Source organism: Nuphar pumila, chromosome 6, assembly GCF_984573655.1.
Source record: "Nuphar pumila chromosome 6, dmNupPumi1.hap1.1, whole genome shotgun sequence".
NCBI lineage: Eukaryota > Viridiplantae > Streptophyta > Magnoliopsida > Nymphaeales > Nymphaeaceae > Nuphar > Nuphar pumila.
Window position 1 is genome coordinate 7,765,153 of NC_143254.1, and position 72,089 is coordinate 7,837,241.

General features: G+C 35.9%; 1 protein-coding gene across 4 annotated transcripts; it reads right to left on the reverse strand.

Moving 5' to 3' along the window:
- Window positions 1–2,762: 2,762 nt before the first annotated feature.
- Window positions 2,763–52,889, reverse strand: LOC149833811 (amidase 1-like). Of its 4 annotated transcripts, XM_090011036.1 has the most exons (9): window positions 52,533–52,889; window positions 51,261–51,413; window positions 45,773–45,897; window positions 44,209–44,334; window positions 33,389–33,565; window positions 32,728–32,872; window positions 11,931–12,099; window positions 3,095–3,229; window positions 2,763–3,013 (listed from the first exon to the last, which is right to left on the reverse strand). In XM_090011036.1, the coding sequence occupies exons 1-9, from the start codon at window positions 52,736–52,738 to the stop codon at window positions 2,864–2,866; spliced, it is 1,386 nt and encodes a 461-aa protein (XP_089867162.1). In that variant the 5' UTR covers window positions 52,739–52,889; the 3' UTR covers window positions 2,763–2,863. The 4 variants fall into 4 exon arrangements, with proteins under 4 accessions (XP_089867162.1, XP_089867164.1, XP_089867163.1 ...); XM_090011038.1 differs by lacking the exon at window positions 3,095–3,229 and having other exon boundaries at window positions 52,533–52,888; XM_090011037.1 differs by lacking the exon at window positions 44,209–44,334 and having other exon boundaries at window positions 52,533–52,852.
- Between the last annotated feature and the right edge of the window lie 19,200 nt (window positions 52,890–72,089).

The window sequence follows — 72,089 nt, forward strand, 5'->3', positions numbered from 1 at the left end:
GGGATTGTACTTTGGATGTAACCCCAAAGTCTCTTTCCCTTGATGTGAGCCTCTATATTGCCAGCCCCAATATGATAGTTTGACCCATTAAATTTGAAATCAAAGAAAAAGTAAGAATCTTTTTCCGCCATTGAGAAGCTTATGAGAGAAAAGACAAGACTTCAAGAGTAGAAGTCTTTTTAAGCTCACTTGATATGGTGTGTCGCACTAGAAGTGGATTACAAGAACTTTCCATACCAAAAAGCAAGAGTGAAGTATGAGCACGCTTTTTGAGGTAACCACCAGAATGAAATAATACACAAGCAATTCTTTTAAAGACCAAACTCTAATACCATGTGAAAAGGTCTTCAAAGAGACTATATGCACAAGAACACTAAGTTCTCAATGTGTAAAGTGTGCACAAAGGCACAAGAAGAACACTTGGAACAAGTGTGCACAAAGGCACAATACATACAATAAATCACAAATACACAAAGGCATAAAAATAATATAGGATCTTTATTAAAAGAGTGATCTTTTGCTCAAAAGCTTAAAGAACATACAAAGGGGTTCACCCCTAATTATAACATGAGAGAGGCCTTGGATGGGCTCCACTCATAGACGTTGGAGCCCCTCCAATGTTGGAGGGGCCCAACGTCTATGATGTGGGGCCCCCAAGGCTAGACATAATGAAATAAAAAAAAGCTAAAATACAAAAAAAAAATTATAATTTTATTCAAAAAGATGAATATGCATAAACTGTGAAAGGATAGATTTACCCTTATCAGGTTTTCCCTTAAAATACAATATATATATATATATATATATATATATATATATAGTTTACATTTTAACAATTATTGCCTAGTTTGGATACCGTAAGAACTTCATCAACTTTCTTTTTTATAGTCAAGCAAGTTTCTTCTTGGCATAGATCAACAAGAATTTCACTAAGATGAGTTGAGACCCTATGAAGTAGGTATCCTCTTAGTTGCTCAAATTCAAGTCGAAATCCATAAATGAACTAAAAAAAATTCTCCTCATTTGCTCTTGCCTCATGGCAATAACACTTCAATTCCATTGAGGTTCAAAAAGAGCAAGTTCATCCTATAGAAGAAATAAAGTACTATAATAATCTTATCCTCTTGGTTGGTTCTTCTTATTTTTTCTTGCAAAAAAAAATGTCTAGCAAGGTCTCTTTGAGTATACATACCTTTCATGAATAACCACACTTCATTTGCCTTTTTAAATTTGACTAGATTAACACAAATTTTGATATCTACATTATTCATGAACCATACCAATATTTTATCATGCTCACTTTTCTAATCTTCAACTTTGGATTGACATTCTTAAATGGCCTTAGCTTTTTCTTTATCTCCTTCCTTTTTGGTAAGATTTAATCAAGGTTCAAAAAATGTGCCACAAAAGTACCCCCAAAGTTTCTTTCCTTTGAGATTGTTTTTTGTAGCAGTTGCCTATATTTTATAATTAGTCTCATTCAGTTTAAATGAGTGATCAATCTTTGCATCTTTATCTTTCATCATGAAAGAAAAGAAAAAAAATAAATGTATGAAAGTCAAGCATACTAAAAAATAATACAAAAGTGAGTCACAAAAGTGTCAAACACCTAGAAGCTCTAATACCATGCAATAAAACACTAGTGCCAAGAACAATGTCACAAAATGACTACAAAGAAGGCACACACATAAACAAGATGTCACTAATGGGAAAAATACGACAAGCCATAAATGGCAAATCACCACACTCACAATATGAGAAGAGAGAGAACTAAAAATATAAAAAATAATGTATTAAAATTCTTAAGAAAGCATTAAAGAATGGGGGACCAAAGACCCCTATTTATACAACTACGGGGACCAACGGGAGCTCCCATAGAGTCGTTGGGAGCTCCCCAACAGTCATATTTATGACTGTTGGGGAGAGTCCCAATGACTCTAAAGGAGTGAACCCTTTTGCCCTTGATCAATAAAGAAAAAGAAAAAGAAAGAAAAAAATAAAGAAAATCCAAAAATGTTTCCAGTGAACATGACTATTTACATAAGTACAAAAAGACAAAATTACCCCTAATGAACATTACAAAAGACAAAAATAAAAATATATATAAATATACATATATATGTATAGATATATTACAAAAACATTATATATATATATATATATGTGTGTGTGTGTGTGTGTGTGTGTGTTGTGATAACCATATATATATTTTAACAATGCCAACACCCAAAACAAAAATAAGTATATACTTCCTTTTGGGAATAGACATGTAATATTCTCAAAGAGAAAGTTCAGCTCCCGGCCATCCATGACTACATCCAAAACTTCAGTTTCATCTCATTATAAAAAAAGGAACTATTTCCCATGTTTAAGTTGTTTTAAGTTGTTAGAATGTCATTATATATTATAAAGTTCCGTCTCTTTCAAACTCATGGCTAAACCAGTTTCAATTACTACCATGGAATGACATCTTGAATGGTCACCAGGGAATGACAAACAATCAATCATAAAAAGTACAGAAAATGGCGTAGCTGACTCCCGAAAATAGGCTCGAGTCCTAGAAATAGCCATAACTATGGGAAATTGCAGTAGGCATGAAGCATTTAGTAAGCGAGCTTCTCATAAGGTTCCACAAGCATAAAAGAAGCATGTTGTTTCACGCTTCCGAAAGTGAAGTTTCCTAGTCTTTTAAAAGCTTCAATATCTATGGTCTAAATACACATTCCAAAGTATTGCCTCAAAAATAGTGAACACTGGAGAACTTTTTGCACAGGGAAATCATATAATCCTTCTATATTCAAAGTAACTACAATCTGAAAAAGGGAAAAATAAAGGGAGAAAGGACAACATGAAAAACTCCAGTTCATTCAAAAACTGCAGCAAGATCAGCTTCTCCTACAAGAGAACTATGCATCTTCTGCACTGTACTCAGCAAAAATCTATCAGAGCCATGCCTTGCCAAAAACGAAACTCCAACTGAACAACCATCATATGTACCCAGTGGTATCGTAACCTGCAATGATGATAAGTCAAATAACATAACAGCAAGATTTACCCTCAATCCATGTTTTACTGGTTATGAACAACAAATTACCTGACAACAGCCAGACGTCCCAGCAATTGCCAGCAAACTAAAGGCCCTGTTCCTAAAATTTTCTAGCATAATCCCTCTGCTCTGTATTTTAGGAGGAGGTCCGGGAACAGTAGGCACTACAAGAATATTGTCATCCTACAAAATGTATACGAGTAGGTAAATTTTTTGAATAAGAAAGACATGTATGAGCAAGATCATTGTGCACAACAAACTAAAAATCATAGGCAACACTACAAGGATTTAATACATGATGTAAGTCAAGACTTTCAGCCCTATTATGTATGTCCTAAATTCAAATAATGAGCCACAAAGTATAAATTTGTTGACATATCATACAACCACCAACTCATTATATATAGTGAACCAGATTAATAGAGATCCACAATTTAGGATGCTAGGATGCGTGAATCCAGAACCTCAGACCAAGTACCTGTGACAGGAACTTGGCAAACAATTTGAATGTCATGAGATCATGAGGACCTTGTTCTGATTTTCCACGTTATCACTTCTTCCAGGGGCACAATTACTTGCTCTGTGCAATCCAAGCTTGCAACCAACACACCCTAGACCCAACCCTGATTTAACTCCCAAACAAACTGCACATTCATTGTGGAGTCCCACCCGCCACTAAGTCACTTCTTAAATCCCTATCTAGGAGAGGAATGCTTGATCAATGATTCCATTTTAGCCCTTACAATTTACAATTTCTTTTTCTGAACAAAAGAAGTTAAACTTACAAGTGGACATGTACAGCACATTTTATTGTCTAGGAGCACCAGTGGAAACAATACAAAATGCATGGATCAGGCTCAAGCAGAACTACCATCTGCCTAGGAATCAACTGAATAACGAGAGGAAAAGAAAATCAAGCAAAAGTACTGCTCCAATTGCTGCTCTCAACACGTCAAACATCACAAAGTATGGTTATCACCAATGAGACAAGTGTTACACTTCCAGACTCCTACCTTACAGACCACCACAATGGGCCCCTGATTCATAGAACCAAGCAGCAATTCCATTGTGCAATTATGCAGAATCTGTTGAATACCAGTTATCATAATTCATAACAATGGTGAAAGGGCTTTATAACAAAAAATCAAGAATATTTCCCATTTCATGAATACACATAACACACACACACACACACAGAGAGGCGGTGGGGGAGAACATTTTCTTGAAACCATGCCTAGCAGCCTGACCCACACCTACTAGGAACCAGACCTTGATGCTGTGTTTGTTGCAAACATGAGGAAACTCAGCATCTTTTCTTTTCATGTCACATAGCTGAATCAGTTTGGAGACTTGTTTGCAGTAGGTTTGGGAAAAATAGGGTTCCTAATTCTTCTATGGATTGTGAATTTAAGTGTTGGTTTTCCATCAAATTCCGTCAGTACTAACTTAAAAACTACCTATGTTTCCACTGTCAATGAAACATCTTTGCAAATTAAAAGTATTGAAACCTTAGATTTTTTTCAAAAATTGTATACCAAAAGTTAGGGTTGTTCCACAACTAAATTTAAATCTTATGTATGTTCTTTTTACTTATTTGATCTATTAGAAAGACTTGTACACAGCATCTATGATTCTGACACCATTATTTCTATGTTTTTCGCAACCTCTGATACCCAGTGAAGAAACTTGCTACAACGAGAAGCTACAAGGGTTACACGACTGCTTGACAGATTTACTTAGGGACAAAGTGGCTCCACCTTTTTATTTATTTATATTCATTTGCACATGTTCTCAGACTCTATGTTTTTAATTAATAAAATTGATTTGGTTTGAATGATGGTAGTATAAGATCTGTTGTGGTTGTGGATTGGTTATTACTGTAAAGGCCCCGGATCTCTGAGAATGTTTCCGCAAATGTAAAAAAAAAACACTTTTTAACGGGTATGAGTTAGGGTCGTTACATGTACCCACCAAGATCTACATGAAATTTCCTACCAGACTCAGCACAAGCATAAACCAAACCACTGGCAATTAGACCTACATCATGTAGCCAAATATAGGCAAAGATCTGTTAAGATATACATATACGTGTATATATATGTATATATACATGTATATGTATATATGTGTTTATTATTAACTAAAATACCCATTAGGGGTATTTCGGTCTTTTCTCTGTAATAGGTGTCAGCCCATTAAGGGCTGACATTTCTGCATTTTATTTCATGTATTTATTTTTGTCTTTTTTTTTTTTACCTTTTTGTCTTTTTCAGATTTGATGGGACAACCCCATATAGTTGTTGGAGCTGCCCCAACAGCTATATTTATGACGATTGAGTGCAGCCCCAACAGCCATATTGAGCTGCACCCCATTGGCTCCATTGTATTATAAATTGGCCTCTTGTGGCCTTGTATTCCTAACTCATTCTTGAGTGCTTCTATGCAATAACAAGTTTTTAGACCCTTGTGTGGGTGGTTTCGTGATTCAATCAAGTATTTTTACTTGATTGAAAGTGTGTTCTTGCATGTGTATCGGATTCAATCCACTTCATTACATGGTATCAAAGCTTTGGTGGTCCAAAGGCAAGTTTTTTGAAGAAAGTTTGTGACAATATCAAGAGGAGAATCGTACGCTTAGGTGATACAACAAATCGATGATTGTTGCATCGGGAAGCATGCCATCTCTCACTCTTTTTTTCTTTCTTCTTTGTTCTCTACCCCTTTCTCTTAGCCTTGTAAGGAAATGGAGAATGAAAGAGAGGTAATGGTCTTCATTCCCGTACGCCTAAACGATACAAACTATGTGATGTGGGCATCCATAGTTAAACACAAAATATGGAAAAAGGGATTATGGGGTTTGGTGGACGGTACCGAAAGAGAGCCCAAGCTCATTCTTACGAAAAATGAGAATGGGAAAGAGGTTGCTCTTTAAAGAGAGGAAATGGGTAAAGTCGTTTTCGATTACGAGAAAAAATGAAAAGAGTGGAGGATGGGTCACTCCAAAATAATTGGATGGCTCATCAATAGTGTGGACATCCACAAATGTTCTAGCTTAGCGAAATTTGATTTCGCTAGTGATGCATGGAAATATCTTAAAGACATGTATAGTCTTAAAGATATTGCACACATATGCAATGTCCAAAACAAGGTGAGAACCATGACCCAAGGAGAAATGAGTATTAGAGAATATTACAATGCACTTTCTCTCCTTTGGGATGAATTGGCTCTTCTTGAGCCAAAATGGCATTGTCCTCAAGATGTAGAACTCCGTGAAAATCAAATTAAAACGGAGCATTTCTACCAATTTGTGAATGGACTTAGGCCTTAATTTGAGGGAACTAAATCGGCTCTCCTTCATAGAGGAGGTGTGCCATCCATAGTCGAAACTCTTGAAGAATTGACTATGGAAGAAAATAGATTGAAAAAGCCATCCACTTCAAAGGATGAAGAAACTGTGCTTGCTATGTCAAAGCCCAGTAATCATACTAGGAGTTATAAACCTCCTCACTTTGTGAAAAAATGAGAATGGGAGAAATCCTAACAACTATGAGAGGAATGACAAAAAAGGTGGCAAAATCATATGCTATCATTGTTATGAACCGAGACACATCAAGCCGTTTTGTCCAAAAAAAAAGAAAGAAGATCACCGAGATGATAAGAGAGTTGCTTCGGTGGAAAGGAATGATGTTGACAACTCCAAATGCATTGGCTCCCTATCTTTAGCTCAATTAATGGAGGCGCTACAACCAATGTTCAAAACTCAAGCTTCTTCCTTTTCGGGGGCGGCCGTATCCACAAGTGGTGACCCTGGTAAGACTTCTTGGTTCTTGGACTCCGATGCCTCTTTTCATATGACTCCAAATGAATCAATATTATCTAAATGTCATTCTAACTCAAATGATTCTTATGTTTCAACCGCCGACGAAACATACTTAAAAATCAAAAGTCTTGGAATCTTTCAAAAACAACCAAACTTTCACATACCAAATATTAGGGTTGTGCCAAAATTAAATTTGAACCTTTTATCGGTTTCACAAATTACGGATCATGGTTGTAAAGTTTTATTTTCTTCCAATGATTGTTTAATACAGGATCTCCAGTCCGGAAAACCGATTGGGCAAGGCCATAGAAGAGGAGATATCTATGTAATGGACAATCTTGAGTTATCAAAACAATCTTTTTGTAATTTTGTGAAAAAGAAAGATATAGAAAATTGGCACAAAAGACTAGGACATCCTAGTGTGACCAAATTACACTTGTTTTCATTTCTTACTTATTATAAAGAAAAGAATTTGGTTTGTGAAGATTGCATTCTTTGCAAAATGAAAGCTTTACCCTTTGGGCAAAGACAATTTATATCCAAAAATCCATTTGAGTTAGTACATTCGGATGTATGGGGACCGGCTCCAGTTATATCTAAAGGCGGGGTATCTTACTATGTTATATTTGTAGATGATTATAGTAGACATTCTTGGATCTTTTTTCTTAAGCAAAAGTCAGAAGTACTTGATTGTTTTAAAAGATTTTTCTATTATGTAAAGACTCAATTCAAAACCAATATTCAAATTTTTAGATCCGATTCTAGGGGGAATTTGTATCAAAAGAATTTAAAAATTTTCTTGATTCAAATGGCATCATTCATCAAAAAACTTGCCCTTACACTCCTCAACAAAAATGGACTAGCTGAAAGAAAGCATAGACATATTGTTAAGACCACTAGAACACTTCTTGTATCAAAAAATGTTTTGGGCCGAAGTTGCTCTTACGGCAGTCAAAAGCTATTGAAAATATATCCCCTATTGAAAAATTACTTAAAATCCCCCCCCCCCATTATAAAAGATTGAGAGTCTTTGAATGTAAGTGTTTTCTTCTTACCCATAAGAACGACAAACTTTCCCCAAAAACAATCCCCTGTGTTTTTTTGGGCTATGCCGAAAATCAAAAGGGATATAGATGTTATGACAGGGAAAGGGACAAATTATATGTTTCACGAAATGTTACATTTCTTGAAAATGAAGATGGTTTTAGCAAGGAAAAAACTCAAGAAAACTATGATTATTTATTTCTTTTTTATCTCATCAATGAACATGAAGGGTATGAAAATCTTCATAATGAGCATGAAAGTGAACATGAAGACTCTGACTCTCATGATGCAAGTGAAAATATAGACAACAATCTTAACAATATCGACCCATCCCATAGTAACATACAAACATATACTAGGCGAACCGAAGGGCACCCACCATGTGCTTTAGAAAGATATTCTTAAAATCAAGATATTGATTCTGCTAGTATTAAAAAATCGGTAAGAATTTCAAAAGCCCCTAGTAGATTTGTATCCTATGATTCCTTTGAACCAAGATACTGAGCATGCTTAATGGCCATACACTCATATTTTGAACCATCATCCTACTATGAAGCTAAAAATTATCAAGAAAGGATTAAAGTCATGAAAGATGAATTAGAAGCATTAGAAAAGGCAAAAACTTGAGAAATTCAAACATTACCTAAAGGAAGAAAAACTATAGGATATAGATGGGTTTACAAAATCAAAACCAAATGAGATGGGACATTGTAAAGATATAAAGCTAGACTAGTAGCTAAGGGATACAGTCAAGAATATGGAATTGACTATGATGAGACCTTTGCCCCAGTTGCTCGAATGACGACCGTCAGAACTCTCATCTCTATAGCATATATACAAAAATCGCCAATTTTTCAAATGGATGTGAAAAGTACCTTTTTAAATGGTAATCTGGATGAAGAGGTCTACATGGATCTTCCACCAGGTTTGAATTTAGCACATGGGAAAACTATTCGTCTACGAAAAGCCTTGTATGGGTTAAAACAAGCTCCCAAAGCTTGGTATGATAGATTTAGTAATCTGATGACTCAACTGCATTTTAAATCTTGTTTTACTGATACTGCATTGTTTGTTAAGTCTTTCAATGCAAGGATGGTTATACTGTTGCTTTACGTAGATGATATGATAATCACAGGAGGTGATAAGCAGGGAGTAAACCATATCAAAGATGTGCTTAAAGACAACTTTAATATGACAGATCTTGGCTTTTTACGGTATTTCCTTGGAATTGAAGTAACTTACTCACCTCGTGGTTATTTTTTGTCACAGACTAAGTATGTCGCAGAGATCATAGAGAGATCAGGACTCTCAGATGAAAAACGGGTTGACACTCCAGAGGTTATAAATGCAAAAATGAAGAAGGATGATGGGGAACCTCTGCAAGATCCAACCCTATACAGACAAATGATTGGAGCTTTGTCCTACCTTTCTATTACTTGTCCTGATATCTCTCATGCTATTCACTCTATCAGTCAATTTCAGCATGCTCTTACTACAGTACATATGAGTGTTGTAATGAGAATTATTAGATATATTAAGAATTCTATAAGTCATGGATTGTTTTTATCATCTTCTTCCTCATTAGAAGTCATTGCATACTCTGATTCTGACTGGGGAGGGGATGTGAATGATAGACGCTCAACTACTGGTTTGTGTGTTTTTGTAAGTGACTCCCTAATCTCCTGGCGATGCAAGAAGCAACAGAAGGTGTCTCTCTCCTCAACTGAAGCTGAGTATCGCGCTATGGCAACGACTACGTCTGAGTTAGTATGGTTGCGACAACTACTAGAGGATTTGGGAATTTACACCACAGAACCTTCTAGATTATGTTGTGACAACAAGAGTGTTGTATATATCGCGAGCAATCATATGTTTCATGAGAGAACAAAACACATTGAAATGGATTGCCACTATGTTCGGAAAGAATTTCTGCGAAGACTATCACACTGCCTTATGTTCCATCAGAGTATCAACTCGCAGACTTCTTCACCAAAGCACTTCCTTCACCCAGATTTCACTTCCTACTTGGCAAACTCTCGGTTGTTGCACCATGAGTTTGAGGGGGGGGTGTTAAGATATACATATACGTGTATATATATATATATATATATATATATATGTATATATACATGTATATGTATATATACATGTATATGTATATATGTGTTTATTGTTAACTGAAATACCCATTAGGGGTATTTTGGTCTTTTCTTTGTAATAGGTGTCAAGCCTATTAGGGGCTGACATTTCTGCATTTTATTTCATGTATTTATTTTTGTCTTTTTCTTTTTTTACCTTTTTGTCTTTTTCAGATTTGATGGGACAACTCCATATAACTGTTGGAGCTGCCCCAACGGCTATATTTATGATGGGACAGCTCCATATAGCTGTTGGAGCTGCCCCAACAGCTATATTTATGACTGTTGAGTGCAGCCCCAACAGCCATATTGAGCTGCACCCCATTGGCTCCATTGTATTATAAATTGGCTTCTTATGGCCTTGTATTCCTAACTCATTCTTGAGTGCTTCTATGCAATAACAAGTTTGTAGACCCTTGTGTGGGTGGTTTCGTGATTCAATCAAGTATTTGTCCTTGATTGAAAGTGTGTTCTTGCATGTGTATCGGATTCAATCCACTTCATTACAAGATCTAGATCCCAACCCAGATTCATAGTTGACATTTTGACCCAAAACTGTTTCAGAAAAAAAGGAACTTTCCAAAACCCAATATGTAAACCAATTCAAGATTCAATGACTGAATAGTTGCAACAAATAATTGGATCAAATGACAGACCCCAAACTAGTGATGTAAATGGTTCAGTCGGGTCGGATGTGGCAAATACCAGATACGAATAATCGGATGTTGGATAAACGGATTCGAATTCGGACGGTGAAAAGCTCATATGAAATCTCATTTTTACATGTAATTGGATTCAGATATGCATCAAATCCACATATCCATCAGATATGATAGCAAAAAATCAAAACCATATCCACATTCAATTATAACCATATCTTTGGCTTTACCAAATCCAACTAAATGGAGTCAGATTCTGTCAAATATCAGACAAAATCTGATCCATTGACATCCCTACCCTAAATAACACCAAGACATTCAACCCATCCAGACACATAGTTATACAGGACAGGACCCAAAATTGGATCCTAGATCCAAGAAAATATATGCATTAGGATAAGAACCAACCCAAAATCTAGATGGCTGGACCGGGTCCAAAATCAGTAGCTGTATCAAATGCAAACTCAGTTTGGAACCCAGACTGAGATCCAGAACCAGACTCAGCCTGGTAAGCCGAGGATAATGACCTCCTACCTTCATAAATAACCAATCAACATATTAAATTTAAAGAAATTATAAATCAAATATGGCTTCCCTGTGAAATGAAATTGTCATAATTTCTACCTCCTGCGAATGGAAAATGATAATGGATACTATCAGAAACCCAGAAAACCAGAATGCAAGTAGAAGGCAATGCAGAAAGAGGACTAATAGGTTGAACTTCGTGTATTTCCAAAAGAATTACATCAGAGGCTTACTTTCTTTCTTTTTCTCAAAGCAAAGAATAGGAAACTTTCAATTCGAGCAATGTTAGATAATAAAAAAAACAAGTATAGAGTTCTCAGAAAAGAAATGAGAAAGACAAAGTTAATAAGATTGATATGCACATTCACTGCTAGCTAAGAATAGGGCGTTCCATCCCTAAGCAAGGGCACACATCCAGGTTCCGATTCTTGCAAAATTCGCTCACTATGAATATGCATCACATTTCACAGATGTTTACAGGACACAATACAATGATCAATGTAAAACAAATTCAGGTCATTTTAATTGCCTCCTCCATCATTAAATGGTCAATGAAAAGCATTTCCAAGTGATTCTAATCTCTCTCAATTATGTATGTAAAAGAAGTTAGCTCCATGGCTTCACCAAAAACAGTTGTATATAAAGAATTAACTTTACATATCCATTTATATAGTTGTAAGAGGCAGTTCTAGGAATACCTTTAAAAGATTGTCAATTGCAGCACGCATTTCAGATTTTACTGCATAACAGTGTTCGATATTGTCATCACCTACAGCAAGTGCTTCATGCACACGATCTGAAATTCCAGGACCTATGCCAGGTTTGACATTACTGAGCCACTCCCCATGATTATGTTTGAACTCAAACCTACAAGCCAAACTCAAGGCATTCTTAGCATTTCTGCTGAAAAAGGGAATCTGGAAAAACATGACTTTCAATTTTCAATAAATAAATTATCTCAAGATATCAGAAAAGGGCTTTAGTTGTAATACCTGTGATTTTTATCAGATAAATAAACTTGAAATTTATGTCCTTAAGCTGGTACCAAGACATTTTTATTGTTTTATGTGTCTAATACGTATTTGGATCTTGAATATCCTGTTTGGATCTTCAATGTCAAAACTCTAATATTCTATTTGAATCGTAGATATTGAATCACAAATATATTATGTAGATATCTAACAATAAATTTCAATCTCTCGTTTGGGCCTCTGATTTCTGGTCCTCAATATCCGGGTTAGAATTGATATTGGATCCTGGATGAATGGTAAGGATCCATGAATTTTAAAACGGGTCTTAAGAAAAACCTTAATTAGAATCCATAATAGTTTATTTTGGAGCCATATTCATCTATTGAAGGTTTGGATCCAAATTACATCATTTGGATCCATAGTTTCAATCGTGTAATAAAGAGAAAATTTTCGGATCCAGGATCCATATCGATTGGGGGTCCATATATATAATATCATACACATGTATTAGAAAAATAAAATGAAATAATAAATAATATAACAATAAAATATATTTTGATCCACAGTTGGATCCATTTGGATCCAACCTGCAGACCCGCATCGCAAAGGTGGCGTAGGTCCAAACCCGCGGCTGGATCCCGGATCCAGGGCCGCGCCCTTTCTTAAGAGTTTGTTAAAAAAAAAGGTTTAAGTTAAGAGGGCAGGGCCTGCCCGATAAAAAAAAAATTGTTGTTAGGGTTCTGAAAGAACCTAACCCATGCCAAAAGATGGGGGTGGGGGATGCGCAGCCACCGACGGCGAGGAGGGGGTAACGGCCTCCTCCCTTTTCGGGAGGCCACCCTCCTACAAGAGCACGCACGCTCTCTCTGTTTCCCCAACTTCCTCCCTCACTCATTACCTACCTCCTCTATTTGTTGCATGACTTGAGGAAGAACGTGCGATGACAGGGGAACTCGACAGGACCATCGGCGTCGGCGATCTCCTTCTCGCAGCGGCGTCAGCCACACCTCCTCTCGCCGGAACAGGTAGGGATTCTATACTTTCGCCTACAGGTTGATCGTGGGCTCGTGTGGGGTGTGGGTTGTCTGAAACCCCAAATCGGTCGATTTGCAGGGGATATCCTTCGAGATTTGCAAATCGGGTGGGATGTCGGCTGTTATACAGTCCCGAAATCGCACAGGAACAAATGCCTCAAAGAGGATTTTCGATTTCGGCTACGGTGAAAATCCAAATACATTATGGGGTGTTCGTGTAATAAAAAGGGGAGCTTTGAATATTGATAAAATTTTGCTGAGTTCTGTTATGGGATTATTGGATCCCTAATAACCTATTAATTTTCTTTTCCTTGTTGTTAATGGGTACCCTTCGATTCATGGAGACTGGGTCGTTGTTGGGTACACTGTTGGTACCAGAACAATATGATGATTTGTGTGTTTTATCATACATATCATTATTGGACCAGTTTACTGTTACGTTCTGGCAAATTGATGACATTGTGACTGTGTTGATTTATTTGATTTGTGCCTGAAGATGGACTTGACATGCATGTGTTTCTTACTTGTATTAATTTCTTTTTGCTGCTGAACGTGTGCGATCAACATTTTAGACATGAAAATCTATAATGACTAGTAAAGGATTACCTTACAGAAATTCTTTGTAAAAGCATTTCAGTTTGTTCCCGCATGTAAACCTTGTATGATTTTCTAGTGAATAAATGCTCAGAACTCATGATCTATGGTAGAAGTTACAGTTATTATTGAGATTGTTGTCTTTAATGAAAATCTTGAATTTATAAACAAAGGTATTTAGTCCTTGATGTGTTGTAGGTTTTCAGCCAACTGGCTAACGTTGATCAGTTTGTTCATGTTCTAAACAATGATAGTGAAATAGTGAACATGCCTTTTTACTGGAACCTACTGTCACCTAATTTTGTATATAATGCAACATCTCTTGTGGTAGTTATATTCACATCAGCTCTTCACCTTGGTCGGGAAATGTGATAGACTGAATTTAAGCTGGAGAAAATTACGAAATCATTTTCTAATAAAAATTTAAAGTTTTGTGGGATCTTTCAGCTTTCTTTTTCAATAACTTGATTATGGGAAAGTGTTTAGCTCGACAATGCTCAATGGTAGGTTCTTAATTACTTAAGTGATGGGAAATCCTCTATTTCCAATCAATGGAGGGCTTAGCACAACTTGAAGCACTATACGGAAAGCTGTGAAATTCGTAGGATTCAGCTGAAAGGGGCTCATGCCGAGAGTACATTAAAGTGCCTTTCAGTGAATACTGATTACATCTCTCAATGCCAATACATTCTAGACGATGCAGTTTCTTCTTATGTACTTGTTTTGGCAAGTTCAAGCTTGTTGAAGCAAGTGTCAGAGCACAGTCTCTCTTTGCAGTTGTGATTTGACCTCACTAATGTTTTAATTCGTGTATATCCTTTAGTTGTGTTTACAGTTATTGTAACGCCTCGAAATCTTAACCCAAATTTTGAGGAAATTTTTTTTTTCAATACAGCAGAAACAAGTCATACCATAGGGTTAAGCATTCCAAAACATTACAGAGGAAGCAAACCAAAACATTTATTTCATTATTAATGAAAAATAACATCAGAGTTTCTCACACTATTCCAAAAATCTCGATCGAAGCCTCATCCTGCAGACGCTCCTAACTCCAACTCTTCACCTGAAAATTTATAGGAATTAAACTACAACTGTCTAAGTAGGAAATCTATAACTTTTAATGTGGTACATCATGAATCCAGTATGTAATATGGGTGTCATGTATGATTTTCGGCACATACAAGAATAAGTAAAGGTCTATGCTACGACCGTCAACAATTTATCAGAAGTTAACTGACATGTAACATTAATAGCAACATTTATATATCCCACAACCACAATATAAATCCACACAATTATTCAGAGAAATGCAATTATGACAATTCATAATTCAGGTACACATTCATACCACAAGGTACATCCATTATGCATAAAGAAACATTAAACCATACCATGATGCACAATTTTAGTACAACAAGACATTTAACATACATTGAAAGTTAAACATCACGCATCCACCAAACATATAACAATTAAGGAAACAGATAATATATGCATGTTCTAATGCATAGCAGAAAAATACATGACTTATGTGTAATGCATGAATCCTCTTATTATCTTTCCTTAAGTTTCTCTTTCCATATGCATGCCCTACTAAATGCATACAATTTAAGTTCATCTTTTGAATTACCGTTGCCCGCGGATACACCAAATTGGTACAATCCCCGAGGTCAAGTAGGTTCCCAGGGTAGCTTAACACACAATTTGTATTTTATTACTGGGTTCCAAACTTAGCCCTCGACCGAATCACCTTCGGAACATTAGACCTCCACATCTAATGTCGGGGACACAATGGACACCCCACGCCCACAAGTGTCACTTCCTTAGTACCAAACAAACTCACAGTTGTGACCAACACACTGTTAAATTATGTATATAAATATATATATATATATATATATATACATACGTATATATATAAGTATATATATACATATATGTATATATATACAGTTTTTCTTTTTGTTCTCAAAATACCCGATAGGGGTATTTTGGTAAATCCCCATGTAAACCCATTTTCCTTTTTCTATTTTTCTTTTCTTCTCTTTTTCTTTTTCCCTTTTCTTTTTTTCTTTTTCTTTTTACCTTTTTGTAAGACCACAAGGGCCCCACTCATCTAGTCGTTGGGGCCCCAACGGTTTTATGACTGTTGGGGCTCCCAACGACTAGATGGGAGCCCCTTGTGGTGCCTTCTTCTTTGCTTCCTCCTCTATAAATAGAGGAGGCTTCCTCTTGTATTGTAAGGGTTGTTCACCCTCTTCTTTCTTTCTTCAATAATATCCAACTTATGACTTTTGGTCATTTTTCCCTTTAGCGGGTTTTTGTATAGGCTTTTAGTGTTTGTGTTCTTGGCTCTTGGAATCACTCTTAAAGAGTGATTTACTTTATTGGTGCTTCCGCCCCCCCTTTTCATTACATGGTATCAGAGCAAGGTTGGTGATCGGGCTTCTCCTTTTTTGTTGTCTTGGGACGCGTGTCTCTCAAGCTTTTGAAGAAAGAAAGAAGACCATTCGGCACCTATGGAACGTGATTCTAAAGTTGAGCTTTCTTTCAAGCTCAATGGATCCAATTATCTTATGTGGGCCTCCGCTATGGAAAATCATCTAAGAGGTAAGAAACTTTGGGGTTTTGTTATGGGAACTACTCCCGAACCCTCTCTTGTTCTCACTAAAATTGAAAATGAGGTTGAAAAAGCTTTGGATGGCGATGAACGCATCAAAGCTATCAATGACCATCAATCCAAAATTGAGGACTGGGAAAGTAACCATGCCAAAATTTTGGCATGGTTTATGAACAATGTGGACCTCAAAAATTGTGCAAATATTGCAAAATTTAGAAGAGCCAATGAGGCATGGTTCTTTCTTAAGGGTATGTATACCCAAAAGGATCTTGCTAGACAATTTTTTTGTCAAGAGAAAATTCGTTCAACTAGACAAGCGGATATGAGTGTCCGTGACTACTTTAGCTCTTTAACCCTTCTTTGGGATGAGCTCGTTCTTCTTGAGCCTAAATGGGTGGCTCCGGAAGATATTGAGTTAAGAAGAGAACAAATTGAAAAGGAGCACTTTTTCTAATTTCTTCATGGTCTACGACCGGAATATGAACAAGTTAGGGCATCCCTTCTCCATAGAAGTAAAGCCTTACCCATTGAAGACGCCCTTGCCGAAGTATGCCAAGAAGAAACTCGACTTGGCCTAAGTATAAAGAGTGATGAAGTTTTGGCCGTTACTAGGCCCGGATCAAATGTAAAAGCATATAGACCTCCCCACTTTAACAAAAATAATGGATATAGAAAGGGAGTGATTTGTCACTATTGTAATAAACCGGGTCACATTAAACCGGTTTGACCAAAGCTTAAAGAAAAATTGGCCGCGGTTGGAGAAAATTCTCCAAAGAAGGAAGAAGAAAGTGTCAAAGAGGGAGATATCAAAGAAACTCTTAATCATATCTCCGAAGTTCTCCAACATCTTCTCAAGACTTCTTCATCTTCAACATCCGGAGCCGCCATCGGCTATTCCTCATCACCTCCAGGTATGTGGATACTAGACTCCGGTGCTTCTTTTCATATGACATCTCATAAAAACTCTCTTTCAAATATTTTTTCCGAACCCATATCCTCTTATGTTTCAACGGCCGATGGAACATCTTTGAAAATTGAAAGTATTGGAACACTTGATTTTAAAAATTCTCAAAACTTTTTCGTTCCTAAAGTAAGAATCGTTCCAAAAATTAATCTAAATTTTTTTTCCGTTTCCCAAATCACCGATCATGTATGCCAAGTCTCTTTCTCACCTAAAGATTGCACCGTGCAGGATCTCTAGTCAGGGAAGCTGATTGGGCAAGGCCATAGAAGGGGTGATTTCTATTTTATGGATTTTTTTACTCTTCTATCTAAGTCATCTTGCAATCTTGTAAAGGACAAAAGTATTGGAATTTGGCATGAGAGACTTGGTCATCCAAATTTTGTAAAAATGTCTCTTTTTCCTTTTTTGAACAATACTTGTAAAGACAATCACATGACTTGTAAAGATAGCATTTTTGGGAAATCTAAAGCTACTCCATTTCCTCAAAGAAATTATTTCACCACTCGACCTTTTGAACTTGTTTATTCCGATGTGTGGGGACCTTCCCCTATTTTGTCTAAAGGAGGATTTTCGTACTATGTGGTCTTTATTGATGACTTCACTCGATTTACATGGATTTACTTCCTAAGTCGCAAATCCGAAGTTTTGTCCTCCTTTAAAGAATTCCATGCGATGGTTAAAAATCATTTTTTGGGAAACCTATCAATTCTTAGGTCCGATTCGGGAGGCGAATACATGTCCAATGAATTTCAAAGCTATTTAAAATAAAATGGAATTTGTCATCAACGTTCTTGTCCCAATACTCTGCAACAAAATGGTCTTGCGGAAAGAAAGCATAGACACATAATAGAAACCACAAGAACGTTATTAATTTCAAAAAATATTCCAAAATCCTTTTGGGCCGAAGCGGTTCTAACCTCAACATATCTTAGCAATAGAACCCCTTTATCTTCTTTAAAAAATCTTTCTCCATTTGAAAAAATTTACAATATGTCTCCCGATTATAAAAGACTAAGAATTTTTTGATGTAAATGTTTTGTTCTAACTCACAAAAATGATAAACTTTCTCCTAAGGCTATTGAATGTATTTTCTTAGGATATGGCGAAAAACAAAAAGGTTATCAATGTTTTGACATACTCAAAAACAAACTTTATATCTCAAAAGATGTCACATTCCTAGAAGAAGAAAATGGTTTTTCGCACCAACCAAATGAAAATATTGATTATTCCTTTTTATTTGACTTGTTGCCTCAAGAAAACATCATAGATGATCATATTAATCTTAGTGAACCTCTCATTGAAGATGATTTTGAACATCCAAATGATGATCAAAATTTAGAAGAAAATGTTTCAAGACAAATACAAGTCTACGCTAGAAGGAATGAAAGAAATCCACCTTGTGCCCTTGAAAAATTCTCTCAAAGTGAGTCGATCGAAGAAACCTCTCAAAGAAGATCAAATCGTATTTCCAAAGTACCAAATAGATTTGTATCTTATTATTCTTTTTCTCCAAACTTTCGAGCATGTCTACTTGCTCTTCACTCCTTTCATGAACCATCTCATTACAATGATGCTAAACAATATGCTCATTGGAATGAAGCTATGGAACTAGAACTTAATGCTCTTAAAATGGCACAAACTTGGGAAATCATTGATCCACCCAATGGCAAGAAACCCATTGGATGTAGATGGGTTTTTAAAGTAAAAACTAAGAGTGATGGTTCATTAGAAAGATATAAGGCTAGGTTAGTAGCCAAAGGATATGCCCAAGAGTATGGGGTAGATTATGATGAAACTTTTGCCCCAGTTGCTCGAATGACTAGTGTTCAAGCTCTTATTGCTATAGCCTCTATTAAAAAATGGCCAATTTTTCAATGCGATGTCAAAAATGCCTTTTTGAATGGAAATTTAAATGAAGAAGTTTATATGGAACCTCCTCCGGGTATGAATTTAAATGGAAAAAATTTTAAATTAAAAAAGGCCTTATATGGACTTAAGCAAGCTCTTAAAGCTTGGTATGACAAGTTTAGTAATGTATTAATTAATTTAGGATTTATTTCTTGCTATACTTGTAATAACCGCAAATTTTATGCAGTACATAGAAATTATATATATATATATATATATATATATATATATATTTTTTTTTTTTTTAATTAACGTGAATTGGGCCTAAGATCCGTTACACGGATCCAAAAGAAAGATATATGTGTGTATTAAAGTATTTATATAATAGTAATACTAAATAAATAAATAACTAATAATTATTATTATAAACTTTTCAAATCCACCGTTGGACCCAAGTGGATCCAACCCATGGATCCACTGTTATTCACACGACCCGGATCCAAATCGCGATCGGATCTAGCATCACGGGTCGTGGTTCGGACCCGGACCCGGACCACACCCTGTAAAACTTTAATACAGGGAGGGATTAAAAGGGGGCAACCCGATATGGTTTGCCCGATAAGCATAAGAAAGGGGAAAACCCCCTTCCCCGATATATCGAGTGTTAGGGTTCAGTTGAACCCTAACACGTCAAGAGATGGGGAGGTGGGGGAGCACACCGCAGCCGCCTGGAAGGGGTAGGGTTTCCTTCCTTTTCGGGAGGCCACCCTCCTACAAAGGGGGACCCCCGAACCCCTCTTCCTCCCTCTCTCGCTATCTCTTTTCCCTCTCTCACTCTCCTCGGCGCCCCCCCCCCCCCCATCTTTCGGAACGCCCTCCGAGCTCCGGCCTGCAGCTCGAAGCCCTTGCCAGGAGAAGCCGACCTCTCCTCTACTGGTGGCGCTGTCAAAGTCGACCTTCCCGCGTGGTTGCCGCAACCCCTTCGGCGGAAAATGGTAGGTTGTTGTTTCTTTTCGGGTATGTTATGGATCGAGCATGAGGTGAGGGTTGTCGGGACACCCTAATCTCGAAAAAAAAAGGGGGAAGGAAAACCTCCAATTTGGGGTCGTCTATCAACCCCAAATCTAAGATTTGGGGGTTTCAGATTATTATGAAAAAAAGAAAGGGAGAAAATAAATTTTGTTACCGTGTGTACAGTCCGAGAACTATTGTAATCTTATTTGTTGAACATGTTACAATCTTGCCTAAATAACCGATAACGAGTATGCAAATTTGTTGTTCTGAATATAAAATTCTTCTTAGAATCTCAAACAAGATTAAGTCTATAAGTTAATATGTTTTATGGGTATAAGCAGGGTCGGCATGTGGAAAAGAGACTCTTATGCATTGTAGAGAAGTCATGATCTGATCCTGTCCTCAATTTTCTTGAAATTCATGGGTTATACCTGTGTATGTCTCTTTGGATTTCATGATTCAGTTTTGTTCTCCTTATTGAAATTTTATGATTTAGGTTGCATACACATTCCTTTGAAATTTCGTATATATGCATTGTAGAGAAGTCATGATCTGATCCTGTCCTCAATTTTCTTGAAATTCATGGGTTATACCTGTGTATGTCTCTTTGGATTTCATGATTCAGTTTTGTTCTCCTTATTGAAATTTTATGATTTAAGTTGCATACACATTCCTCTAAAATTTCGTATATATGTATATATATATACATTCCTATAAATTTTACGATTTAGTCTTGTGTATAACCTTTGGAACTGCATGATTTGGCAGTGGGTATATTCTCTTGAATTTCAGGATTTATTCTGTGCAAATCTTTTGTGTTGAATATAAAATTTTCCGTACCAAAAACTTTTATTTTTCACAGTTTATGGCTTAATCTAAGTAGTTCTTCTTGCATATAGTAATAGTTGCTTAAGTTCATCTATGTTGTTGGTTGAAGGTAAGTGTGATAGATGGACTGTGTGCCAACTAAAGAACCAAAACGATGGAATGTGTAACTTGTATATTAAATTAATATTTAGCCGTATATTAAGCTGCATGCAAATCTGGTGTTCAACTACAGTCACTTGTATATTAAATTGATATTTAGTTGCATATTAAGCTGCATGCAAGTTTGGTGTTCAACTGCATAGTAACTTGTAAATTAAATTGATATTTAGCTGCATATTAAGCTGCATAGTTTATGATGTTCAATTGCATATTCCTTAAAATGTCTCAATGCCCATTACGTGTATATCATCTAGAAGGTTCAAATGGCCATTAAGATGCTTATTCTCCACTGTTCATATGCATGTTAAACTGTATATTTTTCTGAAGTACTATGGTCGGACCCTACATATTTGTTGAAAATATCAAATGCCAAATAAGCTGTATATCTTGTGGAATGTTCAAATGAGAGTGTATTGGGAGAAATGTATATAGTAGTATCACCAAATCTCAAGGACTACACTGCATGCTCAATAAAAGACACCAACAGTGTCTTTGCTTGTTGACAGAGCTTTTAATACATGCCACCCTTTTTAATACATGGAGGCGTTGTGGCAAATTGCTATTAAAGAATAAATGAATAATAATAATGGTGAACGATGATTGGATAACCGAACCTATGGGTCTGTTTGTTGTGGACATATGAATGTCAAGCTAGTGGATTAAGGGTCATGCATAGACCATCGAAGTTATGATGTGAACCCACATGAAAATGAAAATATAATATTGTTGCCCGACTATTTAAAGGCACCGGGGCATTCGTGCTTGACTGGTTTAAAGGCACCGGAACACTCTGAGTGGGTTGTGCAATCAATATGAAAAGAAAAACAGGGATGAATGTGTACCTTGGCAAAATGACTAAGGTTGGGAATTTATTATAATGGTAGTAGGAGGTAGATGGGGAAAACACCCCCATACCTCGAGAAAATAATTAAATGAACAGATTAACCCACTCAGATTCGGGCTTACCTTGGAGAGGGTAGGTGGTACAAAACTCCGGGGACATGTTTAGTGTTTCGAGCTAAAATGACTCGTTGGTCCCCAGTCCTCGAAGTTGGGGGACCTGGACTACCAATATGTCCTAGGTGGTAGCTCTTTGTTCTTCTGCAGAAGTTAGGGATGCATCCTGTTTTGGTTTTGGCCTTTAGGAGTTTCTCTCCGTCACTGGCCGCTCCCTTGGGATTTCAATCACAGTTAGAATGTTCGGGTTAATAAAACAACTTTGAATAATATACCCCCGAACGTTCTCTTCTGTGATGGTTGCCTCGGCCTGTGTGTACCCACGGGATAAGAAAAGATAAACATCAATTAGAACATTTTAGGTACCACAGTGAGTGGAGTTCTAGGGAGACATGTTTATATTCTTCCAGCATGTTCTGAGCTTATGACGAAATGACATCCTGAAATGTGTAGATATGAGATAATCAAATTCATATTGGGATTGCTACATGAATGTTATGCATGACTGTTATTGTTGTTGCAGAATACGTTTTAATTGCTTAATGCCTTACTTGCTTAACTGTTATCTTTGCATAAAATGCTTTAATTGCTTAATTATAACTGCTGCATAATCTGTTTGCCTGCTTAGATATATATTTGTTACTACTGTTACATAGTCTTCTTGTACGATTCTTAATAGGCTGAAAATTCACACACGACAACCACATCACATACTAGATTTATGATATACCTGCATTAAGAGTATAGTTTTCCTACTTAGACGTGGTAGTCTAATTCCTATAATTTTTATCATTTTCAGGCAAAGAGTAGTTCTATGAGCGATGCAGGATGAGGCGCTGACCAAGACTTGATCTATTTGTTCCCTGGCGGTCCTACTTTCTTTCAGATTGGAATTTTTGTTTTGAGACTCATAATGTGAAAACTTTGATGTTGGATTCTATTATCATTGAAATAAAAAAATAAATGGTGTGGTTTGCTTTTACCTTCCTGTATCATTCTGAAATGCTGAACCCTGGAATTATTAGTTGGTTCTGTTTTTTTTTTTTTTTAAATCCTCACAAATCTGGGTTAAACTTTCGGGGCGTTACAGTTATGGTATCAGAGCCTGAGAACAATAAATCAAGGATCACGGTCGTGCTACACCCTGCAAACGCTCTGTAAGTATAAATTCTTTATCAGCCATGATAATTGCATTGTTTTTCTGTATAAGTATAGATATATACATGTAATGATTTTTGGAACACTACAATTCAAAGATAGTAAAACTCTGTGTATTGAAATGGTTATTAGATGTATCGCCGATCCCAAGCTAGTTCGAGCACGGCGAACGAATGGCAGGACTAAAGGTGTTTCGTAATGAAAACTCTCGGTAATCTGGCTCAGACAATGGACACCCAAATGCGCCACCAGGCGGAGTTAGCCGCAACCATAAGTGAAAGGCATAACACCAACACAATCACCTATGAGAAGTTCTTGAAGTTGAACCCGACCACTTTCTCAGGCAAGGTTGATCCTGAACTCGCTGAGAGTTGGATTGCCGAGACAGAACGAGCTTTTCGGGTTCTGTCTGTTCCCGATATTAAGCAAACAGATTTCGGCACCTACCGCTTGACGGAAGATGCACAGAAGTGGTGAGACACAACCCGAACCATCCACTTTGCCGGAATGGATACTATTCCATGGGAAGATTTCAAGCGGGCATTTTTAGAGACGTACTTTCCCCAACATGCTCGTGATCAGAAGCAACGAGAGTTCTTACTTTCTTTCAGATTGGAATTTTTGTTTTGAGACTCATAATGTGAAAACTCTGATGTTGGATTCTATTATCATTGAAATAAAAAAATAAATGGTGTGGTTTGCTTTTACCTTCCTGTATCGTTCTGAAATGCTTAACCCTGGAATTATTAGTTGGTTCCGTTTTTAAAAAAAAAATCCTCACAAATCTGGGTTAAACTTTCGAAGCGTTACAATAGTGACACTGCTCTTTTTGTTAAGAAGACAGGTGACTCCATTGTTATGCTTCTGCTATATGTTGATGATATGATCATCACTGGGAATGACAAAAAGGGGGTAAATGATGTAAAGTCTATGTTAAAAGAAACTTTTGATATGTTTGATCTTGGATACTTGAGATATTTTTTAGGAATTGAAGTGGCTTATTCCGCGCGAGGATACATCATATCTCAAATGAAATTAGCTGCAGAAATTTGTACCAAATCAGGAATATCGGATGAAAAGAAAGTTGAGACTCCCGAAGTTATCAATGCAAAACTGAGACTTGAGGATGGTGTTCTTCTTGAGGATCCAAACCCCTTCCGTCAATTAATTGGAGCACTCACCTATCTATCCATCACACGTCCAGATATAGCTCATGTGGTTCATGCAGCAAGCCAGTTTCAGCATGCACCTACTTCGGTTCATATGGCGGCCGTAATGAGAATTGTGCGATACATCAAAAATACCATCTCCAAGGGACTCTTCTTATCCTCTTCCTCATCTCTTGAGTTAACTGCTTTTACTGATGCTGACTGGGGAGAAAATCCCAATGATTGTATCTCAATTACGGGTCTTTGCATTTTTTTAGGTGAATCTCTCATTTCGTGGACATGCAAGAAGCAGCAGAAGGTCTCACTATCATCTACTGAAGCTGAATATCGGGTCATGGCAATGACAACTATGGAAATCGTATGGCTCAGAAGTCTCCTTGGTGACATGGGCGTCCTCATTTTCACTCCCACCAAGCTCTGCTGTGATAACAAAAGTGCGATATAAATTGCAAGCAATCATACTTTTCATGAGCGTACCAAGCATATCGAAATGGATTGCCATTATGTTCGAGACGAATATCTCAGAGGAACTATCACATTACCATATGTTACTTCAAAATATCAACTGGCTGACTTCTTCACCAAGGTGCTCCCAACTCCACGATTTATGTTTCTTCTTAGCAAACTTTCGGTCTTCTCCCCGTAAAGTTTGAGGGGGCATGTTAAATTATGTATATATTAATATATATATACATATACTTATATATATATATATATACATATACTTATATATATATATATACATTCGTATATATATAAGTATATATATACATATATGTATATATACATAATTTATTTTCTTTTTCTGTACAACCAAAAACCCGATAGGGGTGGTTTGGTAATTTACCATGTATTTTTTCCTTTTTGTATTTTTCCTTTTTCTTTCTTTTTCCCTTTTTTCTTTTCCTTTTTTTATTTTCTTATTTTTCTTTTTTAGGACCATAAGGGGCCCCACCCATCTAGTCGTTGGGGCCCCAACGATCATATTTATGACCGTTGGGGCTCCCAACGACTAGAAGGGAGCCCCCCTTTATGGTCTCCTTTTTAGCTCTCCTCCTCTATAAATATTTATAGACCGTTGGAGGGGCTCCAACGACTATGTGGAGCCCCTTCCAAGGCCTCCTAAATGCCCTATAAATATGGGCAGCTCCTCTTGTATTTTCTTAAGGGTTTTGGGATTATAGCCCAACCTTTTATTTGTTTATGAATCTTATGAGTGCATTTGCACATTTGTGATTCCGTGTGTTGTGCTTGTTGTGCACAAGTGTTCCAAGTGTTCTTGGTGTGTGTATGTTCACACATTTATTCTCAAGGATATTGTGCTATCGATTATAGTATCTTGTTGAAGATATTTTTACATGGTATCAGAGCCTCGTTGAAGAAGAAGAATTGTGATTCGCTGTCACTTGCATTCCTCAAAAAGCGTGCCTTCAAGCTTTTTGAAATCAAAGTGGATCATCTTCTTCGGGCAATATTTTAGGAGCTTCTTTTGTCAAGAAAGACGCAAAAAATATTTGAGGTACGTATTATTTCTTGTCTTCTTTCCTCTCTAATGGGCGAAAAAGACTCCCATTTCTCTCTTGGGTTTAAGCTTAATGGCTCAAACTATCATGTTTGGGCCGGTAATATGGAAGCCCATATTAAAGGAAATGGGCTTTGGGGTTACATTCATGGATCCATACCGGAACCGGAACCCAAAATCACCGTCATTGAAGGAGGGGATATTAAGATCCTTGAAGGGGATGAAAGACAAAAGGCTCTTGAAGAGTATTCTAAAAAACATGATGATTGGGATATGAAGAACTTCAAGATCTTATCTTGGATTTTCTCATCCGTTGAGACCAAGATAAATGCCAATATCATCAAATTTAAAAAAGCTTTTGAAGCTTGAGTGTATCTTGAGAAAATGTACACTTCAAGAGATCTATCCCACAAGTATTTTCTCCAAAAGAAGGCTTTGACCCTCCAACCAAATGGAATGACCATTCGGGAGTACTTTGCCGAATTATCTTCTATTTGGGACGAGCTCGCAATTCTTGAACCAAAATGGAGTGGAGAAGCAATCGAATTAAGGCACAAACAACTTGAGGAAGACCGGTTCTTCAATTTTCTAAATGGCCTTAGACCCGAATTTGAACAAGTTCGGTCCTCTCTTCTCTCCGCTTTCACATCACCCTCACTTGAAGATGTTATCACCAAGCTAAGTGGTGAAGAAACCCGTATGGAGATTAGCAAGAATAATTCTAGCATTCTTGTTACCTCTTCTACTCAAGAAGATGGTGAAATGGTTAATGCCGTGTCAAGACCGGGGAATAACATGAAGACCTATAGACCTCCTCATTTCAAGAACCAAGGTCAAGGAGGAAATGATCGGTATGGCAAAAGAGACTATAGCAAATTGAATTGCTACTTTTGTAAAGAACCCGGACATATCAAACCTATGTGTCCTAAATTGAAGAAATTGATTGCAACGGCTATGGCATCCCAAGCAGAAGAACGACCTTCATCATCAAGTGAGTCTCTTTCCCTTCAACAAATCGTAGAGGCATTACAACCTCTTCTCAAGGGAGGCACTTCCAGAGCCGCTATGTCATCATCTTCCCCCGGTAAGACATCTTGGCTTTTAGATTCCGGGGCATCCTTTCACATGACCCTTAGCTCTTGCTCTCTTTCAAATTTGTCTAAATTTTTTTTTCCATCCTTTGTCTCAACCGCGGACGGAACATCTCTTGAGATTAAAGGAATAGGTAATTTTGAAAGACAAGACTTCTTTGTTCCAAAAATTCGTTTTATCCCAAAACTTAATTTAAATCTTCTTTCCATCTCCCAACTCTCGGACCATGGTTGCGATATAAAATTCTCTTCTAATAAATGTTGGATACAGGATCGCCAGTCCGGGAGATTGATCGGGGAAGGCTCTAGAAGAGGAGACGTCTACTACGTAGATTTTCTTCAAGTTCCCAAGAGTCAATTTTGCAACACCATCCAAAACAAAGATATTCATGTATGGCATAAGAGATTGGGTCATCCCAATATTGTTAAAATCTCCTATCTGCCTTTTGTTAAACATCTTTGTAAAAGTGATTTTCTATGTAATGAATGTATTCTTGGGAAAATGAAATGTTTGCCTTTTCCTCAAAGATCCATGTTTACGACAAAACCATTTGAAATTGTCCGTTCCGATGTATAGGGCCCGGCTCCTGCAATGTCAAAAGGAGGATTTTCATATTATGTGATTTTTGTGGATGACTACACTAGGTTTTGTTGGATTTATTTTCTTAAACATAAACATGAAGTTTTCTCAACTTTTAAAAGTTTTCACATGATGATTTCAAATCAATTCAATGGATGCCTAAAAAACTTTAGGTCTGACTCTGGAAGAGAATACCTCTCAAATGAATTCAAAAGTTATCTTGAAAATTTTGGTATTCTTCACCAAAAATCTTGTCCGAAAACCCCTCAACAAAATGGGTTAGCCGAACGAAAGCACAGGCACATCATTGAAACAACTAGGACTTTACTCATTTCACAAAACATTCTAAAGAATCTCTGGGCTGAGGCAGCCCTTACCTCTGTATATCTCATAAACAGACTTCCATCGAAAAATTTAAACAAAATTTCTCCCTTTGAAAAACTATACGATAAGGAACCTGATTATAGCAGGTTAAGGGTCTTTGGGTGTAAATGTTTTGTTCTTACTGATAAGAATGACAAACTTTCTCCTAAAGCCATTCCTTGTGCCTTTCTTGGCTATTCTGAAACCCAAAAGGGTTTTCGTTGTTATGATGTCAAAAGTGATAAACTGTATGTTTCCAGAAATGTGAGTTTTTTGGAAAATCTTAGTGTATTCGAACGTTGTGACCCTCATAATGAAAATGTGGATTACTACTTTTTATTTGATTTACTGAATAAAGACAATGATACTAGTGATGATGAGTCAGATCAAAGTAACCCAAATGAATTTGAAACTGAGGAAAACATCTCCTTGCTTCCTTCATCACATCAACATATTGATGAAGAATTACCTAGAGACCCTATCACCTATACTCATAGAGATCGAAACAACTTTAGGAGTGCTCTTGACAGATATGATGATGCTAGTCCCAGTGCCTCTCAGAATGAAGTGATCCCTCGTAGAACCGAAAGAAGTAGAAGGCCTCCTTCTAGGTTCATTTCCTATGACTCTTTTTCACCAAGATATAGAGTCTGCCTTAGTGCCATCCACTCCTATATAGAACCTAGAAATTTTGAAGAAGCACGTAAGTGCCCTGAATGGATTAGTGCAATGGACAATGAACTTGAGGCTCTGAGAAGAGCCAAAACTTGGGAGTTTCAAAATCTTCCTAAAGATAAGAAAACAATAGGGTGCATATGGGTTTTCAAAGTAAAAACTAAAAGTGATGGATCCCTTGAAAGGTATAAAGCTCGTTTGGTTGCGAAAGGATATAGTCAAGAATATGGTATTGACTATGAAGAAACTTTTGCTCCTGTAGCTCGTATGGTCACTGTCCGATGTCTTATAACTGTTGCTTCTATCAACAAATAGAACATCTATCAAATGGATGTTAAAAATGCATTTTTAAATGGCGATTTAAGCGAAGAAGTTTATACGGATGCTCCACCTGGAATGGAGACTCCTAAGGGAAAGGTGCTTCGTCTTGAAAAGGCACTTTATGGTCTAAAACAAGCCCCCAAGGTTTGGTATGATAGGTTTAACTCTGTAATGATTGAAAATGGATTTTCCTCTTGCTTTACTGACACTGCTCTATTTGTTAGAAAAACCAATGCAGGGATTATAATTTTACTATTATATGTTGATGACATACTCATCACCGGGAGTGACTCTAACGGAGTTAAGAGTATAAAATCTATCTTAAAAGATAAATTTGAAATGTCTGATTTAGGTTTTCTAACTTATTTTTTGGGGATTAAAGTAGCATACTCTCTTAGAGGATATTTCTTATCTCAAACTAAGCTTGCTTCTGAGATCATTGACAGGTCAGGTATTACAGATGAGAAGCTTTGTGAAACTCCTGCGGTAGTAGGGGCAAAAATGAAAATTGATGATGGGGTTCCCCTCTTGGATCCTACACCCTACAGACAGCTTGTAGGATCATTGATGTATCTGAGTATTACCAGACCAGATATATCCCATACAGTCCATACTGCAAGTCAGTTTCAGTATGCGCCTACATCAGTTCACATGAGTGCCATCTTACGAGTCGTAAGATACATAAAGGGTACTCTAAATAAGGGAGTTTTTTTGTCCTCTTCTTCCGACTTAAAATTAATTGCTTATACTGACTCTGATTGGGGAGGTGACTCAAATAACCGTCACTCCACCACTGGTTTTTGTGTATTCTTAGGAGACTCACTGATTTCGTGGAGATGCAAGAAGCAACAAAAGGTGTCGCTCTCCTCAACCGAAGCTGAATATCGTGCTATGGCAACTACCACCATGGAGATTGTTTGGATTCATCAATTGCTAGAAGACATGGGGATCACAATAGAAGGGCCCACTAAGCTATGTTGTGACAACAAGAGTGCAATCTACATTGCGAAAAATCACACCTTTCATGAGCGGACTAAGCACATCGAAATGGACTGTCACTATGTTCGTGAAGCATATCTCAGAGGAGTCATTGATCTTCCTTATGTCACGTCCGAATATCAGTTGGCAGACTTCTTTACTAAAGCCTTGTGCGCTCCGCGGTTCAACTTCCTTCTTGGCAAACTATTGATCATCTTGCCCTAAGTTTGAGGGGGGGTGTTAAATTATGTAAATCAATCTTGTAATTTCGTATTTATATTTTATATATATAAGGTGATACATATACATATATCATATATATGTATATGTATCTACCTATAATATATATTGCTAAGGGTAGTTTAGGCATTTTACACATATTCATTTTCATGAATATGTTTTGTATTTTTTCCTTTTCTTTTTCTTTATTTCTTTTTCTTTATTTCTTTTTCTTTAATTAATGCAACTTGTACTTGCCTTGGGAGGGGCCCAACCCACTAGTCATTGGACCCCTCCAACGGTCACATTTGTGACCGTTGGAGGGGCTCCAACGACTATGTGGAGCCCCTTCCAAGGCCTCCTAAATGCCCTATAAATATGAGCAGCTCCTCTTGTATTTTCTTAAGGGTTTTGGGATTATAGCCCAACCTTTTATTTGTTTATGAATCTTATGAGTGCATTTGCACATTTGTGATTCCGTGTGTTGTGCTTGTTATGCACAAGTGTTCCAAGTGTTCTTGGTGTGTGTATGTTCACACATTTATTCTCAAGGATATTGTGCTATCGATTATAGTATCTTGTTGAACATATTTTTACATTATCTGTTCTCTTAATTGTTATATGTTTTGTGGATGGGTGATGGTTAATTTTTAATGCATGTTAAATGCCCTTTTTACTTGAATTGTAATTCATGTTGTTTTATGCCTAATGGATGCACCATGTTGTATCAATTATGTAATTGTCATAAATGCATTCCTGTGAATTATTGCATGAATTCGTATCTGTGGTTATGAGATATTTAAATGTTGCTAACGATGTTACCTACCAATTAGATTTTGATAAATTGTTGAATGTCGTAGTGTAGTCCTTTGCTTATCTTTGTATATGCTGAAAATCACACTCGACACCCACACCACATACTTGACACATGATATACCTGCAAGAAAAATTATAATAATTCATACTTAGACAGGTGTAGTATAATTCCTATAAATTTATCATTTTTCAGGTGAAGGGTAGAGTTTATGAGCGACTGCGGGATGAGGCATCGGATCGAGATTTTGGATTTACTGTTCCAGGGATAGTTCGAGAAACTCTGATGTTAATTTTCATTTATATTGAAATGAAATAAATGATTTTGGATTGCTCTCCACTGTAATGTTCCGGAATGCTTAAGCTTATGGTAGTACTTGTTTCGGCTGTATTGAAAAAAAAATCCTCAAAAATCTGGGTTAAGATTTCGGAGCGTTACATCAGTTCACCTCAAAGAAACTGAAGGAATGACCCCAAGAGTGATTCAAATATTATTGTCAAAAAAAGCTTGGACGTTTAAAAATACACCACTTACAACAGAATTTTACAAACTTTAACATTACTATAATATTCATAAGAAAGGAGGTCCAGGTTCAAGAAATCTAAGCTATGGATGAGTTTACATGGTATGTCAAATAAAACCAAAAAGATGAATGAAGTCAGGATAGAAGGCTAAGGGAAATTATAGGAATTTTAGGAAAATGATCATGTTTGAAGCAAAATGAAAATGAGTAGGAAAGATGATGCCTGCCAAAAAAGACAATAATTTTGAGAAACCTAGATATGTCAACCAAGATATTCTAGTGGATGTTAGATCGCTAACTCATTCATTTTTGCTCCAATAGGACTTTTCAGTGTATCCATAATTAAATGGTAATGGGTACCTACAAATTTTGTGTTGCAGTCAAGTGCAAAAATGGGTGCAAATACTTGTTTGAGAACCTCATGTTGTTATGCCCTGCATTCAATGAAAAAGAATACTTTTTACCATAAAAAAGGCGAACTCCTTCATGGAATCCACGGGATTTGAGTCCCTTATGTGCTATAGGTTTATAGAACAAAACAGAAAAAGCTAGATTCTTACAAATGAAACTTCACTTCAAACTCTAAATCAAATGCAATTGCCTTTTCTCTTCAGAATATTTACTTTAAATAGTGTCGGTGTGCAAAAAAGAATGAAGGTTTCAAACAATTACATGACAACATACATCGTGGCATCTGAACCAGAGTTGTCAGTTGAGGAAGCGGGAGCGGGAAGCGAGGCACTTTCAAAAATGTAGGAAGTGGGGAGAACCGTCTCGGAAGCTACCTAGGAAGCGAACCGGAAGCGACCTAGGAAGCGAACCGGAAGCGAGGGGGAAGCGAAAAAAATGAAAAAAATGGGGAAGCGTGGGGGAAGCGCGCTTCCCATTTACGCACTTCCCATAAAAGGGAAGCGCGCTTCCCAAAAAAGGGGATGCTTCCCCACGCGTTTCGGAAGCGCGACGTTTCGCGCTTCCGAAGCGCGTATCGGGGAAGTGTGCTTCCCCATTACCCTAGGCGCTTCCGGTAACTCTGATCTGAACACACCATATAGATGCAAAGCATAGAAAATGTGCATATACAAAATATTCACACCTTTGAAGCAACCGCATGGCATTTGAAAGTGCATGCAAGGATGGAATCATGCATACTTCATCTTGACAATGTTTCTCCTCAAACACTTTCAAGCTTGGGATGTTAAGATTGATATACTCTCCAATGTTTATATGGTCTACCTGACCTGTAACACAGAGGTAATCAGAATAGCATTTATAATACAACCTAATTAAATGGCAATGGAGCATCTTCATTTATAATCAAACTAGAGATGGGATGAAAATGGATTGGGTTTGGTTGGACCTCCCATTGGAGTTCAACACTTATTTAAGATAAGATCCAAAAGTATATCTGGATCAGATTTGGTTGCATATATGGATTATTTTTGGATCCAGATTATTTGAATTGGATCTATGTCTTGATTTGGATCTAATCCCATTGATTGCAGTTTTTACATGTAAAAAAGATCTTGATTTTAGACTTTTTTTACTGGATCCAGTATCATACGTATTTTGGATCTGGAGTCCATCTTACATCACCAGATCTTTTTCGGACCTATGCCTGAATTAGGATTTAGTGCAAAAAAAATTGAATACAGATTCAGAATGAAGCATGATCCAACCCATATGCAACCAATTTGCACCCCTGTCTAGAAATGACCAACAGCTAAGAGAAATGATGATAAAAGGAGGAGACTTACAACCAAATTTCTCAGCCACCTCAGTAACAGAATTGGTAACTTGATCACATGGAAAGCTCAGAAGTTGGAAAGAGTCATCAGCGATCAAAACATGATGAGGTAAGTGTTCTGCCTCAGATTGTTGCAATAGCACTTGTCCCACTTTACTCAAAATTGATGGATTCCTAGCAAACCATCCTTCATAGCACATCAATAACTAAACAATATATTCTGACAAGCTTCACAACAGCAGTTGCATATTAACAATGAAAAGTAATAAAAATCTGTTCTTTGCATGCATGAAAGTTCTATTTATGCCTTTCATCTCTTTGCACAACTTGGCATAACAGTTTGTCTAAATAATATTATCATCAGATAAAGTGTTGTTATTCTCATTTTTGTCTTGCATGATCGTACTCATCCATTCATATTTCAAATGATGGATATCTCCAGAATGAAACAGAAATTCAGTTGAGTCAAGAAAGAGTAACATAACCAAATTCAAGTTAATGTGCTCAAGGTCATATGTTAAAGCCAATGAAGTTATCCATTTCACCAATCATATTTCCTTACGTGTAACTTATGGATGTCAAGTTGACTGAAAAAAAAGGAAGAGAAGCTCAGATCAGATGCACGCGAGGCTTGCATAAAATGAGCAATACCAAGTATATGCAGATCTAGTGGGAAATTCTTAGAGAAGTCTTTATTGTTCTTTAGTTTCCATCTCACTTGGGTGAATAAAATTATGGTTTGTGTATCCACTCCATTTTGCATTATAATTATTAATGGTCGGCCAAGAATTACTTTCAACAGTTCGAGAGGCTTAAGACAAGGGGAATCCAATATCCCCGTCAAGGTTGTAAGTAGCGTATTGTTACCCATATCGGTCGACCCAATAGTAACATTGTATCGTATCATATTGTATTGTAAATGTATCATAAATTTTAAATAAAAAAATCCAAAAAATCAAGAAAAATCATAAAAAAATCATATCACATGAAATAATAATGAATTGCACAAACTAAATATATAAAATCACATTATGAAGCATTTATGTCTCTATTACATACCACAAGAGTCATTCTTTCATATTACATAAACAAAAGCATCTAACAAGAACAAGTTTTTTAATAAAACATGAATACATGATACAGCGATAATCATAATCATCTTCATTATCTTCTTTCTCTTATCCTTCTTCGACATCCACATCGTCCCCAAGATACATGGGGTCTTCATCATCTACCTATTGTGATCCTTCCATTTTAATCCATTGAATGTCCTCTTCGTTCATAAGAGTCTTTGCTTCTTCTTAAACTCATGCATCCAATTCATCAAAATGTTCCAAAGTGAAGGGATCGAATTGCTCTTTGTGCCTCCTTGCTAATAACTTTTTTATTTGCCTAAAAAGATTACAACAACTACGCCTTCATCCCAAAACAATTGGGGTCGCCGATATGAATTTGGTTCATATTCATAGGGTATGACTAAGTTTTTATGCTGGTTGTCACTCGCCTACCGCAACCCTCCTTTGCCTAAAAAGATTACATGAAAAAAATAAAATTAGTTGATTTTTAAATGAAAATAACAAATAAACTTTATAATTTTATATATCTTTGCCTCAGTCATAAGTTGTAGCGAACGTAGAGGAGGTCATTGAGACTTTTGTGCTCTAATCTTTTTCTTCTTTTGGTATGGATTTGCTCGAAGATGCTCGAGTTTCTCTCGCATCCACTTGCATTACATGTTTGGCTTATAATGCAAATGGCAAAAGCTCTTAGATTTGGAACATCACTTTCAAACCTGCCACACCACAAATCTGAAAAAAAAAAATGAGTTTGAAAACAATAACATATATAAAATCATACAAAACATCATAACTAAATAACAATTTGAAATTGAAATTAAAATTAAAATAGACAAAATAAATTACCTAGACGCATTGTGGCACGGTTTCGCACTACTGTAGGTCTCCCCATATCATACAATGCATTATCATATGTTTTCATTTCCTTATGAATTTGATCTTGAATGCTATAATCACGGTTCAGCTTTTCAATGCAATTCAAAAGTCTTTTGTTGCCTTCCCTATTCATTTTAAAAATAGGGGAGTATGTAAATGCAAGATTTAAATAGTACGTTGCAGCATGACGAGGTTGATGAAGGTGCCCAATCCACCTATGATCAATGATGTTCCATATTGGTATGTAGAATTTTTTTCCCTTCAAATTATCTCTAATGGCCTCTTTTGCCTTATCCATGACCTCGTAGAGATAACCCATAATTGGTATGTCTTCACTATCAACCAATCAAAGCACTTTCACTAAAGGTATAGTTATTCTAAATAACTTCACGCATGAATCCCAGAATTAACTTTTGAATAAAATATCTACAATTTCTATAGGTTTTCTTTTTTTATGCATGGAGATATGCATTTCACTCATCTGATGAAATATTTTTTTAGTACAACTTTGTTCTTTATTAAACTTTGCACTGTCAAAAAAAATCGTAGCAAATCTAGTAACTACACTACGAATCAACTCAGCACCACTAGTTTACTTTCTCATTAAGCTCAAAACTCACGCATGATTGTAAATAAATTTAGTAATTTCTTGGCAACATTCAACTATCTGATGTACCTCATCCATGATGTCAATGTCCTTATTCCTTAAGCATGAGGTCTATGCAATGGGCAACACACATGGTCCAAAACAAGACCCAAATTTTTTTGTCAATTCTTTACCTATTGCCCTATAATTTGTTGCATTATCAATAATGAACTTTATAATGTTTTGAGGTTGAACCTCTTCCACAACCTGGTCAAAAACCCTTAACAATATATCTGATGTCTTGGGTGTATCAGCCAAATCAATTGATTTCAAAAACATGGTTCCTTTGAGGCAATAGACAAAAAAATTTATCAAAGTCCTTAACTTTCTATTTGTCCACCCATCTGCCATGATGCTACACCCAATCTCTCTTCATGATTGTTTCATCTCATCATAATAAGCCTTCACTTTATTTACATTAGCATCTAAAATCTTTCCTCTTAAAGCATGATATGAAGGCATTGTGTATCCAGGCCCAATACTGGTTATGGCATCTATCATGACTTGAAAATGAAAGAAATTTGCTACATTGAAAGGAATGCTGGCATCATAAAACCATCTACCAACCATGACATCTACCTACTCGACTAACTCTTGAGGAGTCATAGCAGTACGAATGTCGGGTTGTGCCCCAGGAATAGTCCTAAGAGGAAAAAAGTTCCTAATAGAGTCTCTATCTATACCTCCTAGTCCTCCTCTCGAAAAACTCCCTCTTGCTCCTTTTTTTCTCCTCTTCCTTTTGTGCTCGCGACACTATTATTGGCACCAGCCACACCTTTTGTCTTCGCTGCAGAATTTCCTACTTCTGATCTTAGGATATGGGTTATAGGATCAGAAGTAGGGAACTCATCTTTGTAATACACATCCTCTCAGGGCTCCGAGAGCTCTGCATACCCCATTTCTGCCTTATTCATCTCTTTTTTTTGTCTTTTTCCTCTCAGATCATCAAGTAATTGTTGGTATTGTCATTTAACATGCATGCTTGCACATTATGATGTGTCCCGGCTAAATGATTTCTTAAGAGATAGATACCACCCGAAAAACTATTTTGATAATAGTTGCATTTGATTCTTAATCGGTTTACACTCAGTACTTAAGTGCACCATTGCCATGCCGAATCTTCTGATGTCATCTTCCTCAAAAAACACTAAGCAAAGAATAGTGATTTTTTACCTTAACCCACTTTCTTGAATGGAAATGTACTCTTACTTGAGAAAATCATAAAAGCCCTCTCCCTTGCTAATGAATCGGCCCCCAAATCGATCTCAAGGAACCAAAGGTGTGTGGGTTCCCTTCCAAGAGCCTCTACACATGTAAAAGTCAACCCTGCACTGTATTGTTGCCGAGTTCTTTGAAGGCCTATGTTTCTGCGTGCTCAAGTTATCGCTAGTTGTGAATCTGGATGGTGAGTTTATCTCAGATTCTATTTTGTTGGTAGATTTCAGAAGATGAATGTTAGCAGCCCTCCTGTGTGTGTAGATCTGTTCCCTGCTGTGACGTGATCTGTTTGGCTGGAAAGTATGTGCTGTGAAAGCAGCATGTTAACTTATTGCAGAATTTTTTTTTAAGCAGCAGGCATGATTCCCTGCAGTGTGGGAAAATATTTTGTTTGTGGGAATTTTTTTTGCCGAGGGATTCTGTGTTGAGTTCTGCTACTGGTTGTCTTAGTTGCTGATGCGTGATGATAACACACGCTATTCCTTGTGTCACTTGAAGCTTGTCCAGATTTTATCTCTGGTGTGGAAAACTGTGTAGTCGCGGAAAACTGATGTGTGATAGTCTGAAAACCAGACACAACTTTATCGTGTTGGATGTATGATCTTGATTTGCAACAAATAGCCATCCGCGGTTGAGGTGGAAGGTGCTGGTCAAGGTTCTTTAAAAATTTTAAGTTTGGATCTGAATAGTAGCAAGTCGTTTTTCTCATATTTCATTGGTGAAATCAAAACTTGATATAGTCGGGTTCGTAGTTGATTGTGGGTGTGCGCATGTGGTTGCTCCTTGATTTTGTGAATCTAGCCAATTGTTTATATTATGGCTCACGTGGTTAAATCAAATGCAGATTCCTCCAATGATTATGTAACACTTAGCAGGGTTGAATATGACGAGCTTCTTGCTTTACGATCATCCACTTCGAAGTCTTCGGTTGCGGAGGTTGTGTGCTCGGCAGGTGATGGCCTATCTGGTCAAGGTGATAGGTGGATCATTGATTCTGGAGCCTCTGGTCACTTGTGCGAAAATTCGAGTAATTTTTTGGGTTTAAAACCTGTGACTGGTCAAAAAGGGGTACGTCTTGCTGATGGTAGTTCTTCCCCAATTGTAGGGCAGGGAAGCATGTCTATTACTCCTACTCTTCAATTGTCGCATGTTCTTCATGCTCCTTCGTTTCCACAGAATTTACTATCCGTCAGTCGAATGACAAAAGATTTGAATTGTAGAGTGATTTTTTATCCTATGGAGTGCACCTTTCAGGACTTGCTGACGGGGAGAAAGATTGGTGGCGGCTATGAGGAAGGTGGTCTGTATTACCTACACCAACCAGAAGTTTCAGCCTATTCTGCTGGTACATCATCCTCAAGTCCTCTATTGTGGCATCATCGTTTGGGTCACCTTCCAGTGACAAAACTTCGTCGTGTCATTCCTCATATACCTCCCTAAGTTTCTTTTCAGTGTGAAACATGTCAATTGGGAAAACATTGTCGAAGCTCTTTCCCCACTAGTCAGAGTCCGTCAAGTCAAGGATTGTTTGATCTTCTTCATGTCGATGTGTGGGGTCCGAGTAGGATTCCAAATAGGTCTCAGTGTCGTTATTATCTAGTTATTGTTGATGACTTCTCAAGGTTATCGTGGGTGTTCCTGTTAAAAGATCGGTCTCAAGGTCCTGTCATTCTTAAATCTTTAATTGCCGAGATAAAAACTCAATTTGATATATGTGTTAAAATTGTTCGCACTGATAATGCTCTTGAGTTCAAATCCAAAGACTTACTTCAATTCTATTCTGGTAATGGGATTCAACCTCAATTTACATGCCCCCATACCTCCCAGCAAAATGGGGTGGCTGAGAGGAAACATAGACAAATCCTTAATGTTGCTCGGTGCCTTATGATTCAATTCAATATGCCTGCTTCATACTGGGGCGATGCGGTTCAGACAGCTGGTTTTCAGATAAAGCGTATGCCGTCAAGCTCTGTAGAAGACCAGATCCCTATTCAAATTCTCCATCCAGAGGCTCCTCTCTTCCCTATCCCCCCTAAAGTGTTTGGATGTGTGTGTTTTGTGCATAAGCTGGGTCCGGATCGAGATAAACTTGTTGCGCAGTTTATTAAATGTGTTTTCCTTGGGTATCCTAAGAACCAAAAAGGATATCGTTGCTACGACCCTATATCTCATAAAGAGTATGTTAGTGCGGACGTTACCTTCTTTGAGTCTATTCCTTATTTTTCAAGTACTACTCCCAGACTACAGGAGAGCCTTGGTGATATCCTTCCTCTGTCGATTCCTCCATTTCCGTTAGAGTCGCTTCCTCCTCAGTCCTTGGTTCCAGTGTCAAGTGTGTCTCGCTTCTGAAACCCTCCCATAGTATACACGCACAGGGTACCTCCTACCTCCATGCCGTCATCACCTCCTTCTCCTCAGGTAAGTATTTCTGAGCAAATTGTTGCCCCTACATCTGATGTTGATCTTCCCATTCCTCTGCGCAAGGGAAAGAGACAGTGCACTCTTTACCCCATCACGCAATTTGTATCAGAAGCTAATCTTGGGGCTTCTATGAAGAATTTTATTTCTGCTCTGTCTGCCTCTTCTGTTCCGCTTCATCACAGTCAAGCTCTAGTCGACTCCAACTGGATGCAGGCTATGCGTGATGAGATGGATGCCCTATGGTCTCGAGGCACTTGGGACTTGGATGATCCTCTCACAGATGCAGATATTGTAGGCTGCAAATGGGTATATAGCATTAAGTATAACTCGGATGGGTCGATTGAACGGTACAAAGCCCGGTTGGTTGCAAAAGGCTACACTCAGACTTATGGGGTTGACTTTTTTGAAACTTTCTCCCCAGTTGCTTGTCTTGGCACTATTCGTCTCGTTCTTTCTGTTGTTGTGCACCATGAATGGCCCTTGTTTCAGTTGGATGTCAAGAATGCCTTTTTGTATGGGGATTTGCATGAAACTGTCTACATGCAACAACCTCCAGGGTTCGAGGTTCAGGGGGGAGTGTCAGAAGGTGTGCAAGTTGAAGAAGGCTATTTATGGCCTGAAGCAGAGTCCGCGGGCATGGTTTCACAAATTATTTGAGGTAATGTCGAGCTTTGGATTTGTCAGGTCAGCTTCAGATCATTCCTTGTTTATCAAGAAAACCAATACTGGAATTGTTGTTATGGTGGTATATGTCGATGACATCATATTAACAGGGAGCAGTGCCCAAGATATTTCTGCAACAAAAGATCATCTTCAGAAGCACTTTGTTACTAAAGATCTTGGTCACCTTCGATATTTTCTGGGTATCGAGGTTGCAAGAAACAAAGAGGGCTTAGTGTTGTCTCAAAGAAAGTATGTGTTGGACTTATTAAAAGAGAGTGGAATACTAGGAGCTAAGCCAGCTAATATTCTAATGGATCCCAAAACTCACGTGTTCGATGAGAAGTCTGACTATGTGGATAGTGCCAGCTTTAGATCCTTGGTGGGTAAGTTGCTATATGTGACTGTTACTAGACCTGACATTTCATTAGCCGTGAGTAAAATCAGTTAGTTCATGGACAAACCTACAAAAGTTCACTGGGATGCAGCTATGATGGTTCTTCGGTATTTAAAGTCATCTCCTGGTAAAGGTCTGTTGTTTAAACGAAATCCATCGTTGGATGTGGTTGCCTACACTGACGCAGATTACGCAGGATCTGTCGAAGATAGGAAGTCAACATCTGGATTTTGTGTGTTTGTGGGAGGAAATCTTGTTACCTGGAGGAGTAAGAAACAAACCGTTGTAGCCAAGTCGAGTGCTGAATCTGAATACCGAGCAATGGCCCAGACTGCAGCTGAGATTATGTGGGTAAAATCAGTCTTGACCGAGCTTCAGGAGAAAGTATCCCTTCCTATGTTGATGATGTGTGACAATAGGGATGCTACATATATTGCCAACAACCCAGTGTTTCATGAAAGGACTAAACATATTGAAGTTGACTGTCACTATGTTTGTGACCTGGTTCAAGCTGGGTTTATCTGCACCGATCATGTATCTTCCGAAGATCAAGTAGCGGATGTTTTTACCAAAGCCCTGGCGAGACCTAATTTCTCAAAATGTTGTGACAAGCTGAGCATGATTGATATCTATGCTCCAGCTTGAGGAGTGTTGAGAATAGGTGGTTTTAAGTGAAGTCTTTTTATATTAGAGGTTATTTGAAATAATTTTTTTCATAAAGGGCTTAGATGTAATTAGTCTTTTTAGTCTCTCTCTATTTAACATAGAGAGATGCCCTAATGAAAGTGTGAAGTGTTTTTCTCTGTGCAGCCTTCTCTCCCTCTCACTCTCTCTCTCTCTTCTATCTTTCCCTCTATCTCTCTATCTACCTAGGGTTTGGTGCTTCTTTCAACAAAAGGAAAAAGAAAAGCAAAAGAAGTGACTAAGGATGTGGACGAAGAAAGTGCAGATAATGAAGAGTTAGAGAATGAGAATGAAGGAGAACCTGTTTATATGGATTCCTCAGATGATGACATTAAAGGCTTGGATATTGATGATAATGAGACACAAGAAGAGCCTAGGCCCTAATTCATATCATAAGACTGGCATTTATATGTTTTTTAGGTCCTTTATTTACACTTGTGAATGTTGTAACACTCATTTTTTAGAGTTTTGGACAAACACATTAACATTTGGTTGTTAATGCCAATATGCATTTTCTGATGATGACATGATGTTAAGAAATTTGATTATTAGAGATTTTGTTACTTGATTTTTTATTGAATGCTCATATTTTATTTCTTAGATACTTACGTAGATCAAGTTGTTGCATTAATGTTACTTTTACATGTTAATCTCATATTTTTCAGTATTTATTTGAGATTTTATATTTCTTATTAGTTGTTGCTTCATCAATAAAGCATTTTTTTATGTATTTGTATTTTTAGATATTTTTTTAAAGCATTTTTTAAGTTTTCAAAAAAGAAATTAAGGCTTACGCTTTACGCCAAGCCTCATTTTTTGGTGGAGCGCTTCGCTACGCCTCAACGCTTTTCACAAAATTGCCTAAAAGCTTACAAAAAGTATATATTTTTATAAGGATACATAAGGACATAAAATTTTTTAGGTATATTTTTATTTAAAACGCATATTTATACAATTTTGAAAATTATTCAAATGAGTTTCTAATAAACATTGATAGGGTTGTCATAGAATTGGTACAAGTTTCTAAAAAGTTGATACAAATTATATATGTTTATAAGGATACCTACAAACTAAAATAGTTAAATATACACATACGATCAACCATCATTGTATAATAATTTTTTAATAAACCAAAATATTTATAAGTACAAATACAAATAGTGTTTTTATAAAATGAAATTGTTGCTTGTACATAGAGATGTTAATAGAAACGAGCTTGATACTCATTTATAGTATATAAAAAATAGTTTCTATGATAGATGGTACGTGTTACCCAGGTAATTGGAAAAGCTTCGCCGAACACCAATGCAACTATGGAGCGGATCATAACAAGGTGTTGAAATTGAAAGCTTTGCCAGAGGAATTTTGAACTCAATGCTGGTATAAAAGTGAATAAACCAAATTCTGTTATTATTTCTTTCAATATTTCAGATTCTTTAGCCAGTGACATTGCCCCTATGTGACATAGGTGGTGGTGCCGATGCAAGTGTGAGGGTGCGACATAGCAGTTTCAAAAAACTTGGGTGCTTTGGACTTGGTCAAAGTTGACCAAGACCAAAATTGGATCAAAATGGTCGGTTGCAGGGTTGATCACACCCAGTCGTGTCCAGTGAGACACCTGCACCTGTGTTGTAGCATGCCAAAATGGTTTCTTTGGGGTTGCAGAAGCACCCATTTTACATAGCATTGGCCATTCTTTGGATTGGAACTTAGCTTCGCTCTTGGTTAAGTATTTGTGCCTCCCTTTGTTTTCTGATAATTTGAAATCAAGTATGTCCATGTATTTGATTTTCAAAGCTTGTGGAAGATTATAAAGTTGTAGCAGTAAATGGCTTTCTTATCCTGGTTGGATTTTATTAATCCAGATCATCCATTGAAGCATTCTATTTTTTGGTTTTTTTATTCCGAAGATTATCAATATGCTTGACAATGTTTTATTGTAGGCTGGTCAAGAAGGAAGAAGGCATCATCTTGTTAAATGGGACTCAATTTGTAGACTAAAGATGGAAGGTGAAGCTGGCTTGAGAAGGATTGAGGACAACAACTGATCCTTTCTAGCAAAATTGGTTCTAGATGCCCAAACAAAGGTCTCGATTTAGATGTCCTTCATGAAGAATAATAAAAAATAAGACCATGTGGGGAGTGTCCAATTTGTAGAATGGTTCAATGGACAGAGTATACTATGGGGTTGTTGAGGTTCATGTTTCTTTTTATTTTTTTTAAAGGCAAGCTGGAGTTAGGCAGACCCTACCAGTTATACAACTATACCATTAGGTTTTGAACCTGCAACGTCCCAACGCAAGGTGACATGCACTAGCTGCTCCTACCAGACAAGTGACCCCCCCCCCCCCCCCCCGCTGGTGAGGTTCATGTTTCTTGTTCAGTTGGTAATGGAATCATACTAGGTAGGAATCAAAATTATCCAGGTCTATGAAACTGAGAAATTGACCTTGGGAGTCGTGCCCTGCAGTCCAAGCAAAAGGGGAAAGAGAAGGAGAAAGAGAGAAAGATGGGAGAATATGGATCATACACCTCTCTCTAGGGACGTCCTTCTATTATATAATACTTTATAACTTCGTGTACAAGAATGCCCTTCACAAGTTAATACAATACCCAATCCACATAATACACACAAATTACTTAGACGCCCTTCTATTATACAAGAATGACTCTTCCAACAACTGTCACACGATCAATTTCCATTAAATTGAACTAGATTCACTACCATCAGGTTAACAAGGATGATACAGCAAAGCCCACATCGCATTGTTGAGGAATTAAACAAGAATAATTAAAGACTTTTTTAATGGAAGGGAAAGAAACGGACAAATGGCAAGAAAAAACAATATTACCAACAGTATCGAAGCTTTGAGACATAGGAATGACATTGATTGTAGAAATAGTTGAATGTGAAGGTCGGAAACCAAAAACACCACAAAAAGCTGCAGGCACTCTCACACTACCACCAGTATCGGTACCTATTACAGAGCACAAAGTTACATATCAAAAATTTAATCACATAAACATCCCTCATTGCCATCTAAAGGAACTAGGCATGTTTTGAGATACATGAGGCCTTATAAACAATGCCACAAGTTCTGATTAAAAAGATCATATTTCACAATAAATCTTACAAGTTGACGAGTTCTGAGTAAAAGGATCTTAGTTCACAATAAATCTTACAAGTTATACAAGTTACCCAAAGAAAAAAGGGAAACTAATAATGTGAAAGAACATGACTCTAAAGTCCAGGAGAGTGCAATCTATGTCCAGAAATATATATATATATGAGAACTGAATATATTAGGCCCACTTTTCTCATTCTGCCCCATAGTTGGAAGTGTTTTATGATAGATCTGAACCGTTAGATGTGTTTAGCATGCTCGATTCAGTGGGAATCGACTCTTGGATCATATTTTTTCGACGAAAAAATGCATTTTTTATGAGCCGGGAAAAACTGATGCCTTCATAGCCATTGATTTTGGATCACCGGAAAAACCTGTATACAGGTCAGATTCCGGTGATACAAAAGACGGTTCCCACTAAACAAAACCTATAGATCACATCTATGGTGTTAGATGTGAGAAAAAATACAAAAAAACTACGATTTTGAGGGGGCAGAACGAGAAAGTGGTCAGAACCAGCACATTATATATATAGGAAAACCAGAATATATTTACCAACCAAATATGTTGGTTGGTATGAATCGAGATTTTCATAGTTTTTTTTTTTGCAAATCTAACCCTGCAGATGCATTCAGCGCATTTGCTAGGAATAGACTGTTGGATCATCATAATCGGATCAAGAAATGCGATTTTTTATGCTTGAATATTTATGACAATTCTAAGTCATTGATTTTCAACCCTTAAAAGAACATTTTTATACATCGTAATTGGATGATCCAAGAGTCTGTTTTTATAAAACCAAGCGTCTAGATTACATCCATACGGTGAAATTTTCAGAAAAACATACAAAAACCTATGAAAATCTTGGTTCATGGCAGTAAACATATTTGGTTGGTAAACATATTTTAGTTACCCTATATATATATATATATATATATATATATATATATATATATATATATATATATATATATATATATATATGCAAAAGGAAAATAACATATGGCTGATGTGTAACCCAAAAAAGGTTCCTCCAGTGATGTAGAGAAGTACAGCTCTAGTGAAGACAGAGAAACAGTGAAATATATAACAAATTTAAATTTCTAAAATGCCAACAGATGAATGTCATAAAAACATCAATTTCATTTGCACCATTATTTCGCATATCATATAAAAGCGTCTAGAATGTTGGGAAGGCATGCCATTAATTTGCCATATACAAGTTTCTCTTGATGAAGTTGTAAATCACATAAAAGAATATAAGTTAAGAAAAAGTATATTGCACTCTCACCAAGAGAAAAATCCACGAGCTTTGCAGCAACTGCAACAGCTGAGCCACTAGAGGATCCTCCAGGCACCCTCGTAGGAGCAGATGGATTAGTTGGGGTTCCATAGTGCTTATTTTCTCCATTAATGCTGAAAATTAAGTATCAGATGTAATTTAGTCTCTCTCTCATCCAATCCACTTGATTGGCACTAATTGAAAATAGTGTGTGTGTGTGTGTGAGCATGTGTGCACTATAAAGATGAATAAATGATTAAGATCTATGTTACATAATTGCATGAATATTAGAAATTGTGGTATTTTGTATGTCAAGATGAAGAAGAAAACAAACTCTGCCATTAGGGGTTTTTTTAACCCGATTATTGTCCGTCTGAAGCTTGGATAAAGGAGGAGGATTGGTGTCAATGGCAAACGGCCATAAAACTCTAGCCACATCCTATGAAAATGAGTCCTAAGAGAATTTTGTTTCATGCTAGGTCATTCCTTGTAGGTGATGCGCTATTGTAACGACCCCAACCGACCCTCATAAAAATAGTGGATTTTTTTTTAAATAATTGTGAAAACTCACCCAAGCATCCAGGGCATCACAGATTTAATATACCAAACTACAAATCATATCGTGTATTGAATCAACAGAAAAATAAATCAAACTTTATTTGTTTAACAAAAGTCAAATAGTCTAGAACATCAAAATCGTCTATGACAATTGAGCCATCATGTCAGAAACCAGTCACAGCTCGTAGTCTCCAGCTAGCTAGTCAAGGCATCACTGAGTATCCGTGCTTGCAAAATTGTTTTAAGAACACGGATAAGAACCGAAGTCCTTTGTACAAATTCCTCTAAAAATCCAAATAGTAAAGGAAATAGCGTAAACAAATTCATGCATAAATTTCAGAGAAATATCACAAGCAATAACTTACTACGTTTATTCTACTATTCAAACATTCAACCAAATATCATGCAAAAACAAATATCATGCGAAACAAAATAAGCATGAATGTATAAATTAATGTTAAACAGTAAAATATGCATAACTTATTAAGTTATTTATCAGAGTTCTTTTGCATCTCTATTAAATGCATACAAATTTAATTTACACTTTTCCTTAAACCTACGGATACTCAAAACAGGAACAAATTCCTAAATTCTAAGTTAGGTTTTTAGTTGTAGTTTAACACACAATTTATATTTTATTACTGGGTTTCACACCTGTTCCTCGACTGATATCAGAAATCAATATCATCCATCAAAACATTAGAAATCAACATCTAATGCTGAGATATTAGGAAAATTAACAACCATTGACGCCACTTTCATGGTATACTAATAACAATAATTGTGTCAACAATACCACCCCCAGGCAAAGTGGCTGAAATCTTCCTAAAACCGTGGCCGGAAAATGAACCACCACATCGGGTTTAGGGGCAAAATCACACACGGAGTTTTAGTATCCTCACGGTTTCCCCAAAACCACCATCCAAGATTTCCACATTATGGAAGGAACATAAAGAAAGAGAATTAATTACATTGTTTGTTCTCTTTTACCTTTTTAAACAAATTACAAGTTCTTTATACAAGAACCGTTTTCCAAATCCATATGCAAAACCCAACTCGGGTCGTGGTTCGCCACATTTTAACAGTGCAATTAATTTTGGAAAGCCAATAATTCCAAAAATAAATTTTGCAATGCATAAAAACAATTTTGGAGCAACACATGCTCTTGGCCCATACGGCCCGCAGTGATTCACATCTGACTACAAAAGTATCTTAAAGTGATTTATGCATCTTTTGCAAAATCTCAGTGAACATGCAACACACTTGTTCAAAACATGTTCGCAATGCTATTTCAATCACACATAACAAAATCTCTCTTTCGATCACGGTTTTAGAGAGATTTCGATCACTTTGCCTTGGGGTGGTGGTGTTGACACAGCTATTGTTATTGGTATACCAAGAAAGCGGCGTCAATAGATGTCGATTTTCATGATGTCCCAGCATTAGATATTGATTTTTAATGTTCCGATAAATGGTCTTGATTCTTGATATTAGTCGAAGAACAAGTGTGGAACCCAATAATAAATTACAAATTGTGTATTAAGCTACAACTGGAAACCTAACTTAGACTTCGAAAATTATTGTGCCTGTTTTGAGTATCTGTGGGTTTAAGGAAAAGTGGAAACTAAAATTGTATGAATTTAATAGGAACATGCATACAAAAGAAACTTTAATAATAACTTAATAAGTTATTCATGCATGTACATTAAATCATGCATCTTTACTGTTCTGCATCAGTTCATGCATTCATGCTTATTCTATTTCGCCTGGTTTTTGTTATTGTATGATACTTGTGTGAAATGCTTGAATGGTAAGTTGATTTTAGAAATTGTTATTGTTACATTCCTCTAAAATTATGCATGAATTTGGTTTATGCTCTTTCCTTTCTGTTTGGATTTTTAAATAAATTTGTACAAAGGACTTTGGTTCTTACCCTATATTTCAATAATGTTTTTCAGGATTAGGAGCTCAGTGATGGGGTGACCTGCGAGTTTGCATAACGTGTTCTGAGTTCTTCACAGAGTGGCTCTATATTACATACTATTTATTTATTTTTGCTATTATTTTATTGAGTAATAAAGTTGTTTATTTCTTCGTTGATTCAATGAACTATCTCTTGTGGTTTGGTATGTATTAAATATGAGACCCTAGATCCTTGGGTTTGGTTTCCGTAATTGTTTTAAAAAAAATCACTTTTCAAGAAGATAAGTTGGGGTCGTTACACAATTCCTGAAAAATATGTTATTACTCAACATAGACTATTAGTTTTACATTTATAAAAAACAAGATAATTAAAAGAGATATCAAGAAAAAACCAAGAATTAGGTGGTGGATCTCAAAGGTGATAATATAGAAAAAGTGAAAGAATTATTACTTGAACAAGAAGAGTAGAATTGGACGACGAATGTTGCCCACCTTTGGCAATAAATGACTGGTAGAATCAAGTTGGTTGCCAAGGAAGTACTTGGTGAGACTAAGAGTAGATGTCATATGCATAAAGAAACTTTGTGGTGGAGTGAAGAAGTTGAAGATTGTAAAGTAACTGAAGTTTTAGCTCTAGATAGACAGGAATGGAGAAACAAGACTCATGAAGTTGACCCCATATAGTTGGGATAAGGCTTTTTGATGATGATAATGATGATAACAAAGGATTATTGATTTCTCACCTATTATGAGAATCGTCAAAAAACACCAAAACATAATATTTATATGAAGAAATAATCATATTTTAGTATTCATTTATCTTTCTTCTTTTTTCTTATTCACCAAGATTTTGCCAAAAAATTAGTAGCATAGAGTCTTCCAAAATATTATGTAGGGAATTCTTATGGATGTGATCTATGATTGTCAAAGTATAATCATGGGCATGATGTCAAATACTCTCAAACAAAGCATTTCATGTGGCATGAATCTCTTGAGCAATGTTGTGAGTAGCAAATTGGATTACACAATATGTTGTAATATGTGTTAAGGAAAACTGATAATGATATACACCCGAACGTGTCTACAGTGTGTATCATATATACATTAGGTGTATCATATGATACACCTGTAAAGAAAGTGGAACTACCAAACGAGAACAAATGTCCACCAAAGTATCCAAATGGCAAGCACAAAGAGCCACTATGGGCACACTCACAAAGGCCACAAAGCACACACCAAGAGAGCTCACAATATAAAAAATATTATTTTATTAACCGACAAAATACATGCAAGATGCATACTTACAATGGGGATAAGATCCCTTATTTATACTTATAGAAGAGGGCTTGTCCGTTGGACTAGTCTAACGGCTAGTCAACTCTTAGTTAACAACAATAAAAAATAGAAAAATGAAAATAAATAAAAGAATAAAAGGTGAAAATAATATATATATATGTGTATGTATGTATATACATATATATATATACATACTTGAGTATGTATATATATAATGTGTACATTTTAACACTCCCCCTCAAACCTATGGTATAATGACCGAAAGTTTGCTAAGAAGGGAGTGGAACCTAGAAGCTAAGAGAGGTTTAGTGAAAAAGTCTATAAAGGTTCCCTTGAAGATACACCTCCCGTACATAGTGACAATCCATTTCAATATACTTTGTTCTCTTGTGAAATGTATTGTTACTGGTGATATAAATAGCACTCTTGTTGTCACTGGCTCAAAGCACATCTTCAAAGCTCCTTTTACATGAATCCTCATGTCAACCAACAATCTTTTTAGTCAAACTACCTTCATTGTAGCAGTGGTCATTGACTTGTTTGAAAACCTTATTTTTCTTAGTGGCTGAACTAAATGTATCAAACCGTGCTTTGGGTGTTTGTTTGAGACCAAAGATTGCATTTTTCAATTATAGAACATTGTTATATGGATCTGCCTTTGGATATCATGAAGGATGTTGCATATAAGCTTCTTCTTGCATACCTCCATGCATAAAGACATTATTGACATCTACTTGATATCTCATACGCAGTTGCTAATGACAAAACAATCCAACTGATTCCCATATGTACTACATGACTGAATGTCTCATCAAAATATAGTCTATGTTGTGCATATCCCTTTGCTACTAATCTGGCCTTGTAAAGTTCGATGCTTCTGTCAGTCTTATATTTGATTTTATACACCCATTTTTTATTAAACATGATGGAACGCTCCCTACTCCCACTTTCTTTTAAAAAGGGAAGTGGAACATACAAAATCCTAGGAACTACAAAGAGACCTACAACCTCCACATTACATGTTCAATGATGATGATTGAAGTAGAGGCAGTCACCACAAATAAAGAGAGGTAACTTTCCTAAGAAAGTGACTAAAAACACCACAAGAAAGCTCGCAAAGGGGAAAGAAGAAACAAATTTTGAGAAGGGTAAGATGCAGCAGATGCTTGCAAGTTTTCCTTCTTTCTTGTTCCCTTGTGCACGTTTGTTTTGCTACTGTTGTTGTAAACATTCAAAAGATGGAAGGTTTAGTGTGTCTATAATAAAATTTTAAGCTTTTTTCTCTTTTTTTTAACTACTATAGAGATTTTAAATAATAATAATAACAGTAAATGTACATGATAAAGTAAGTACGTTAGCTGCACACCCCAAATTCTAGTTTTTCCAAAAGCCATCTCTTTTTTGTTTACCAAATGCTCTTGTCTCTTGTTTTCCCATTACAAGAAGAGACAGTGATGTTTGTCGTAAGGATCTTTCAAGTTTCCATTGCATAATCAACAAGAAAAAGCAAAACGCATTTGATGCACTTTGACTTCAACTTTCTAGTATTCTATTCATTACCGATTAATTCGAGGATGACAATTTGAAAGAAATGCATATCAGCTAATTTGACATATCCTTCGCTTGATTAATCGTCTTAACATGTCCTTAAAGCATATGCTTAAATTAAATAAACCATGATCTAATATTTACTCGATTCAATAGCGCACATAGGTCTGACCTGTAAGCCAACTCATCCATGACAGTTTTACCGACGCATGTAGCACCACCTTGGATGAGAGCCGAAACCACAGGAGATGTACAGGATGCAGCTTCATGTGTCTTTGCCCAATCTGGGTTGCCAAATCCAGTAACACGTCCCTCAATATCAAATCTGATATAATAAGAAAAACACCAAAACCTCAGGCTCGAAAAGAAAATGTCAATAAATGAGAAAAATTCCTTCTCTTTGTGTACCAAAATTGAACGTACAGAGAAGGAAGATGCTTGGGAAAGAAGAAAAGTATGTATGGGCATAGAAAAGTGCCTGTTGAGAATAAATATAGTTATTGACAGCACAGTCATGAGACATACACGTTCTTCGTAGTTAACAAGTGGTTTAGTATATTGAATCGTAAAAACACGTGGTGATTCAAATATCATTAACATTGGTCCAACAGTATATTCCATGAAACAGCACAGCAGATGAGGAAAAAGAAAACAACAAAAATTGGCATCTAAGTGATGCATAATTTGTCATGAAGAACAACGGATAGATAGGTAACACTGACAAGGAGCAACAATGAAATACGACCACCGAGTTCATTGCACAACAAACTTCTGCAGTGCATTATCATATGGGCAGAGCAGCTCTGCATGACACGGCTGAAGCACTTCGATGCTACTCCAAACTTGCCGTCGATCGATCCTATTATGCTCAGATAAATTTCACTGTTACATGCCTTCAGTTCATATCTTGGATTTTATCATTCACTTCTGTTTGGTTTATAGAAACAAAATTCCCAAAATATTCTACATCAACCATGTTCAAATTCAGGTCAATATGACCCAACAGAAGGTTGTATTTAACTGAATTTCGTGATCCTGTTTTTCTGTAGGGGTTTCTGTTTTCTGCTATTCTGTTTCTTGTAGCTGCTTATCATTGTATTTCTGATTTTTTGTTTTTCTGGTTCCTGTACTGTTTTGGCAACCAAACGATTTCTCATCGTTTGATCTGCCTTTTGCTTAATGTAATCATTCTTTCAAAAAAAAGAATAAAGCTCCACAACAAAATTTCCAATGAAGGCCACAATTGTATGGCTTTTCAAATGATTTATTGTTGCTAGGAACGTTCTGAAGTGGCTTCAACGTAAAGAGAAATTTGGCTACGACAGAGACAGACTGAAAGCAATTATCCCAAATACCAAATTCCAAACTCAATCAACTAGGTAAAAAAACAGATTTGATGGGATTCTGGATACAGAGGTAAGATGGGAGGGGGCATCGAAATAACATGTCCTTGACGGCGAAGGTGAGGCCGGCGAGAGGGAGCGAAGGGTTCGGAGGGGGAGGGAGGACGAATCTGTCGATGAATGCGCCGAAATCTTCCGGTGGCTTCGCCCTTCTGTGGACCTTGCGACTCCTCCTCGTGAGGAGGAGGATGAAACCCGCTAGCCCTAAGCCTAGGAACGCCATCAGGCGATTCGCAGGAGGCCTCATTCCCCACCTCTACCTCTTCCTCACTCCGCGATGCTTACTTGGGAGTTAGGCCAATAACTTTTTTCTTTGCTCTTTATCGTACCCCGTTCAGCGTTGGGCATCCTTATCCGCTTCCCTCCAATACAGATAAACAAAGGCTCCCTTGCTCTCTTCGATACCACACGAGGTATTAAAAGGCACCCCGCACATCCGGTGAGATTTTTTTTTCATCTTAGATGATCGGTCTCCAAAACAGCATGAACGTGTTCTTTTTATACTAGATGTGTGACGGGTCTAACAAACTTTTTTTTTTTTTAACAAAGTTGATTGTTTATGATTTTGAACATGAGGCTGATTTCAAAAATTATAAGGCATTTCAATAAACATATCATTTTTTGATATATATATATATAAACCTTTCATGATTGATGTGATTAATAAAGATATTCTACTTTATCCTATCTATGATATATGTGCATTATCATAAAATAGTTTTATTCTTAGCTTGACAAGTGTAAATTTAGTACTTGTGTGTCGTACATTTTTAGAAAAGAAAAGTTGTAGAAAACGTTTTTCAAAGAGTGAAAGCTAAATATCATTCATGTCTTAATGGAAGCGATATTGCATAACATTTTCAAATTTGACTAGTATATGATGGCCTATGCAACTCTTCCTAAGATATTCTCGGTCAGAACTCTTAAATGTATATAACAAATGACATTTCAATTAAGGCTTTAGAGTAAATCGGTAAATCCTGTGTAGATTATGGGTAGGTAGAAAATGTTATTTTAATTATTAAAAAAATTATAATTGCATAGTTTATGAGCATATTTCAAGTCATTTATGAAATAAACTATAAAACTATTATGATAATGGTTTCATAGAGAATATGGACACATTCTTAAAAGGTCTTACTAAGTCCATAAAATCTAATTAATATCAATCCTCTTAGGATTTTATAGATTTACAAACTATTGTTAAAAATAGTAACCCACCAATTACCCCTAATCCTAATATTGATACAACAAAAATGACGTACCATGACACCTCAAAATTTTAAAACCCAATATTTTATCAAAAAATCTAAAGAATTTTTTTTAATATTGGCAACAAAAAACAATTTAATATTGAGTTTGATTTTGAACATTTTGAGCGAGACACATGGGTGAAATAAGACAAATCTATTATCAGAGCGAAAATCAAAATATTATTTATATCATTTTTGGCAAAATATATAGATAGTTCAAAACTTGGAAATACAAAATATTATGAACAAAAGTCCCAAGCTAGTCCCTGGATCCTTCGGAGAGTACTAGTTTCTCGATATTGCTCTTGCCCTGTTGCATTCATTGACTTGTACCTAAACAAAAACCCATTAAAGGGTGTAAGTCTATACCAATTTTGTTAATTTAGAATATTAAACATATTCAGTCAATTCAGATAAAACATTTTTATTAAAAAGTAAGCCATAATATAAAACAAAACAGTTTGCATAATCAGGGCATATTTTCATTTTAAACTGTGATTAAGAAGGGTCTTTCTTTTAAAAACTAACTATCCACCCAAGTACATAGGAGAAGACCATCGTAAACAGCCAAGGCATTTGGGGGTGTATTATTCTTAGATGTTTTAATCTTGGGTACCTGGCTATAGAGGACACAAAGAGGGTAGTCCGTAATTGGGAGAATCACCGCTAAGGCAGAACAAAAAATAGAATGCATCCTAGACTACTATTGCAACACCCCATTTTTTATAACCCGAAAAATGGTGGATTTTTTTAAAATCTTTAAATATTTTAGCAAATAACAACGGAAAGAAAAACTTATCAGGTCTAAAAGTTGGTATGCTACTTCTCTTATTCATGCATAATCATACGATTGTGAGGATTCAAAAGAAATAGATTTCAGCTTGCATAAAATATATCATTGTCCACAATCATTTAAAAAAATTAATTACTTTAGTCCATTGATATAATAATCAAATAATAAATCAGAGTTTAAAAATCTTGTAAATGCAAAAGAAATGTAGGCATAGTTCCTATCGCAACCTCTCACATTCGCATGTAATCTACTCATTACCTAAAAAATATTAAACCATATAGGGTGAGACAAACCATGTCTTAGTAGAGTGAGATATACTAAACTTGTAAGACAGAAGTATAAAGCAAGAATTTCAATAGAAATTTCATAATTTATCATTTGAAATTAACTAAAATAATTACACAACTAGTCATGCTTATTCAATTAACCAAATTAAATAAGAGAGCATCAATTCATACATTTTAAGAAGTTAGAATGCATGAATAGTTAATATGCATGACTTACCATATGCTTAAGCCCTTCAATGCATGCATAAATTCTTATCTTTAATTAAATTTTCTTTTTTAAATAATGCATGTGATGCATGATCAATGCACATACATCTTATGTTATCACTTCTTAGCCCTGCTGATACGAAACAGACTTAGATTCTCAAATCAAAACCATGACTTAGGTAGTGTTTTACATACAAGGATGGTTTTAGCCTGGCCATGCTCATTCACCAGGACAGGGTGAGGAATGTTAATACGAAAGAGATTCTCAACACTTTTCAACCCGATGCACCAGTTTTCCTCATGAGTACCTTGCGCTCTACGCTACAATCTAATGCAGAGTTTTCTCCATAAAATCGTAGGAGAGGAGGAGCAATATTTTATGCTCAAAATATACTTGCCCTGCGAAGTTTTGTATCACCTACCTCTCTCCCAGCAAGTATCTTGAGTTCTAATGTCACACGATTACTTGATTACATACATATTTTTTATGCAACATTAAAACTTGAGTTACTTTATGGCAATGGATGCATTCTTTTAAGGCATTGGAATATTCATTTAATGATACTTGTAAAATAAACTTGAGCATATGTGTAGATGAAAATCTTATTCATTTTCTTGCTTATGTTAGCGCATATGCATGTACATGGCCAATGCAATAAAGAATATGAATTTGAGCATCCACATCATTGAAACATCTATATCATCATCGTCGTAACATGAGCATACATGCAACCAACACAATATTCGAAATGTAAACATAAACTTGGATTTATTGGATCCTTTGATTCGAAATGAAGAATTTTGTATAAAAACATGCAAATAATGCATATGTCGTCAACCCTCGATCCAAAGATCGGTCTTGATTAGCAAATCTTTAACTTTGTCTGACTGTTACAGAGTTCACAAAAAAAATTATATTCAGTAAATAGAGCTGATATTTTTACAATATGTAGAAATTTTCTTCAACTTTCTATAACCACAAACCATTCATGAAAATTCCTCTGTATGAGGGAGTTTTGAACATTTTACTACAATCATGATATATTATGTTCTGACTATCACAAGGTCGTGCTCATTCCATAAACAGAGCCCAAAAATTTATAGTAGATGTGAAATTTTATTACCTTTCCAACGTAATAAATCATTCATCAAAACTCCTCTGGATGAGAGGGATATGAATGTTTTACTTGTTGGAGGTCTGGCCGAAAAACTGTAATTATGGATCTATGCATTCAGGTCGGGCCAAACCGGGCCACCCGAATCCATACACCCATGGTTTTCTTGCATATTTTAAAATAAAACCACAATAAAATACACAAAGTAGATCTGACATATTCTACCTGAGATAAATTATATTTTCCTCAGCCATTTGGCTAAAAACATATGCCCATCTCGCATATGCTTTATTTTCTCAAGAATAATTTTTGCAAAATACACAGTAAATTAACTAAAATATATAATATACATAAAAAAATTCAAAAAATCTACAAAAATCACAGAATGTCTACCTAATCATAATCTATTAAAAAACATCAAATATTGCATGAATCTAACCACGAAATCCAAACTCTTTCTAAATTTATGGATTTCTTTTCTGAAAAACCTGATATTGCCAAAATCGTAATATCTTAAGATTTCAGTAATAGAAATTCACAAAAATTTTACAGAATGTCTACAAGAACCAATTTTACCAATATAAATCATTATGTGCAAGAAAATCATAGCATGGCACAAGTATTTATAAAATTTACAGATTTCTTTTCTAAGAAACCAAGTTTTTATAAAAAAACTTATTTCCAAGAGGATTTTCTTTTAGAAAAATCATTCTTTTTCCTTGGATCTTTAGATCTGAGTCAAAACCGCGATTACGAGAGTTTGATCATGGTATAAACTCCTGAAAATTTATTGGAATCCATGTCAAGAATTTCGTTCTTGCAAGAAAATCATAAATCACATACATGTTATCACAAAAATATTTTTCGTAGGATCCGTCGATTCTTTTTGCACGATCAGACAAATTCACACCTTATACCAACTAGAAAAGGGCCTTAGACACCCTTTGAAATCAGGTGAAGGCATTTCTTGAACCCAAGAAAGAAGAAGAAAAGCTTTAAGGGGTATGAAAAAGCGAACTAACATTGTTAATCCTCCTCATGAGTGCCTCTAGTTATAGATGAGCTTAGACAAGAGTTTCATCTCTAATATAAGAAGTTAATATTTATTAATTTTTTTATTAATAAAATAAAGTAAATAAATTATGAGACCTAATTCATTAAATTTTAAAATTAGTTAAGCTATAAAAGAAAAGTAGGGACTTCTTACTCTATCTTGGGCTTTAATGATATGGTAACCGTTCGGCAGGCCTACAAATCCAAAGACTCATCAAAATTGGACGTTTAAATAGTCAATTTGATAGCCCTCGAAATATAGATCATCGTGGTGGTCTGAGATTTAAGCATACACACAAAGACTAAAAAGAAAATTTAGTCAATGTCAAAAATGTTAAATTTTGACCTATAATTAGGTATGAACTTCGGTCGATAATAAAATGCTCAAATCAATACCATTTTGGGCATATAGATAGTCAATTTCGATGCCCTCAAAATGAGGAACGTCAAGGTCAACTCTGATTTAATAGATGAGCCACTAATCGTCCAAAATTTTGTCGAAACAATAACATTATTGTTCAGAGCGTTCAATGTTATGGGTCAAATTCATTAAGATTAGATCCAAATCTAAAATCCATAATCTAAAAATATACAAATCATTTACTTTCTTGTTTATTCTACATGTTTTAGCTTTTTCAATTATTCTTGAAATAATCGTCATAACTTGAGACAAAGATTCATAACTAGTCGAAATCAAGAATATCAATAATTCTTGATTATAGTCATTAATGCACCAATAATTCATCATTTATTCATTTTAATTATCAAGAGAAAATCTTGAGTTTTATATCTACAGTAGTTGAGGATCTATCATCTTGGACACATGGATAGCCCTAACCTTCGTAGACCTATGAGTGAGTAGAGACCACTGGGATGCTTCGCTCCTAAAAATCAGAATAAAATCACTCAAGGTTGTACCATCTACCTTCTCCAAGGTAGAAATGAGAACAGAATATGTCATAAGGGTTATTTTTATTACAGAGATTATTTTAAGAGTCTTACACTGTGTAGACCAGAATGGGGGTTCAGTAATCCGAGTATCCATTTTTTTAATAACTAGAGTTCTGTCTATGTACCTGACCCAATCAGTAGCACTTCGCCAATGTGGCAGATCAATATCTTAAGTTTTGCGTGTAACCATATTTCTGAATATTTATTTCTGACATTTATTCACTAGTTGCCAAATTCATTTTCATTAAGGTTCTAATGGTATTAGTTATTCACCAAAAAGTTTTATTTTTTAAGCCCAAGAAAATCGGATCCACAAGTCCGAGTTACATAAAGCACTAAACTTGGAGTACGTTCGGCCCCTCAACTCATAGGGGAAATGTCATGGGTTGCCGTGATTTTGAATAAGAATGATTCGAAAATTAGGGATTCACGGCTGCCTGAAATCTCATGTTGAGGCTTCTTTTAGAATCACTCTTAGGGTCCTGAGAGAGTGATTCTAAAAGATGCAACCCAACATGCCCTTGATATCATCTTTGTTGTGAACTTGCTGGATAGGTTTTAAAGCAATATTGAATAAGTTCATTAGTAAGCAGGAAAAAATATTTTATTATACATTGAAGGGATGAAGAGTGGAAACTATGTTGTAAGTTAATAAGCTTAAAATGATAAGCTACTCTAATGCTAACTTTGCAACAACAAAAAAAGAAAACTGGTAAATCTACTTTCAAAAGTGAAACTAATAGTTCAAAAGACAAAAAATATAATTAAAATATCACTATATTCAAAATATAAATAAAAAGTTAGAATATTTTTTACATAGTATGTTAAATTACTGAGTCTTGGGATAGTCTAAAGAGCATTGTGATGGAAAATAGTCTCATAGAGATGGGCTAAATAGTAATTCATCGATATCTCTAAAATATACTGGTAATCCTCTCACATTTTTCAAGTATAGCTTTCTTACAAATTACCAATCCAACGGCAATTATACTTTGTTTCGAAACTAGTGTTGGAGGGGTTTGCAAGGAGTTGGGCAAGGAAAATGCATTTCAATGGAGTTTTTGACTCCCTCTATTGTTCGAAAGCATAAGTATCTCTTTCAAGAATTCAGACTTTCAACTCTCCTTGATTCCTTACAATGTTTGGTTTTAGATGACAGTAGTTATAGGCCTCTTGAGTGCATCAACTTAGTAGATTGGGTTTAAGCCTATTGAGTGCATCAACTTAGTAGATTGGGTTTAATGAGGGTCTTATTGTCCTAATGCTTGAGGAGGTGGAAGCAATAAAAAAAAACATCATTTCTAATGATTTCATTAGAGAAAAAAAACAAGTGAAACCAACATTCGATAAAGACCATAATATAATTCATATACGACCAACTATTGTAGCTGACCACATTCTTTAGAAGGAAGCAAACATAACTAAATAAGTTCATATTTAAACCATGCAATTATGTAGATGGCCCTAGCTTTTATTGGAAATACCATTTTTAACCACAAGTTAGAATATATCAGGAATGTGGACAATTTATTGTTTACTTGACACTTTTGCCTTTTATCGCCTAAAAATATTGGCGTCTAATTTTTTAGGAGATGACTTACATGGTGTCTGATTCTTCCAAGCGACAACTTACATGATGCATGATTTTTTCAAACGACAATGACATGGTGATTAGTTTTTTTAGACAACTTAGACAAGTGCTTCAACCAAGGCATCTAATTTGTGCAATAAAAGAGTAAAACCATCAAGAAAAAAATCAAGTGGCCATGTCTGACATATTTTGAGTAGTGAATTGGCTATGTTTGACACATTTATCTAGTATTGATCAAAACAAGGAATGGAGCTTAAAGCGAGTACCATCTCTGTCAAATTTTGTTAAACCAATATAAAAGATAAGCTCAACCCACAAAAAAAAGACAACAATATTCTCATTTTCAGATGATGCCAAAAATAATGAAATACTAGGTATTCAAAAGCCAAAAAAAACCAAGGTCATATATTAAGAAACTAAAAGGCCACCAATAATCATGATGAATGATGAAGCAACCGAAGGAAGAGAAAACCACATATACATAACAACCATTTTTTGCCATACACAAACAAATGAACACTAAAAAAAGCAAAAAAACAACGAGAAAAAACAAACATAACTGTGTTAGTACTTGGATGCTCAAACGCAGAATTGCTATGGGTGAAAAACACGTTGTTACACTTGAAATCACCAAAAAGGTTCACACTCCCAACTCACTTACAATTTGAATACTTTTTCTTGTAACCATTTCTGGTACTGTTTTTGTATGTTTTTCATACCCTTTTACTGCATTTATAAACATATAAGGAGTTCAAGTTTTTGTACACATCTCTGAGAGAAATCCATTCATCGCCAAGAGACACATCTCTTTGTATTTGAACATTGTGATTGTTCAAATACCCCCAACAGTCACCTTATGGGCATATAGCCTTACATCTCCCACTTGGCCATAAGGGATTTTCTGTGTTTATATGCTTGTTTTCAACCGAAACCTTGTATACACATTTTTTGAGTGATCTTTACTCACTCACCACTTAGACATATCTGATTCCCATCTGACTCACATGTCTAGTAAAAACATCCTTAGTGAATGTCGTGTTTAGCGGATCTGCTATCATGTCACTTGAAGGAATATAGTTCACTGCTATTTTATTTTTCATAAGCATAGCATGAATATATTGATATTTAATTTCACTATGCTTACTTTTAGAGCTATCATCTCCTGTTTGCATTAGTCTTATAGCAGTTTTATTGTCACAATAAAGTTAAACTTGATCTTTTGGAATATCCAATTTTAACTCATTTAGAAAGCGATTTATCCACACACTAAATATGACTACCATATTACAGGCAATATACTAAGCTTCTTCGATATGTTATGCCATTGTTTCTTACATGACCATGTAATTACCCCACCTCCTAACATAAATACATAACTAGATGTGGACTTTGCTTCATCTCTATCACCCGCAAAGTTAGCATCCGAGTAGCCTACAAGAATAATTATCTGACTAATAGCATAACTTGAGTTTCTTAGTTTTCTTTACATATCGAAAAATCCATTTCATTGTTTCTCAGTGAGAGAGCTCATGATTACTTTGATACCTACTCACTAGACATACAATGAAACTTAAATCAGGTCTAGTGCAAAGCATTTCACACATCAAGCTTCCAATTGCATGAGCATAGAAAACATTCAACTTTTTTTGGCCATCTTTTGGACAACCATTCTTAGTTTTTGGCTTTTCACTACAGAAGTATCCTTTGCCTTATATTTTCCATTCTAAATTTCTTTAAAATATGATCAAGATATTTTTTTTGACTTAGACATAACAATCTTGATTTTTTATCTCTTTGTATCTTAATTTCAAGGATATATGAAGCTTCACCCATATCCTTCATTTTAAATTGATAACTTAATCATAATTTAGTCATATTTATCTTGTCTATGTCATTTTCTATAATTAATATATCAACATAGAGGGATAATATAGTAAACTTACTCCCACTATTCTTGGCATATATATAGTGGATCAGACTATTTGCCTTATAACCCAATTTGGTTCTGTTTAAGTCCATACAAGGATTTATTTAACGTGTATACTTTATCCTCTTAACCTTCAATTTCAAAACCTTCTGGTTGATGTATGAAAATAATTGTATTTAGTTCACCATTTAAAAAGGTCATTTTCATATCTATTTGATATAGGTCAAGATCAAAATAAGCTACCAATGTCAAAATAATACGAATAGATGCCAGTTTGGCGACAAAAGAGTAAGTTTCTTCATAATCAATCCTTTCTTGTTGAGAATAGTCTTTTGCTATTAATCTTGCCTTGAATTTATCAATAGATTCATCTGCCTTGAGTTTTTTTTAAGAACCCACTTACTACCAATTGCCCTATATCCATTAGGCAAAGTAACTAGTTCTCAAGCTCTTTATTTTTCTATGGAGTCTAACTTATCTTTTATTGCTTCCTTTCATAGTTCAAACTCATTAGAAGCAACTGCATCTTCAAAACTTAAGTTGTCAATAGTTTCATCCAAATTCATGGAATAACATAAATTTTCACTCAAGAATATATAATAATCATTCAAATAGAATGAATATGTTCTTGTTCTTTTCTGTCCAATTACTAGTTGCAAATTTTGCTCATTATTTACAACTGGATCATTATGCTCTAACTCTTGATTTGGCACCCCAGGATCATTTATGATATTTAGAAAGATACCATCATCTTCAGGATCAAAATTGATTTCTTTTGTTTCCAAAAATTCTACCTCTCTACTCTCTATAAATCCCTTTTCAGGATTATATAGACGATATTCCTTTGATTCTTTTGGGTATCTCAATAAGATGTATTTGATAGTTTTGCTAACTTGTCTCTCATTTGAGTAGGAATCAACACATGAGCATTTGACTCCCACTTTCGCAAATGACTCAAGTTCGACTTTCTACCAGTCCATAATTCATGGGGTGTAAGCTCTAGAGACATAGAAAGAACCTTATTTAGGATATACATGATAGTGTAAATTATTTTTCCCCAGAATTTCTTGAGAAGATTTGCAAGTGCCAATATGGACCTTGTCATATCCATTAAAGTTCTATTCATTTGTTCTGCTACACCATTCTATTGTGGTGTATAAGATATAGTTATATGAGGAGTTATATTATTATCATTGGAGAAGGTCTTAAACTCGTCAGAATTATATTCACCTCCTCTATCAGATCTAATAACTTGGATTTTTCTTCCTAGTAATCCTTCAACTTCATATTTATATGTCTTAAATTTTTTTAGAGCCTTAGATTTCTTAGAGATTAGGTATATATATACATACCTTGAGTAATCATCTATAAATGTGATAGATTATGATTTTTTTCATGTATTTTACTGTTAAGAGCCAGATATATCTATGTATACTAAAACTAGTAAATCACATAATTTACTTCCCTTAGTAAAAGGCTTTCTAGTTATTTTACCTGATATACATGATTCACATCTTTCAAATTATACATTTTTAAGATAAGGTAATAATTTCATGTGAATTATTCTTTTCATTTTAATAACATTTACATGTCATAACCTTAAATGTCATAAATATGCAATGACATTAAATGCACAATCAATATAATAAAAAATATTCATTACATTATTTATAGAAAGAGTTACATTTAAATGGAAGAAACCATGGTCAACATCATAGCGACCCCTAAGTTTCACTTTTCCATCTTTCTCGATAGTCATCGTGTCACCTCAAAAGCAAATTTCGAAGCCCTTTTTAACAAAATCTCTTACTGTTAAAAGATTCCTTCTCATGTAAGGTACATAAATTATATTTGTTAATAGGAGACTGGTCCCTTCTACTTGAAGCCTGTAGGTCTTATCTCGACCACATTACTATAGGTGTTATTTCCTATATACACCTTGTGATCTCCAGGCCTTAGCGCCTTCAACTACATGAGTCCTTCCTTTGACTTAGACACATGTCACGTTGCCCCTTAATCAATCCACCATCCTGGAAGATCACCATTTGCGATCAATGATCCAGACATAGTGTAGACTATTTCTTTTTCTTCATTTACTTACTTTTATAGATTCTCTTTCTTGGTTCTATTTGAGAAATTATTCTTGAAATGCCTAACTTTTCTACAAGAAAAACATGCTCCCTTGGTTGTAATCTTGGAGTTCTTGATTTGCATTGGACACTTCTTGTTGAATTTATTCTTCTTAAATTTCTTGAAGAATATGTCGTTAGACTTGAACTTGTAAGAGGTTGCTGATAAGGATTCTTGGGTATTCATGACTTCTCCCTTCCTATCTTTTGACAAGTGCTCTTGCTCAAGACCTAATTGCAAAGGGAGCTCAGTTAGAGTAAGATTTTTCTGGTTTAATCTTATGGCAATTGACACCATCTTCCAAGTTGGAGGAAGGTTGTTTAGTATGGTGAAAATTTGCATTCGCTTTGGAATATCATTTTCAGCTATGACTAAGTCCTTAGTTATTATTAGCAATTGATTCACATTATCTGACTTTTTCATCATGCATGAATTGTATTACTTCAGAAGGAGTTGAATGTGGGTTTCTGAAGTCATATCATACTTCTTTCTAACTTCTTTCATCATTCTCTTTGCAGTGTCAAAGTCTTCAAATACTCAAATGAGGTCATCTTGTATAAATGTTAGAAGAGTTGCTCAAGCAAGTTGATCATCTTCGATAAACTTATTATGAGCTTTATTCTCTTCTTCACTCGATTTATCAGTTAATGAAGATTTTACATTATTCAATACATATAGGGTCTTGTCATATGTTAATAGATATTTTATCTTACTTCTCTACATTAAAAAATTTGTTCCATTGAGTTTTTAAATTTCGGACAACTCAACCATGACTATTCGATTTTCCATATTCCTAATTATAAATAAATATTATAATTAATAAAGTTTATTTCAACTAATATTTGTAAATGTAACTACTTTTGATAATTCTAAATGAATTTAGCATGTAATAAGATACTTAAACATGCAAGAATATGCATACAAATGTTAAATTCTAAATACTTTTAACACAAACAAACACTGGGTGATTTTCAGAAACTCAAGACAACTTGTCTGTAATTTTAGAAAACAAAAGAAGATACTTTATGTAAGCAAAAACACATAAACATCTTTCTACAACTTTTTGAGTTAAACATAAAGTTTTTAACCTGCTTTTTGTAATATCAAAAAAGATTAAATGCTATGTTCTGTAAAAATTCAATAAAGCAGAACACTTTCTAAAATTTTTTAGTTTACCAAAAAAGATAAACCACTTTTTTATAATTTTCAGAAAAGCAGAAGTCTTTCCAAGCAAAAATGAAAACAGAAACTTCAAACTAATTTTTTTTTGAGTTAAATAGAGAGATTCAACACTCTTTCTGTAATTTTAAAAAATATCAGTAGCCTTTCTATAATTATCCAGCAAACTATATATATGTTTGAAATTTCCTAAGTTTAACATAAAAGAAGAGAACCACTTTTCTATAATTTCAGAAAAATTAGTGTGTTGCTTTTCTGTTTTTCAGAAAAAAAAACTCAAATTAACATGTTAAAGAGGCCCTTTTTTTAGAATTTTTAGGAAATTTCAGTTTCAAACTGATTTTTTTTTAATAAGTGAAAGCTTATATGCAAAAATCGAAAGGGAAAACCCGATTAGGGTTCCCTTTCTATTTTTTTTCTTTGTTCTTTTCTTTGAGAGAGAAGAACGACAGTTGGAGCAACATCGAGTTTTTCGACGAGGGATTTTTCGGCAATGAGTGGCAACTCGATGTTTCTACCGATGAGCCACTGCCTGAGGGTGGGTTTGAGTCGCCCTCTACTCGGAGAAGCACCAACGTGTGAGATTTTTTGGTGAGTCACCATCCTACCTTTCAATGGTTGATGGCGGCGACAAGGACGAGGAGGTTCTGCTACCTCCTCCAGCCTGTCAGGCGATGCCCAGGCACCGACAAAGGTAAAAGCCCCTTTTCCCCTCTTCTTCTTTATTTTTGTTTTGCGTTCGTCTGCCGCTGTAGGCGGTGAATGGTCTAGTAAAGCAGAAGCCATGTTTTTTTTTGCCGATGAACTAGCAAAAAACCTTGTGCGAAATGGATTTCAAGCGAGTTTTTTCGTTCTCCGGTGGAGCCATATGCCCTGCGAGCAATGATTAATTTTTTTTTTTAGTCTCCGCCCTTTGCCGCTATAGTCTCTCTCCGGTGAAAGGGTGGATGCCAAAAAGGAGGGAAGAGGGCAGCAAACCCCTATTGTGAAATTAGGTGGTCTGGGCCAGGAAGAATTCTGTCGATCGACGCACAGAGAGAGAAAGGGTGAGAATGATCGGGCCACCACCGGTGTTCGATCACCAGCAGTGATGATTTCTTCTTCTCTACCCATGAAACCGAAGAGGGCCGAACCAACCCTCTACTTTTCGCCTGTTTCTTTTTTTTCTTCAAGTTTACGCAAATCAAAAATCCTTGGTTCACTTATTTTGTTTAAAACAAAAAATAAAAATTGACCTTTTGCTCTTTTCAATTTTTTAATTTTTATGTTCCTCTTTTTAGTCCCAAATATGAAAGGGGTGTTCCAGTCTGGCGTCACAAGCATTTGAATCCTGCGTCAATACACTCGCATGCACAGAATGCTTCCATCACTGTTAGGAATCTGTCGAACCCGCTCTGATACCAATGCTAGTACTTGGATGCTCGAATGCAGAATTGCTATAAGGTGAAGAACACGTTACACTCGAAATCGCCAAGGAGATCCACACTCTCAACTCACTTATAATTTGAATGCTTTTATTGTAACCATTTTTGTTACTGTTTTTGTATATTTTTCATACCCTTTCACTGCATTTATAAACTTGTAAGGAGTTCAAGTTTTGGACATTGTGACTGTTGGAATACCCCTAACAATCACCTCATGGCCATATAGCCTTACAAATAGTGTATCAACTCCTTCGTTTTCATACTGAGAATGAGAGAGGAAGACAATGTTTAGGAGACTTTAGGTAAGCAGCATGGACGAAAGTCCACATATATATAGACCAAGAAGGGAGGGAGGCGTGGTGAATAGGGGATTAATTCATGCAAATGCTGTAAAAAAAAATTAACCATAAAAAAATCAAGCGCTCACAAGAATCATTGTGATTCAATGAATCGTAAATACCTCCTGAGAAGAGTTGGAAATTTAAAGTATCTAGGATTTGGAGTTGGCTGATTCCCAGCTGATATTCACACCTCCCTCGACTCCCTTCTCGTTCAAATCCTGGACACTGTCACGATATGTGACCGTCTTATTCTACGCCCTCTCAATTCCTTGGTTGCCCTACTCCCAAACTGAGCCTAAGGCTCTGTTTGGGAGCCCATCGTCTGAGCACTGTGGAGAGGAAGTAGGGAAAACTCAGCATCATTCATTGTTTGGGAGCTAGGAAAAAAAGGTAAGTAGGGGCATTTAGAGTGCACTTATGGACACCATTTCCACAAACCGACTGCCACCGCAGGGTGGTGGGAGTTTGCAACTATGATATTGATGCCATCTTCAATGGCCTTCCGATGGTCTCTAACATTTTAAGGTGCTCCCAAGCAGCTTACTAAGAAGTGGGACTTATCCTTTGAGAATTTCACAATTGCGCTCCTAACTAGCTTCGGCTACCAGCTCCCAAACAAAGCCTTGGATGGCATCGTACTTCCCATGGGTTCATCTTGTCATCCCTGATGCTGCCCCAGCCAATCGCGAGTTAGCCCAGATCCATTTTGACTCAAGCTTGAATAATATGGTTCAAGCTTGACTCAAACTCGAGCCCAAGTTAAACATGTAACGAGCCCAAGTTGATCGAAGGGTGAACTGTGGACCACGCGGATGCAGGAAGGTGAGACGGAAGAAGAGGGAAACACAGTAACGGTAACATGAACAATCCACAGTGACTGGCCACCATTGGTGGGTCATGCTACTATCAATGAAGAGAGGAGAGTTCCTACAGAGAGCAGTAGTGAGACATTGAATGTTTCCTCACCTATGAATCAAACCCAAAACTAATCCTGAGCGAGTATTGTTGAGGGAAAGAAGAGGGAGATTCTTAACAGGCTTACAGGGTAAGCCCCATAAATGCTCAATCGAAAATCTCAATCTCGGTAAGTCGTTATGAGCAACTTCTGGAGCCACTCAAATGGACCGCCATTGCCGGATTCTCAGGAAGGATGGGCGACAAAAGCATCTCCTAACAGTACATGTTCGAATCCCTGATAGACTAGTGGCCTCAATCGTCGGGATTGTCGTTATCAACTTTGAGGGACAAACTCTTTTTGATATCTGTTAAATCGGAAGAACAATATAGGATCATATCTGGTAGAGGTGCCTGGCATGCCACCGAAAAAAACTGTCACAAACCGCTAGAGGCCGAGAGTGCTGATCCTACTAGAGATCAATTCCACACTTATGCTCTGGATACAACTACTCGACCTCTCCCCTGAACTGTGGTCGGAGGACATCTTTGTGTGAATCACAGAGGCGATAAGAGGCAAATATGTTGGCACTGCCATTTACACAAGAACAAAGGAAAGAAAGCACTATGCCTGGGTAAGAATAGAGGTCCCTCTTGACTTTCAACCACAACCATATGTAGAAATTGATAACATACCTGCAGGAAGCGGTTTATGAGAATAGCATCAAGTTTTGACCAAGATGTGGGGCGATCAGAGGCAAATATGTTGGCACCAACATTTACACAAGAACAAAGGAAAGAAAGCACTATGCCTTGGTAAGAATGGAGGCCCCTCTTGACTTTCAACCACAACCATACGTAGAAACCAAAGTAGAAAGTGGAGCAACATACCTGCAGGAAGTGGTTTAAGAGAATATCATCAAGTTTTGCCTAAGATGTGGATCGATTGCTCACTATGCATATCATTGTGGGCTCAAACCAGTGCCAAAGACAAACACTGAGGAAACCCCACAACATGGCTGGACTCAGGTTCGCGTAGCTTGTCGTCCAGCAAGAGGTCTTCCGGAACCCCTGCAATCTCTCGCGGTGATCAATCCACAACACTTTAAAGGGAGGGGGAAACAAATCAGGAGGGTGAGCAGGAGCTGCAAGCTCCAATAGAGCCAGGTAACAACTAAGGCAACAATGACAGGGCCCCAAGAGGAGGAAATGGTGGAGGCAATCATCGAGCATGCTATCGACGATGGAGAGATGTGCGACCTCATGCCAAAAATTATGCCAACATAAAAACACTAAACCTGGTAGATCCAAAACCAACAAGGGAAAGCCGTCTTAAGCCGATCATCTTTCCTGGCTACAGGTATCATCGAAAAGCAACACCGGAAACCAGACGGCGATGATGGATACAAATGTAACGCCCCAAGCTTTTTAATTTAAAAAATTAAGAATTTTTTAAATTCTCTTTTACATGATTTTCATAAAATACAACTAAAATTATTTTAAATACTGTTTAAGCTTTGGGTGAGTTACCGTTCTCAACTCACATGTTTTAAGACTAAAACTATATCGATCAAACCATTAATTAAATTTAAATAACTTAAATTACTAATCTCACTTAATCAGAATTTACAAGTTCAATAAAATGACCAAATCATAACTAATAAAATAAATTAAGTCATCTCCAAAACCTAAAAAGAATGTGATTCTCTTGGCACCACCCTCAACCTCCCACCACCACCAATTAACTTACTCACTACATGAAAATGCTAAAAGCATGAGCATTAACAATAACTCCAGTATAAAATATCACACAACATAAGCATAAAAAGAATACATCTTTTCATAATCCAAAACATTTATAACATGATAATTTCATGACATATAAATATACACAATATGAGTCAAGATTTCACATAATGCAATAAGATCATAAACATTCTTAATTGACCAATCTTACCCACAATTAAGAGCACTTGCAAACCACACCTGTTAGAAATCCCGATCACAAGTAATTATTGGACCAATATTCACTACCTATGCATTTTATTATAAAATATGCATGAAATACATAAATATACATAACTCATGACACCGATGTACTTGTAAACATTCTAATGCATTGTTATATTGTTTTTCTTTTCTTACTTGGGATACACTCCAAAGACTTAACTCTCACTCAATATTCATTTGAGAGGTTTATTATTCTATGTATTTTTAATTATCCCAAAGATTTAAAGAATATGCAAACTTTTACTAGGGTGGTTTCTGATTGTGAGAACCCATAATAAACCGTGTGTAATTTTGATTCCTACCCTATAAGGCGATGGACTATGTCCAAGAATGGAGAACCCATGGAGACGTCTTTACTCTCTAAAAGCATTAATAACATTTTCTCTCGGTCGTGTGTACCGATCACCCTCTCCAGAGTAGTCATGGATTGAATAAGCTACTAAGTGTTATTTATTTAAGGTTGTTTAAGTGCTTCCAACACTAAGACTTTCTTAGCTCGGTCATCTTCCGAAGACTACAATACAACACGAGTAATTTGTAGCAATTCAAAATCGATTTCGCGATCTTACACCATATGGGTAGCCTTGAGCCAATAGTGTCTCTTTGAGGCTTAAGTGTATATGAACATGTCAATTATATATTTAATTTGCTACTCACTAGCACCCATGGTTCCACTGAACCTGAATCATTCACGAGCCCAGTGAATGCATGCCTTATATGACTTACAATACATCACATGCCATATACCTTTCTACATTATGCATGAGACTCATTTTAACATAGCATGAACTACAAATAATATAAAATATTACATATATGTCAATGCACACTACATAACCCATCTATCATGCTCAAATTCGCATGCTAACATGCAGTTATCATGCATAAATTATAAATATGCTTGCATACAACATAAACATGAAACATTGCATATTAAAAAATATATGATTAACATTTCATATAATAAGTAAGCATAAGATTTAGAATGAGGCAAGTTCACAATACATGACATGTCTCAAACCAAGGACTCTATATAACAAAATTTTAGTGTTGTTCATGGGTTTGTTAGGTCATCCTAGCGAGTATATCAAAGCCTCAATAAATTCACAGTCATACCAGAGGTTGTTAGCTCTTATATCCAAGTGATATCTCAAATAAAACCAAATTTATTTGCCCATAGAAATTCATGAACTAGAAACCATTTTCAGTTATGTCAGAACATAACATAATTTTACTTTACAAAGAAACAATCACCGGACTAAATCCACAAGGAATCTCAGCCTCTCAATTTTTTGTGTGATAGATATACTTATTAGCTTTCAAATGAATCTAATTTCGTTGAAAAAATCCATGAAATTAATTTTTTAACTTTTATGGACCCGACCCTATCTGAGCTAGTTCCAATTTCAGTTTTTTTTTGCTGAATCCTAAATTTCACCAAACTTGTATGGGATTTTGGGATTCATAGGTAATTAATCTAACTTTTTCTATTATTTTTCTATATTCATTCATATGGCAACTGTAACATATCAAAAAAACAATCATAAATACTAAACAATTGATTAATGAGATTTTTTGCAAGACCGACTATCGAAACTTACTTTGCATACATGACAAAATTTTTGTCTTGTGTTGTAACAAATATAACCCTCAATTTTGTACTACAACTGGGGCCTAAGTTTTTTATGTGATACCTACCAGATGCCTATAAGGCTCTCATAAAAGGATTTGGCCAGAAGTAGTTTAGTTTGAGAGTTATAATTTTTCTATCATAACGTGTCGATTAGAAAAAAATCAGGACAACATGTGCATCATAAATCAAATATACTTAAAATAAGGATACACATGCTTCAACATGCAAAACTGATTTACAGCCATGCATACCTACGCACCATGTAGGCTCACGACAATCATCACATGATCATAAAACATGTAACAAATCTTACATTGTCATTATAACTCATGATTTGTGCATAGAATACATAGTTTAAGATGATAGCGAGATAAATCATCATGGGATGCACAAAATAAACTCATAGAACCATGATTAATGTTGTAAACACATGAAATATAACAAATATTCATTTAATCTTGCTAAACCAAAATGAAATCTATCATCCTACGTCAAGATATAGCATAGACTAGGCATGAATATGTGTTTTTTCATAAACATGTATTTTTTCTCTTTTAATCATGCAAGAACACAATAAATTACAAAAGATATTTTTTGAAACAAAATACATGCTGAATACATCGAGGTTTATATACAAACTAATCTAAATTTATGTAGGAACACAAAACTATATGCTCTAGACTTCTCAATTTTCCAGTTTTGGGTGTTCAGGCATAGTTTTATTGAAAATGTGTTTTTTAATCCTTTTCAAAGCATGACAGTGATTCAAAAACAATTTTAAAATACTTTTCTGACTCGTCTCAGGTCTAA

Bases quoted from the DNA above. Each gene is read 5' to 3' on its own strand.
- LOC149833811 (XM_090011036.1), bottom strand. From the start codon at position 52,738: ATGAGGCCTCCTGCGAATCGCCTGATGGCGTTCCTAGGCTTAGGGCTA. The intron at 51,414-52,532 runs GTTATTTCGATG...TTATTATATCAG, and splicing joins ACCTTCGCCGTCAAGGACAT to ATTTGATATTGAGGGACGTG. The intron at 44,335-45,772 runs GTGAGAGTGCAA...GCTCTGTAATAG, and splicing joins GCTCGTGGATTTTTCTCTTG to GTACCGATACTGGTGGTAGT.